The sequence below is a fragment of the Magallana gigas genome, chromosome 10, assembly GCF_963853765.1.
Source record: "Magallana gigas chromosome 10, xbMagGiga1.1, whole genome shotgun sequence".
Classification (NCBI taxonomy): Eukaryota; Metazoa; Mollusca; class Bivalvia; order Ostreida; family Ostreidae; genus Magallana; species Magallana gigas.
In genome coordinates, this window is record NC_088862.1 from 1,824,459 (window position 1) to 1,896,547 (window position 72,089).

The following is a 72,089-nucleotide window of genomic DNA, read 5'->3' on the forward strand; positions in this document are numbered from 1 at the left end:
CACAACTTACATAAGTCAGATATGTTGTTTGCTGACCTGCCCTCATCTCATTATGAACTAGAAAATTTAGATGAGGATCGTTTCATGTTTTTCCATGCCGTCTTATAGAAAGTTCCAGGTCCATTTCCGCCCCCTGCTCGATCTCATCAGATACAAACTAATACCATTGTTTTGTCAACTGTCGATGTAGTCTTCGTGAATTTCGTGTTTCCTTTTTATAGTTAAAAAATGAAAGAGCATCCCTTGATAGGGATAACCCGACATCTTTCAAGGGTCGGCAGGCATATCTCATATCTTTGTGAGGTTCACATAGACTGCCGTCCCAGTAAGGCATTAGGTACAGTCTAAACTCTTCGTGTGGAATATGTTGGTCTGATGCTGATAGTAGAGACAAGCTGTAATTTTGATCAATTGTTGAATGATGTCATTTTTGAAGTATGCATCTTCCTGTATTAAACTCGGAGTTCTCCTTCTTGCAGGTATTTCTCCTGAAAGTTTCAGTTCTTCAAAAATACAACTCTTTTTTTTATAAGTCGTAGAGACAACGGCCTATTTTCAAAAAAGTTTACATCGGCTATTCAAAATGACATTAAGGGCAAAGATCAAAAAGAATAAAATTCATATTAAATCTTTAGACATAATTTTTATTGATGTAATGCAGAGAAAACATTTTATTGATTATATTTAAGCAGAAAAGGTTTTGCACATAAAACTGATAATGTTGAAAGACGTCTGTTCGAGAACAATAAGCCTACTTGTTTTATTTACATGTTTTATTGAGTACAAAATTGGCAAACTACATTAAATTTCCCAATAACACCAATTTTAATATTGTTCTAAAAGCTGATCTGATTATACATGTATGTGATAAGTTGACAGTTTGTGTTGATTTTTATCAATAACATACAAAGAACAGAGCATATTATGCATTAAATTGATTATATTTTCCTTTACTTTATTTTCACTATGAATCTACACACAATATATTTATATGATATGTGAACTGGACAAGGAGAACGAATATATTCATGATACACAAAGCCTTCATTTAATTTTTACCACAGAGCAGGACTGTCCAATTCTCCTCATCTTACATTCGATTATTGATTTAATCAAAGTATAAACAGCATGCTCATGTAGAATGCATTGTCTACATAGCATTGATGAGAGAACAAATACAATTTCTGGAGCTTTTTTGGAGAACACATGAGTCAATGACCTATATATCTAAATGTTTAACGTAGTACAACTACTATACGATAACAATCACTATACATGAACCACGAAAATTTGTGTTTTAAAATTCTCTTTCTCGGCAGTTATCTGTGTTTCCATCCAAACAAACTTATATATGCGAAGTTTCATTCGCTATTTCATCATGCGACACATCCGCAATGTCGTGCATTGGGTTCTGTACCGTGGTCACACACTCCTTGTATATCGGATTCTCAGACTACAACATAAATATCAGCTGCCAGTATTAACAAGATAGAGCAAAATGTATGTATAACAGAGCACTTCTTTAACAGATAGAGATAAATAGATTGACAAAATATTGATTCGACTTCACCGATTTCTCATTATATAACTTATCTTTACTGCTGTGTACAAAATAGGTTAAGACAATTCTTAACTCAAATTGAGAAAGGCATAATTACGCAGAATTTCAAACACATCACTTTTTTCGAAAGTTAAGTTTCTTTAGATAAGTCTCATTTTTGCAATTTCATTAGGAAAATATCATTATTTCAACTTATGAATAAAATAATGAGGAAGACTTAAAACTTCTTTAACAAATTCCCAAACGTTTATTTTTTTTAAACCGCACGTAGAAAAGTAAGCTGTGTCTTGATGCATGTTAAAATATATATTTAGTTTACATAAATAATCAAACATAAAAAAACAAACAAATTGTGCATTTTAACTTAAAACTTCTTTAACAAATTCCCAAAAGTTTATGATTTTTTTTTAAACCGCACTTAGAAAAGTAAGCTGTGTCTTGATGCATATTAAAATATATATTTAGTTTACCTGTAAATCATTGCAAATAAAAACCAGATTGTGCATTTTATTATTCTAGTTTACCTTTTCCCACACGGGATTTTTAATCTCTGTCTCGAAATGGGAGTACTCCAGTTTATCATACAACATCGTCAGTAGCTTCCAAATCAACAGCAGGATGATTCCCACCAGGAAGAAGGCCCCGGATACACTCAGTCCGACCGTTACCGGGTCCGCTGGTCCAGGCGGGCAACCTAATTAATCGTTTAAAAATATATTGCGTGTGAACATAAAATGAAAGTAAGCGCAGTTATAGTTTACCAAAACTGAGTGGTTAACGCAATTTGCGGGCAACCTAATTAATCGTTTATAAATATATTGCGTGTGAACATAAAATGAAAGTAAGCGCAGTTATAGTTTACCAAAACTGAGTGATTAACGCAATTTGCGGGCAACCTAATTAATCGTTTATAAATATATTGGGTGTGAACATAAAATGAAAGTAAGCGCAATTATAGTTTACCAAAACTGAGTGATTAACGCAATTTGCGGGCAACCTAATTAATCGTTTATAAATATATTGCGTGTGAACATAAAATGAAAGTAAGTGCAATTACAGTTTACCAAAACTGAGTGAATAACGCATCTTGTATGTTCTTATTTGAAATAAAATAAAATGATGTTTTCTATTAAGTATGTTGAGAAGAGATTTACGTGACGTGACATATAAACTTTTTACAATTAAATTATCTTTCTTGATCGTCCTTGATACGTTATTATATTATAGTATTATTCATATCTACATGATCTTTCAAGTAAACAATTTTCTTTCTTTTAAAACCAAAACATTTATAATGAAAATAAAATGCTTACGTTTGACAGAACGGACTTGAACAAACCGACCAGTATCTGTCTCATCTAAAACAAAATAAAAACCGACTAGTATCAATGCCATTTAAAGTATCAAACCGACCAGTATCAATGTCATCTTAAATAACGAACCGACCACTATCAGTGCCAACTAAAAAAACAAACCAACGAGTACCAGTGCCATCTGAGATAACAAACCGAACGGCATATTAAGTGTAATCTAAAATTATATTGCAACAATTTGTAAAATCATATATCTGGCATTATTTAATCGCCTTAACAGCAAAAGACAAAGTTTTTCTTACAAACGTTGTAGTATATGAGGCATCCAAAGTTGTCTTGCAGAATACACGATGTCGTCGTCGTCTCATTACCTGCCAGGAAAAATATTAAATATGCAAATAAAAACAGAAAAGAATTCTGATAATCTCTTTGTTCGTTAGTATGGTTCTAAATGTGGAGAAATACACATTCCCTGCGCCAAATACTTTTGCATCTTAGATTTTGAAGTTGTAATGCAGGAAATTGATATAATTGGTCTAAGGTGAGTTAGTTTGGTATTACCGTACCTGGCTCCAAGAAAATGGCCACTGTCTCCACGTTCCCACACTTGGAGACACACACAGACTGATTGTATGCTCCCTGATTGAAGCCCACACACTCCACGCAGTCATTGTTTGTTGAACACGTCCCTGGGCAACTCTAAAATATAACCTCTGCAAAATCAGTATTTAAAGAAACTTGATGATCAACTTCCCAATAGGTTAACCTTTAAATGTTTAGAGAGTGATAATGCTCTAAGCTATTAGTAAGTGAGATAACAGACAAGCAATTTTAAGTTTTAAAGATTTAAAAAATTAAAAATTTAGATAACTTTTATAAATTTAATGCATAACTATACTTCTAGCTGAGTTAAAATGGTCAAACACATCTAACCATCCCATTATGTTTGGTGTTTTGACATCAATGCCTGCAGTTTACGCTAACGCATCTTATTAATTTGGTTTCATCTGCACTTTGATATTATGTTTTAAGGATCTTCGATGTATGTAGTTGATGATGTTATGAAATACATACCTGACAACGTTCACAAACTTCGCCCCTGAATCCAGCGCTACATTCACACTTCCCACACACACAGTTTCCTTTGTCAGAGCAAAGCGTCTATCAAAGAAATCAATACTGCTTAAATCAAACTGTTGTGTATATGAAATTATATAGTAAGGTACGTATCTGCATATATCAATCAAAGTACTGAAGTACAGACGGAAGTTGATTTTATTGAATATTTTTATGCTAAAATCAACAATATATTATTTTGCTTGGCAAGTAGTTCCTGTGCTGTATATGAATAATATTGCGCAAATTTTTTTAATATTTTGGTGCTTTTTTAAAGAAGAATTCCAAGCTACATGTATAGACGAAACATAACGGAAAACCCAATTAAAAATCAGTCCATCTTGTATCGGCAGCAGACAGAGACATGAACCATGTTGGTAAACCTAACTGTCTGTACTATCAGACTACTTTAGAGTATTTATTATAAATAAGTTTTCATTAAAAACATTACTTCTAAATACTTTACATCGAACTTGTATATTATTTTTAGTTCTTAGTTTTGTCAGCGGTGTTGAGCGAATATGGAATTTTAATTATCATGATTTTGAAATAGATATATATCTACAGATGTACCTAGACCGTTTTCAGGTCAGATCAAATTTTCAGGTCTTTTGTATTTCTGCGCAAAAAATAAAAAAAGATATATAATTTCTTGAATGTAATTTTCTAACACATATCACATGGAGTTATAAGAAAACCCGACACATCTAATATAATTTGACGCAGTACATAGAAAGGTATCATTTATATAAAATTTCAGGTCACCTGAAATTTTCAGGTCAATTTGTTGTCGTTTCATGATATTTTTCTATCACATTTTATATGGAAATATAATAATTACACAAAAAGTCATTTAATTTGACGCAAAACCTAAAAGTATATCATTTATTTAAGTTTCATGTCATTCAGGTCCATAGTATTTCAGGTCTTTAGAATGTCCCAGTCCAAACACTGAGATACTTCCGGTTTGCCAGAATAACTGCATAAGAGAGTTGATTATAATCAACAGTTATTCCCAAAAACCACCAAGACACCTGTAGTTCAGTATGTGTATAAAATAGAATTTTATATCCTATATAGCCCTGGGTATTGATTGCTTATAGGTTTTTTTATTGTAATAAAAAACATAGTAAAGTGTATAGTATTGCGGGGTAGTAGTTTATCATTAGTTCTGTTATATTTTAGTTCACGTACCCCGTTGCTGTCCTTACAGGCCTCTGTAGAGGTCATACAATCACAAGCTTTGCCCGAGTACGCGGGATCGCAGACACACGAGCCACACGAACACCGCCCATTACTGGGCCCTGTACAAGAACGGTAAAGTCAGTGATGCACAGTGTTTATACAAAAATGTATTACAGCTGTATGTTATTTACGTGATAGCGCTGATTTCTGAGCAACCAATAATCTTCAATTTGTGCTGGAGCCATCTTCTTTTATTTTTCAAATTTATTTTCTTTCATATGTACCTAATACTTCAGTTTTAATAAAATGGCAAGGTGTTTAACTCATTTACACTGAATATAAGTTGTTCAAGTTGATGAGAACTGTTCGCTGCTTATTTTTAAAACTTAAAGACAGTGTTGAAAATCAAACATAGTGTGGATCTCATATGCAGCTGTATGACACATAAGACTGACCTCCGCACAGATTCCCGTTAAAAGATGGACAATTAAGGTCGTTACATTCACACTTGTCTCCACTGAATCCCTCAAAACAATCACACTTCCTGCAGGTACAGTTTCCAGCATTGCTGCAGATTCTATAAAAAATGGGTTAAGTCCTTTTTAAATGAAAGAGCAATGCAATAAAACAGCTCTTTTTTTACATATAATAATAGACCAAGTGTTAAAATTAATCAAAAAACACAAATGTCTTTTAACTTTTACATTTTTTCTTAAAGTTACCAGATTTATTTCTTCGTCCTTCAACCTAAATCCGTCCTATTTTCTGACTTACCCCGCCTCTGTCCCGCACGCTTCCGTCTCTGATCCCCTCTCGTCACACTCACAGCTGTCACCTGACCACCCCTCATTACAGTGACACACCCCACACTCGTACGTCCCTCTCTGGTTACATCTTGTACTGTTTGGCTCCTGAATTGAAGGTAAATAAAATGATTTTATTATTAAGAAAGGAGTATTGACAGGATACTACATTGTTAAAAACTTTAATATCCACATAACGCTTATCAATATACTAGTAACATTTAAAATATAATATTCCATTTTCAATTTGGTGCTGAATTCATGCACAAAAAATCTGAAAATATGGTTGCTAAATATTGCCACTTTTAATGAAGTTACAGATTTCAGTTCAGCAGTGTTACTTAAAAGATATTTTGAAGAATTATCTTAAATGCAAAGAAAAAATTAAAGTATAATAAAGGCAAAGAAGTGTAGGAAAAATAAACTAAAAGTAGGTGTGATATGACTGACTTCATCTATTCTATCCTTCAATTTTAACGTCACTTTGCTTGAAAACTAGGATGTAAATGTGATTTAATTTATTTTAATATTACTTCTACTACCCGTCTGAATTGAATGAAAACATTAAATTTTGCTACAATAAACATGATACGAATCATGGTTTCATTGAAGCTTTGAACGGTCCTTAAAAGCATTAAAACTGATTGGCAAATATACAATAATATTACAATAATATTACAATAATTTTACAATGATACTACAATAATTTTACAATCATATTACAACAATTTTACAATAATATTACAATAATTTCACAATATAATTACAATAATTTCACTGAATGATTGAGCAGTTCATCAAGCATATTCTACTAAAAGCGGGGTTTTTTTTTAATTAATGGTGTTTTACAATTTAATCTAGTATACTATTAAAATTATCATCCATCTAGTATTTACAAAATACTATTTAAATAACATTGCAGATTATTTCTGTTTCTATCTTTTTAAAGCTATTGGTGTTTTTTTTCAAACATATTCAATAATGAAAGGGAAATAATCTTTTTTAAAAAAAACAACATTAAAAGGACAATGACAATTCAGAATGTTTGCTAGCATAGAAAACACATTTGTAGAACATTTTGGTGGCATCCAAGTAAAGACCTAATTACTATTTATTACCGCTTCTGGTTCAAGTTGACAGTCACAATCACACACGTGTTCCACTTCTATTTCAACTCGTTCTTCTAGGCCTTCGGGAAAAATAGTGAAATTCACAGTTCTCTGATCGGGGCATGTGGTCATGTTGGAAAACAAAAATAAAGTAAAGTTTGTCTACAAATTAAAAAAAAACATGTCATCATTCCGTTTTAAATCAACTGAATCTTTGTTTTAAAAAATGTTAATGGTTTTAGAAGCTGTTCGACTTGGCTTATTTTGCGGTCATATTTAAACGACATTTTAATGTAGAACTATTTTAAACTGCTGATTGTTATATACCATAGCCAAAATTGAAAGACACCAAACAGAAATGTCCTTTTGTGGGAAACACCATTATCATACTTTAATGTACGCAGTTGAAATGAAGTGGATTTTTTAAAAATATTATACAATGTAGAAATATTAAATAAAGATTATATCAAAATACTTAAACAAAATGCAGCAAATATTGCAGTTTGAGAAGATATACCTCATCTTTAATTGGGGATTATAGATTATTTTATAAAAGCATAAAACATCGTTTCACATAAAATCAAATACTGCTAGTACATGTAATCGTATCTTCTTATTTCTAAGAAGACATCTTCAAAAAAAATCTATAAAATAAAAGACCAATGTAATCCTTGATGTGTATCTTACTTACCCACTTCTCCAATGTCAGACCCGTACAGTTATTTGTCTTGTCAAGGATTCGTCTACAAATGAACATTAATTGAAAACAATCTACTTTTAAAACATATAATTACAGTAACTTATCATTTTTTTAAAGTTATTTTCAATGCACATATGAATACGTGTCTCCATGTATTTTTTAAATGCATATGAAGTTCTTATCGTGTCCTATCTAATATAATATATCAATCAAGCTCAAAGTTTTAGACGATATCAATATGTCAAAATCCAAATTACCCAGTTCTGCAGTTGCTATAAATCCCAACATCTAATTCCTCAGGAACTTTAGTCATCACTAATTTGACAGTTTCACGTAGACGCTTTTAATGATAAAAACAGCTTACATTAATCATCATTATTTTACTCTTAAAGTTCTTTTACAAAGTCAGTTGCTTATCTATTTCATTAATACCAAATGCTAGCGCTTTACATTGTTATATAACTCAAAAAATGATTAATGTATTGAAGAATTTTGATAACCTAATATGTTAAGAAATCTGAAATCAATGTGAATAAACATATATATGGTTTGAAACGCAATTAACATACATGTACCTTGTTTGAAAAATTGAAACACTGTTAAATGTCCCAACATAAACCAGTTTACCAGTATTTGTAATCTATTAGATACTATACTTGAGAGAGTAAGCTCTCTTGGTTAAAGTATATATTATCCTTTTACCATGCCTGTACCAATGGTTTTCCTCTATTGTATTGTAATTTTTATATACTGTACATAAGTATTTTTGATTCACTGTGAATTCAGTTTTGAGAATGAAGTTTATTGTCATTGTTATTGTTTACCCTTCATGTCATTAATTATTGTCAATATTGCAATTATTTTATCAAAAGCAATCCAGAACTAAGAGGAGGCATCAATATTTTTACCCTATAACTGCTGCCAACTATATTTAAAATATTTGAAGCATCTGTAGTCAGTTCGGAGGCATTGTTGAATCCCCCAGGGAGATAGGTAGCGAATTTGTCGTAATAATTATTCCTTATAAACTCATTTTCCGCTCCACCAATCACAAAGATTATATTGATGTTGTTTTCTCGTGCTTTCTGTAATATCTGACCAACAGAAGGATAATCCTAAAACGCAAAAACATACATGATCAGTTTTTATTACAAAAATGAAAAGAGATCGAAAATGAGTAATCATGTTTTTTCAAATGATTTTGAAATAAATATTTATTATGAAAATTTTGAAATCGATTGTTCGTTATATCTGTAATTCGTTACATCCGTATAACGAATTCGTAAAAATAACTTTAGCGAATTCACTATAGACATGTTTTCTTTCACAAAACTACCATTTTTGTTAATTGAGGCTTAGAATGAAAATACATTCTTTTGATACATATAATAATCAAATTTAAATTAAAAAATTCGTGTGAAAATAAATTCATTCAAACTATTATGTTAAATGGTAGTGCAAACTTTTATTTTCGCCCCATTTGCCCTCGTTGTTAACGGGCGAATTAAAGACTGAACGAATTCCGATGTTTTTAATCTATTTTCTTTAAACACAACTGTGTCTGGGCGAATTCAAGACGGGGCGAAACTGTTTGCAATTGTACAAGGGCGAAAATTATACGGGGCGAAAATAACCCGGTATACAGTACCTTAAAGTAGAGTTCTTCATCTACAACAGATTAATATTTTCTAACTAATGGCCGCGACCATCCATCCCTCTAAATGTTTGAGAAAGTCAAATCTAGAGCCATAGCAATTTCTATAATTAACTTGCTTACTTTAAAGTACCAACCTACCAAAAGTACTGTAACCTCAACACAAGTCTCGGAGTCCGTACTATTTATTTTATTGTTTAGATAAACCTCGTCTCTATGATTTCATTGTTGTAGTCTTACTTGTGGATCAGGGCTCATAACTTTATTTAGGATACACGCTAATGAAGATTGTATGTTATCCAACTACACTTTTACACACGATGATCAAAACAAGAAATCACCACATCTTTCATCTAAATAGCTTATACAACTGATACAAGCGAGTTAACTTGTTCTTCTATTTTTGTCAATTGAGAGGGTAGAAAGGCAAACAAAGAGAGTTGGATGTATATTTCAAATTTATGTATTCTCAAACCATTTATGATATACACATAGTTTAATATTTTTGTACCTGAACTTCAGCCATTGTATATTTTCCGTTACTGTCAAGGTGACATAATCCATCGTTTGGTTGCAAGATTCCAGCGACCTTCAGAAACAACCAAATCATATTTAAATATGAGTTTCTCTTTTTTCAACTAAACTACATCAAATGTGTGTTGTAGAACTTTTATGGAACATTCTTTATCTATAATTGCATTGTGAAATACTGTCTGCATCGTTGCAACACAACGGTTCCTTTATTAAGATTTGAAAGGTTTAGAGAAGAATTTGTACAACAGGTGGTTGATAACGTTTGAGTACTGATTTTTTAGAGGAGAATCATGTTCATTGTTTGATGTTTGCTCACCCTTCCGTCCCCAGCGTGATGGAAGTTGATGTCCGTGGCATAAATCACCATACGCCGGGATTTCTTTCTCCATCCAATTCTATCCTACGATAGTGCATAAATTCATACAGATGTATGTAGTTTTTTAACCAATTGAGACATTAGAAATTGATAGATAATCAACATAATAGTTGTAACAATCAAACAATAGATTAATTCCTACTGTCTGATTGGTTTAGATTTAATAAATATATCCTACAACATACATTTATAAAGATTTATGTAGTTCTTTATGACTAATCGAGAAAAAAATCGATAAATAATCAACATTATATCTGTAACAAGCAAATACTAGATTAATTCCAAGCTGTCTGTTTAAAACAGATATAACAATTTATAAAAAAAAAATTAAACTTTTACATATATGAATTTTCAAATGACACAATTTGGTATAATTATAATATCTGTGTTATTCAATAAATTGGACTTTGACTACTAATTAGATATAGGGGACGAGGTTGTCCTCTTAACTTCTCATAACACGTGATTTGGTGTCCCTGTATCAATTTGTGAATGACTCATAGAATATAACAACTGTTTGTATTGGGGTTTTTTTTTATTTCAACAATTCAATGATTTAGCTACCGCCAAAAAGTATAATATATGTATTGTTTTGATTTGTTATTATAACTCCTGTCGTCCAATAACACATTGCGTTTCTCTGAGTTCGGCAATAACATTAACCTGAGGTTGAACAAACTTAGTACAATGAAAGGAAAGCACTTAGTCTGATATATCAAAATGTCATTAATCGTATCAAACAATTATCCAGGCCTCAGTGAATATTGTACTTCTAGCGCAAAAATTATATAATGGAATATATATAAAAACAATCTTTGTATGGAAAAAGGGAAGGCAATATTAATGCTGAGATTCCTTTGGGTGTTTGACCACATCTTTAATTTGATACTTACACCGCACACCATGACCTGCATCAGTCCGTCAAGTAAGCCCTCTACAATATCCTGGTTTCCAGTAGTATTAACACCTCTTACAGCATTCTACAATACCAGAAAGGAATAAAAACAAAGGTAAAGAGCAATATCCACTAGATATCAGCTTAATGTCTGTAACACAATACCTGAGTTGGTCTTCTGCATTTTTGTTTTTGCAATAGGTACTCTTAAATATTTCTTCATCAAAAACATTTGGAAAAAAAGGTTACGATGAAAACATTTATTTAAAGGGGCATGGTCAAGATTTTGGTCAAATTCTATTTTTCTGTTTTCATTATTTACAATGCTTTAGTGATCAAATGAAATTTGAGAGTCAGTCGTAAAGTTATAAGCAAATCAGAGGGCTATCAATTCTTTGTCATGTAAACAAGGCTCGTGCCATGTTTTTGTTTACATAGGTTTAATATAGCAGTAAAAACTCTTTTTAAGGCTTATTTGTCTTATCCATTTTAGCATAAATAAACAGTTTTGAACGTTTAACACGTTCATTTTCGGTCTAAAATTGGAATTTTCAGTTCAATATTCAAATTGTAAACAAAAGCTTTGTTTACAAAGCAAAAAATTGCAAGCTCTGTAACTTGCTTTTAACTCAACTAATGACGCTCAAATTTTGGTTGCCTATTAAAAATGCCTTTCTAAAGTATTGAAAACATTAAAATTGAAAAAATAATTTTGACCAAAATCTTGACCATGCTCTTTTAAGCACATCGACAATACTGTAAATGATTATCCAAGTGTTACGAAACTTTGTGGTTTTAGTTGCGTCTAAGTTAACCTATAAGCCGTTATGTAGTGATTGACTTATGATTGGTTTAACTTAACGTGAAGGCCGCAATTTCGTGAGATGGTTGTGGCCAGTTTAACTTTAACTGTGAATACGTGTATTGCTGTGTGATTTGGTTGTATCTGATCCTGCATAAAGTGAAGACGAGTGTGTCGTTATTTGGCTGCGACTGGTTTAACTTACCGTGAACGCCGTTATGTCGTTGGTCAGTGGCTGTCGATGAATGAAGGAATAAGGGAAGTCACAAGGAATCGAGGTGGTCCCACAGGGAGTAGCCAAGCTAAACGGAAAACACAGACTGGGTATTTATGTTGTAACGTGTTGGGATTTACATGTACATCATACCGTTACTTTTACACTTTCAAATGATAGCAGGCGCTCAGATTTACAAGTTTTACAAATATTTTTTTTTCTTACAATACCGATATACTTTTCACTACGTGTAGTAATACTACTACTAGTGAATGTAATCTTAAAGTAGCCTATCATACAAGCCTCAACAATGTTGTGATAACAATATTATTCAATGCCTAACCAAAAGAATTTTCAATTTTTGATACTATGGTATAGAATTGATCACCATTAGAATTGGTTTGATCAGTGCAAAAAGTACGCACTATTTTGGATCCTGTCGGGTAAATGGTGAGACGACTTTGTCCATGGAAGTTCCGAGTCCAAAAGTAAAGTCCGTCGTTAATGTCGCTATGTCATTTGCTGAGAAAAGATGAATAAGACAGCTTGCAACTCTTTTGTTTTTTATGAACACAGAATACATAACTATTTTACAGCTGAAACCACCCCTTGTGTGATATCATTTCATCATCACATTATGTACGAAGGTCAATTCGTTATTACAATCATGTACATTGATTTTGCCATATTTTCTATTAACCCTATATAATCAAAATTGTGAAGTAAAACCATCAATAAATGTAATTGAAAAAATCTAACCGGACATTATTGAGATGGTGACCATCTCATAAGGACAAAGCTTATATTAAATAACGGAAATAGGATGAAAGCATTTTAGAGGATTTTGCTTTGACATTGCCTTTGTGACTTAGAAATGTCTCAATTTGGCATATATCTTTACGATTTTTCTTAAATCCCTTACCAGTATGCAATTTAGGTTTAATCAGAGCAAAATTAAGTCAATGAGAATAATTTATGCTTTAAAACTAAATTTTGTAGATTCACATTTGGCATTGAAACTTGGTTCAATGCAACACATTTTACCCAAAAGCTTTGTTTATGTGGACGAAGAGCAAGATAGGGCTACGGGGATAGTAAGTATGCTCCGAAAAATAGTGTGGTCTGATATGACCTTGCCCTTTGACCTAAAATTTTTATTTAATGTCACACTGCCTATACTTCGAGTTAAGGCACTATATGGGTGAAGTATGAGCCAAATTGGACTAAGGGGAGATAATAAACGATATACGGACAAGGGTATTTCAGATAATTTTGCTATGTCACAATGACCTTAACCTTAGATCTAGAAACTTGGTTTTAAAAAACTGCGCATCCTTTACCAAATTGCATTCGGGGGTGAAGTATTAGCCAGATTGAACCAACGGGAGAAAAGATACAGGTATACCCCCGACGAGTGATCTACGTACGTACGGACGCCAACAGAACGGGGCCCTAATAAATTAGTATATGGTGTCATAGGGTACGTCAATGTTAAGTATTAACATTGTTCATACTTTAACATTATCGATTTATATCACGAGTCACAAACTTGTCATTAGTGATGAGCAATTCACTTGTTTCTCGTTAAAACACCTAGAAACACAATGTAAAACCAACATACCACCTAGTGGATGACTATGATCTTTACCTAGTGGATGACTATGATCTTTTACCTATGTCATTGGCTAGAAGATTGAGACTCGACGTCAGTTGTCTCATGGTATAAGATGGATCATTCAGGAAATACAGATCTAGCGGGAAATTCTTTGCAATCTTGTAGAACACCATCACATTTCTCAGCTGGCTATCTGATAAGATATTACATCCATAATTCAAACCGGTAAAGCAAGTAATGAGTAGTAACATGGATATAAAGAATTAAACCACAAGTTATTAAACTGCAGCTTTTTTCACAATTTGACACTTTTTTGAAGGAAGTTTATGTTTGAAAGGCATTTTCTCTTTGCAAATATGGCCGACTTACTGGGCGTCAGTCGGATTTTGATTCTCTGCGGTTTGATTTGCACTGGTTCCAACCCTGGTCCTCCGTCAGAAAATTCATCGTTCTTATCAAAATATATGTTGAATATTAGCAAATAAAGAGCGTTTTTTATGAAATTGTTTAAATTGAAAAAAAAGTTTATTATTATCCAAACCTGTTTCAAATACAGTACTGATCAGACCCAACCTAACAGAAAGTAAACCCTAACTTAACCCTGGGTTTACTTTCTGGGTTTACTCTGGGTTTACTAGAGTGGACCCAGAGTAAACCCCAAGTAAACCCAGAGTGGACACAGAGAGTAAACCCCGATCAGAAGTATACCCTGAAAGCAGACGCTACATGTTCATTCGGAATATACAAGGGGCAGGAATCACAGGCAGTAGGATGATTAAATAAAATACAGGTCTGCTTCACACTTCAGTGCGTATAGTTGACTCAAAAAAAAAATTCTCGAGTAAACCCAAAGTAAACCCCCGAGTAAACCCAAAGTAAACCCCGAGTGGACTCTAATTTTCAAAAAGTAAACCCAAAGTAAACCCGGGATTTAGCTGGGGTTTACTCTGGTGTTAGGTTGGGTCTGATCGATACTGTTATCAACCTTCTCTGGCTGTTTTTATGCCTGTACTAAATCTTGTTCTTGTTACAAGCACTGCACGGTCGATAATACGTTATCAATTATTCCCTCAACCCGAACCAAAACTAAAGACCTACTGTACAGATAGCTGGTTTGAATTTCGCAGCAGTTATTTTTACCTGTGCGTGTAAATATACTTCCTGAATCTGTTGTTGTCCCTCTTACCTGCAGTAACTGAACGACATGCTCCTTTCTTTTGATCACAGCGACACATCCATTATCTGTTAACTGATTGATTGGCGCACATCGCGGGAATGAAAACTCCTATATAAATGGTTAAGAAAATTATTATATCAACAGATTCATGAGAAATATATAATTGCTTTCATTTAGTCCATATCATTTGTTTCGATAAAAAGACATACCTCAGATAAATTTGAAAGTTTTAAAAAGATTTGTGTTACAGTTGGTAAGTTGTAAAGAGTTAAACACATAAATAGTGCATTAAACATCTTTTTATATATGCATGCGCGGGTTCAGATTTTTTTGCTGGGGTGTGTGATCCAAAGTATCATTTTGTTTGTCCAAAAAGGGGATTCGAGGCTAAATTTTTTTTATAAATTTTATAAGATTGAACATCCTTTCCGATGAGTCCCCCACCCCTTCCCCAACATCTGCACATAACGTTCATTGTACACAATGACTGTAAAATAACATCATCACAATTGTGTCTCATATAACCGGGGAAATTGGTCACGCGTCTCACATAGCAAAACGGAAAACAATTCAGTTCACACAATCATTTAAGACACATGCACTAACGCCTATTTTCGGTACCTGACTTTATGTAATTAAATACATTTTAAATTTTTCAGAGTGTCTGAACCCACTGACATCTAGATCCGCGCTTGATAGATCCGCGTACGACGATTTTAGTTAACGGTGCAGGCACGTAGTATCGTTTTTGAAAGTGTGGGGGGGGGGGGGCCAGAACCTTCCAAAAAATCTTGACAAGCAAAAAAAAAAAAAAAAAAAGGAAATTTAGAGTTTCCAAAAATCTTCAAAATCCTAATCCGTGGGGGGGGGGGGGGGGGGGGAACCTAAACTCTAAACTATTCTTCCAAAAAAAAATTTCTTCACTACCAAAAATTGTTATCCTCCAAATCCTCTAATTCCTAATCCGTGGGGGGGCCAACTCCGTTATAATTCATTTTTTTATATGTAAATTTCAAAAAATGGTTGCGGCGAGAAAAAGTGGGGGGGGGGGGGCAGGCCCCCCTGCCCCCCCCCCCCCCTGATACTACGTGCCTGCGGTGACAAATGACGAAATGACAACTATGTCCTGGGGTATTAAAATATAAATTTGTATTAAAGAGTTTCCTGCAATAAAAGCGTCGGTTCGCATTCACTTATTGATTATTTTGGGTTTAAATCATCGTAGCGCGCATCTCCTGTCGTCATAATGGTACATTTTTATATAAATCGGGAATGGCGCAAATACAAATGTCAAACTTGCATCCAGCGCAATCAGCAAATTACCAAAAAAAAACCGATAGTTCTAACAAATCACGATTTACAAATGGTGATATAAAATGTCTGAAGACCCAATAACAGAGTTAAGAATTAACATTTCTCCATTTACATTTAATAAATAACACATTTAAAATCACAAACTCATAATTTTATAGATAGATGTTGAACCCTTTGGCTCTCCATAGATTGAGGGGGGATTTAATATTGATGGGTGTAATAAACTGTTCCTGATAAACCTAGTGTAATCTTATGTTTTGAATGACCGATCGGAAGACGGAGGTGATCGCAAAAAAATTTTACTGAAGAGTTTTAAGCGAAATTTTCACCTGATGGGGCAGTTTGAAATAAATCCAAGATTGTGGCGATGTGTACCTTGTGTATTATATTAGGTAAAGGGTACATGTATATATTTATAATGATAAAACATAGGTAAAGACAGGTATCTGTGGTTTAAGATTACCTTCCGAATCATCAACCCTGAGCAACCTAATGAAAGCTAATAAAATGCATGCGCGGATCTATAGAGTGCCCTCCCGGCAAACTCAAATAACCGTCGGACACTCCTGAAAAATTTTTCTGGATCCGTGCATGAACATTGTTAATATGTTCCAATGCCCTATCTCTCCTGAGTCTTGATTACGCGAATTAAGTACATGTATAAGTTTTTCCGAAAAAAATTTCTTATTTCATGTATTTTTTCACCCTTCAAAAAGTTTCAAAAAATTTGACTAATTATGGATTCATCAACAGTTGAAAACAGGTAATAACTAAAATATCGTAGCTAAATACAGGGGATAAAAACCTGCCTTAAATTAAGAGAAAAGCTAGCACATTTCCCACTATGTTCATCTTATCTATCGTTTTCAATTAACACAGACTGTGTCCTTAGATGATATTCTAAAGAGGGGCATCATATTTTATACGGCATAGGTTCTGTGTTATCATGAATACAATTGAAACAGGAATGCAGTAACAATCACAGACCGAGTCCTTGCACCAGCCACACCCATTGGTAATCAGGCAGTCGCCACACCTCGCTCCCGAACAGGCTTGAGAACAGACGTCAGCTAACGAAGAAATCGGTATATATTAGTGGAGTTAAACATCAAATATACATGTATGGTGTATTGTTGTAAAATCAGGCACATCGTATTCCTGACTGGTGATACACTCTCCATAAACTGCAATACGGCAGTCTATTTTTATCAAGTTTTTACATGTATTAAGGATGTTCCGTCTCCATGCATACAATTTTACATCGGTATTCAAAATTAACTTCAATGATCAGCATTAAATCTTTAGAATAAGGATTTTTTCTAGAGGTCAACCAAAATTAGCGTAACGCGTAAGGCTTATGATTGAATATTTACATGTTGTTTTAGAACAAAGTTTCGGCGGAACATTACACGTCACTAATGAATCAACATGCATGAAAGTTAATTTATTTGCACGTTATTGTCAATTAATTTTCTAATTACTTAAAAGTTTGATAAAGTTTTCATATACATCTTTTTTGTGACATGTTAAAATGGACAATATTCTAGAGGAATAAACCGGGGTTACTTATTTAATATGTTGAATACATCATCATCATCATCATCATCATCACTAAATACATACCAACCAAACAGATGATAATCAGTCCAAACAACAACATCTCCCCGTTCAGAGTAAGCCTGTAGAAGCCGTGATTTTACTTACATTATTGACTTTCACTTGAATTTTTCAATGATTAACTTCCTTTCTGTCCGGAAAGATCGCGGTATTGAACGGGAGAAAACATCACTAACAATACCTCACTCTGTCTCTTTATCTTAAACTTGTTAAACGTGTGACTTTTCTCTACACCGTGTTTTTGTTTTTAAGTATACACGGCAATCAGTGACCATTTATTAGCGCTATCAGTTTCCTGTTGGGATGTTTTTTGTTTGCATTAGAGGGCACAAAAATTCGCGGCCTTTTATAATTATCGATAATTAATCACTTCTCTGGACACATAATACGTTATTTCTTTTGTTTAATTGTTAATGTTTGTGGGTGGGTTAGATGGAAGTGTGTGTATGTGGGGGTGGAGGGGTGGGGGGGGGGTGGGAGTTCGGTTCCCTTTAACACATCAACATCTAATAAATCAATATTAAATATTCAAATAAGACTAATACGCATAATTTTTTTTTACCTTTGTACGTTCTTTTACAACAATCGCTACGGCATTAAAAAATATCATTTGTTGAAAATATCCGTGTTTATCAATGCACCCGTTTAAAATATGTAGTTGTTTATACAAAACAGGATTCTTTTTTTCTGATACGAGTCAAATGTTCTTCGTGTAATCTAATTAAGTAGTAAATATATTGTTGCAGTAATGCTTGCGTAATATGCTGTGCTGAAAGTTTTTTTGATTTTTAGAAATTTACATGCTTACATGTACCAAAACCGCTAAACTTATTGAATATTTACCGAGGAAGATGGAGTTTCTATTTTAATTCAATTTCCCTATACCTTGGTGGAATTACTAGTCAATCTACTCGAAGCAATACAAACATGCATGCTGTACTCGTGATATTTTAAAAAGCTGCAGAACTAGTCATGCACAAGTTACATCCGTGTTCTAAAAAGAACGTATAAATACGGAAGAGTATTAGTGCTAAATTTGCATTTCACATTTTTCTGGTTTATTTTGTACACCATCATCTGCATTTGCACTCTAATGTGTAAGATTAACAGTTCGGTCTGTAACGTTTACACTTTAGTCTGTAAATTTTATTCAAACTTTTAAGTGCACAACTAACACTTTAATCTGTAACATTCACACTTTAAAATGTGATTTTGCAGATTAAAGTGTAGATTTTACAGATAAACTTTAACGTCTAAATTTTGCAGATTAAAGTGCAGAAAATATAACACTAATACGCTTCCGTAGTAATATGACACACCAGATATCCGTTTTTTACTTTTTTGGTAATTACTCAATTCATCAAAATTTACAACCGCTGAAATAAAAGCTGACTGCACAAATGTGTAGCTAAGTCTATACAAGTAACTTCCTGACCTATAGGTTCATCAGACTCATGTATCACATCATGTATAACTTTATTGATCAGTCCAGTGATCTCTAGCGCCTAAAGTGGACGACTTCCTTCTCGGTAGATTCGACCAAGTCAATGAAAAAGAATAACTTTGAATGTAGTAGAAAAGTTCTTTTGTTTAGTTCAAATTACAGCGTAAAAAGTCATACTTTTAAATGGTTTTCAAAACATGTAAACAATTTCAATCGTCAGGAAAACGCTAAATTAAAAGCCTCTTCATTCACATAAACAGCTACGAATCTAAAATAAAAATGCCCATGTTTATAACTTGAGATATTTAGGAAGAAAAAATAATAAGCTATCAAATACTTAACACTGATGGAAAATCTGAAGTACTAAGTACAGATAAACAAACATATTACATTATCATATGAAGAATACATATATATTCATTTATCGTTAAACAAAGAGAGATAACTCTGCATTTTTGTTTTATTTGCAAAGCTAATTTGAATGCACAAGACTTTAAACTCAGCACCCGTATGTCAATCGAGTAAGATGAACACCATTTTTGAAAAGAAGTTAATTAAAGGTATTGCGAAATCATGGCCTATCTCCCACCATCTTTCTCCAGAAATATTTTTCTATTAGCTATCTGAAGACTTTATAGACGGATATTTATCTTCCCAAGTCTTCCCCGCTCTGTGAAACAGGGCTGATCAGATATCCTTGACTTTAGAAGATGGCGGATATAAAATACAGTTGTATTCGCCCCTTTCCCAATCCGGTTATTCTTTAAAAATTATTAAACAATATGTAAACAAAATCATTAAATTCTGGGTGGATGAATATTTTTGGTTTTTTTTTAATACTTCTTTCAGTTACAGTTCAAAATACATATTTTCAAACTGAAATATGTATTTAACTATTAAATTTAAACTGAAAAAACATTTTTGTTCCGTGTTCTAAATGCACAAACTACCCTACCTGCGCGTCGTGCATTTAAAAACACCGCTGATGCGCTGCATTATCAATCATGTTTCAATGTTACACATGTTCTATAAAAACCTATTATCATTTTTAAACTTTGGTGGACAGTAAGATCCTTCTTAAAAATCCTAAAACGTGTACATTCACTACAATCTGTGTTAAACGGAAGCTAAATTATTGACAGTTACAATTTTTTAATTTATTTTGATTTATATTCTAGATTTTGGACTCTTTTGCTAACTACTGATAAAAATACTTTTAAAAGTAACCTCATATCATTCCGATTGGAATTGGTCTACATGAAGGTACAATGCTCATAGCATCTGAATAAAAGACAGTGTTCTCCCAATCGCCGGTATTAAGCATAAAAGATCGGGTCCATATATATTTTTTATATGGTCGGATAAGACGCATACATGTACATACAACAATTTTCCCTCTATTAACTTTCAATTACCATTAATTATGGGTTTTTAAAAAACAAATAATTGGCTCACAATCCGATTAAAATCGGATCCTCGACACGTTCCTTGGTGTTTTGTTACTACACAAGGAGCAGATCGAGGATCTGAATTTAATCAGATTGAATGGGCTCAAATGAACCTAGAGCACATTGATAGAAAGACACAGATCCAACAGTATATGCAAAGAACTGGAAAATCGATTTCGGGATTAAGAAATTGACCTCAACAAAAGCCCCATCCCTGCAAAATCCACCTGTTCTTCGGAAACTTTGTAAATATTGGCATCTGTACACCTACCTGTACGAAAGACGAATAAGGCCAATAAAAAATATTTTATCTCCTAAATACGAGAAAAGATATCGTTATAACGAGTTAATATCTCGTTTTTACGAGAAAAAATCTCGAAATTACAAGAAAAGATCTCGTTATTACGAAAAAAGATTTATATAAAAACGTGCGTTTCTGAAAAGACCTCCAATTCGACTGGTTAACCCTATCAGTCTTTTTTTTTTCAAGAAACGTTAATTCAATTTTGTTTAGTTTTTATTAGACGGAGGCTGTTACATCATCCGTATATTGTGATTGTCTTCCCCGTGACGTCAAATAATGAGGATTCCTTAAGCACCATCTAGCGGTGGACGAAATAATGAATAATTATGAGGTTCGATGAGTAAACATGGTGTGCTTCTTTGTCTCTGTCGTATATCGTTCGCATATTATCAATTAATTATCAATCAATTAAACTTCACAAACACAGTGTATCAATCTTTAAATCAAACATCACAAACAGTGTATAATACGTCATTGTTAAGTATGCTTCCTTTCTCTTTATTTGAAATCAAACATCACAAACAGAGTAGAATACATGTACTTCATTGTTATACATACTTTTTTTCTCTTTGCTAGAAATCAAACATCCCAAACAGTGTAGAATACATGTACTTCATTGTTAGACATACTTTTTTTCTCTTTGCTAGAAATCAAACATCCCAAACAGTGTAGAATACATGTACTTCATTGTTAGACATACTTTTTTTTTCTCTTTGCTAGAAATCAAAACATCACAAACAGTGTAGAATACTTCATTGATAGGCATGCTTCCTTTCTCTTTACTTGAAATCAAACATCACAAACAGTGTAGAATACTTTATTGATAGGCATACTTCTGTTCTCCTTACTTGAAATGAAAACTATTAGAACGTCACTTTTTCCCCTATCTTAAAAGGAACACGTGGTGCACCTCGCGCGTTGATTTGATTAACAGGGGTAACACGTGGACTCGGACTGAAATTGCATGCTGGATTGAATCACAATGTACTATATTCTTTTGTCGATACTAATTTTATGAATATATGATATTAGTATATTTCAAATGAATGTACGTAAAATTACGCCTAAAACGCTCTCTCTCTCTCTCTCTCTCTCTCTCTCTCTCTCTCTCTCTCTCTCTCTCTCTCTCTCATAACGATCATAATAAGAGAATATCTAGATCGACGATACTCATTGATCAAGAAATCCCTTCAGCAGCTGTTCAGTGAGATAGAAAAGGAGAGGGGGGGGGGGGTGTTGTACAGTTAGACAAAGTAGTTTGCAATTTAGAGGTTATCTTTTGTCTTGAACAGGTGTGGAAACCTCTAGGATATGGCGTTTTCTACCTTGGGTTTGCAAATCACTATACACAGGAAAAAATATCGACTTAAACTAAATATACACAAGAAAAGAAATGTGTACATAAATAGTTTGCATTGTATTTTTCAAGTTCGAATTGTATGCATTTAATAACATGTACAGTTTCCCATGTTGTTTTGTGATGCAAAATAATTTCCTCCTTCCTTTTTTGTAAAGAACAAACACCTTTAAGTAGTAATATAACAAGCCTTATGAGGTTAAATAAGAGAACAACACTAATTATTTTTATATTATCTACCTAACTCTGATGTCAACCTGACAAATATCCTCGCGGCCTTAAATTGCCATAATACTAAACCGCTTCGCGAATATTCCAACATTATAAGCGGTTTACGCGCTGTTTTTCCTTAAATAAAAAAAATCATGTAAATTTTCATTAGTTTAATATCCTCCGAAAGGATGTCTTGGTCTATCGATCATTACTTTCAGTACTTTGATTTTAATAACAACGGCCATTTTTCATAAGTTTTTTTTTTTACATAAAATGATCGGATTTGGCATTTTATCTTATATGAATAAGTGGAAAGAACTTCATGTAATTCTACTTTTCATCTTAAATATTATAATCCCACTCCGAAGTAAATACCAGGTAGTCCTAGTCGTAAAAACCCAATTCTTTTACAGATGAAATAAATGACTATACAGTTCCAGTCATGGATATACATGATTTAACCGAATTGTGGTTATATGTTCATACACAACCTATATGTATATTGAAAACAATTGATTTTGTATATTAACATTTTGGAGTTTGAAAACAAATTACATCCATCCTTCTTATTAATAAATAGTTCAATATTAGTAATCAATCAAATCGATATCATATCAAATTTTGTATAGGCTTTTAAACGATGACTATGCTTAGTAAGTGTATAATAAAACATTGCAGTAGTTAATACACTTTGCATAAAGAGAATAGAGCAACGAAACGCGCAATTTTAAATTTATCCTTTCTAGTTATTACGAGATCTTTTCACGTAAAACAAGATAATTAGTTCGTAATAACGAGATCTTTTCTCGTAATTACGAGATAATTGGTTCGTAATAACGCGATATTTTCTCGTAATTAAGAGAAAATTAACTCGCTATTATATTTATTTATTTTTTATTTTTTTTTTGGGGGGGGGGGGGTGGGGGGGGGTGGGGGTATTAGAATGGAACTATTAGAGTAAAAGTAAGAGGTAGATTAGAAGTTATGTGAGTTATAGAATATTAGTGAACAAGATGTAACTATTCCAGTAATAACAATTAGAACATTTTGAATCATCGTGGAATACATATTACATTAGAAGTTTAAAATTTATCAATTTAGACTTGATTTTTAATATGGATTCACAAGCTAATATTTATAACAACTTTTAGACTTCTAAAATGTATCTACAGTGAGTGCATTGTTGGATTAGTAGCAAGTTTGTTCATATTTGAATGGTGATTCGAAAGAACAAGTTCAAGGATATACATGTTTTAAACTTGTAAAGTCAAGTCGGTTTGTACATTGTATTGTATACATGTATTATTTATTATACTTGTAAAGTCAAGTCGGTTTGTATGGGGAAACAGCGGCGACTAATGAATGTCTTTTTCCATGAATCTGGGAAACATTTACATATCCACCCTCGCAATTATTATTATGCTGGGATAATAATAACCTACATACTCATCTACACCATATCACAATGTACACATAACAGAAGCATGCATGTCTCTCTGTCTGTGTGTAAATCCTGTCCCTACGTGACGCTGTGTGGATGTTATTACAATGGCTGCTCGTAACGAGAGGCCTCGGACATCCCGAAGGAGATCCGGAAAAAGTAGGGCACGCGGCAACATCGTCAGTGTAAAATTCTTAAACAGTGACTATAGACAACACAAGTGGATGATTATAGTTTTCAAGTCGGGCCTGAGTATTTCAGTAGGAATGTATATCCACGCCGTTGTTTGCATTTCCTAAAGGGAAGAGAGATACTCGGTCAACAGTTGTTGTTTTTATATAAACGTTTTATTCAAACTTGATCAATTCTCTGTGGTCTTGGTAAGTTGAAAACATATTTGTCTAATTATTTGTCAGAAAAAAAAATATTTTTTAACGAGAATTTTGAACCAGTCGTTATTAGTCCCCTGCCGGTTTTCATCGGAGGGGACTAAAGCTTTCCTCTGCGTCCGTCAGTCCGTTTGTCTGTCCGTCCGTCCGTCCGTCTGTCCCACTTCAGTTTTCCACACTTTTTTTCTTTATGCATTTGAGTAATAATATGAAATTTGCTGAATAGCTTCAAAATGTCAATCTACAGATCAAGTTTACATTGCTCTACAATAAGTATGCCTAAGGTACTAATTTTTATGGTTATGATACATACAGCGCAACCCCCTTCCAAGAGAGAGAGAGAGAGAGAGAGAGAGAGAGAGAGAGAGAGAGAGAGAGAGAGAGAGAGAGACCGGTGTGTAATTTTCCACTTTTAAATTTAATGTTCTGACTATATGCAATATCTACATAATTTTTTTAACTGTTTATTTTTTCATTTTATTCCTTTTTATTTAGTTCAAAATGTCCTATTGTTTATTTCCTCCCTACTCATGCATACACAATTAGCTTAAAAATGGATCGATGTGACAGTAAAGTATGGCTCTTGCTAATTTATATACATAAAATCTCTATATTAAAAAAAAAAAAAAAACAAATCATATGTCAATGAGGCACATTGGCGGATCCAGAGGGGGGTTCCGGGGGTTGGAACCCCCCCCCCCCTTTCTCTGGGACATATGAATTTTTTGAAAACGTTTAATGCCTATTTAAAGACAATTTTTCCCATTTATAATAGAAATACTGTAATTATCTCAAATAAATGCTTTTAAAATTGCTTATTTAAATAATTTCGTACTACGTCCCATAATTTTGTTCTTATATTAAAAAAAAACCCTATCGATTTTTTATCGAAATAAAGTACATTGTACTCCCCTTAAGCATCCGGTGTTTACTACACTGAGTAAACATATGGAAAATTAAAGAAAAAATACATAAAATTAAGCAGTATTATAGATTTATAAAAACATTTACAATGTATTTTCTACTCTATTTCTTTTTTTTTTTTAATCGAATATAGTTCGTACAGTTTTGAACTGACGAGCCATCGAGTAAAACGACTTAACGGTTCAAATACGAGTACACGCATTCGTTTTACTTTAAAAAGCCGCTTTCAAATGTATTGTTTAGTTAATTAACCTAAATAATTATAATAGATGAGTTTTACTTCGTTTCATACGAAAAATACAAAGAAAACTACATGATTCGCTTATGCGGGTTATGCTATTTTTCTGGAATGCTAGCTACCTTCATACCCACTTTTAAACACAAAATAAAGCCTTTTTTGTTTTGTTTCCAAGAATCGGAAATTCTGTTACAAACATACCTTGTAAATGGTTTATATGTAAACCATTATGAAAATGCACAACTTTTCAATTTTTTTTTTAAAAATGCTCGCGTCTGTACCAGTCCGGATGATGAAGCGCACCCATTACAGAGGTCACATCAAGTTCCCTGGGACGACAATTGCTTTTACCATTGTATTACACACGTACCATCTTTTCAGATAAATTATCCCCATTCTTTTGTCATATCATGTCATTTAGACCTTTATTTAAGAAGGCAATTAATAGAAATCAAAATCGATAAATAGTTCAGAATTTAAAAACATCAAAGACATAAAAAAATTTACCAAAATATCCATTTATTAATAGTTTGTCATAATTAGTCTGAGTTGTGTTTTGTTTCTTAGTGTTTCTTTTCTATCAAGCATAGAGGCACTGAATTTATCATTGCTGGAAACTTGGGTTTCTTAAGGCTAGATATAATGCAAATCTTCCTTACCTAAACCAAAAAGGCAAAACACTCAATAATGCAGTGCACTCTAATGTTGATATAGATGTGAAATAGATAGTGATGAGATAAATGACTGCCGTCACGAGAAAAGGGCCCTTGAGGTCAAAACTTCACAAACTTACTTTTTTATCAATTCCGATGAGACAACTCTTTCTGAATACAAATATACAAAGATATCCAAGATCTTGTGTGTTTTAAGCATTTTATGACTATTTTAGTAAGACTTGTTAACACGACTTTGACGTAGGTGGTCGAAAACGTCACGACGTCACGAACGTCAAATTTTGTTTTGCAATTATTTTTTTATTTTATTCTTCCTTCCACATCGTTTTTAATTGTTTGAAGTAGAAAAAAATTATAATTTTATACAATTTCTACATTTCTTACAATTTTAACAAAAGAGAGCAAAACATTTTTAATATCCAGATATAGTTAAAGCTATGCAACTAATCCAGATACACTTCCGATAAATCCAAATGCAACCACCACCACCCCCCCCCCCCCCAAACCCCCGAAAATAAGATATATAGACAGATGAAGGATATTTAAAGAAAACAAATATCAACTTCTCCCAAACCTTTGAATGCATCAAAGTAATTTAAGCTGCAGAGAGACAAATTAGATAACATATAACAAAGATAAAGATTGTTAAATTCGATGCCTAGGTTTCCTCAATTTTGTGTCATACACGAGTTTCTTTTTAAAAAGAGAAACATTTATTCTTTTTGATCAACCTTTTGCACGGAATTTTTATCGCATTTTACTGATATTACTTTTTAAGTATCTTTACAGTTCTACGCAAGTTTAAAATCAATAGCTGTTTTTGACACTCGGAAGTTATATGGTGTTGAATTATTTTCCCGATTTCTCTTCTCTTTCATACGTTATCAATACTTATTTCTTATGAAATTACCGGTGAAAAAAATCGGCTTTGACTATCTCACTGAAGTTCCCACAACAAAAATTTGGAAATACGATTTTAACAAAAATGGCATCTTATATTTCTAGATTTAAAGTTACATCCACTTAGTATGATTCCCTCTATTTCTAACGAAAATTGTAATTCACAGCTGTAAAAAACTGAAAAAACTGAAATCTCCTCGGTCCAGTTCTAACCATTCAGTTTATCGATAGGTCGAAATCACATTGACTGCAGTATCATCGAAATTTGTTTAAAAAAGGAAAGACGAGAAACCATCATCTATGAAGGTGAATTGTACGTCCATGCATGTTATCAATTGTAAGTGTCGCACATCTAGTGTTTTAATTATATTTATAGATAAACGTGAATTCTTTATTTATAAAACGGCAATTTTATCGACTTGATATCAAAAGTATGGTATAGTATAATGACCGCATTTACATGTACAAACCTGTTTAGTATAAGGAATTTTGAATCATGTACGTTACTGATTTAAGATGAATATTAATAATCATATAAAAATGCTAGAAATCCATGAAAATGTGGTGAGTTTTTTTGGCATGTTATAATTGATTTTTTATAATTTTACGGAAAATAGCTCAAAAAGTACACACATGACGTGAATTTGGGTTGTTAAGTTGCACAAGAATATGTTGCGTTCAAATAATACACAAGTTTTTCATTCGTACAGACAGATATAATTTTATGTTGTTTTATTAAAGGCACTTTACATAAAAATGTATAATAATTGAGACATAGCCCTTCTCTCGTGTTCCTTCTGACTTTTTAAGAAGTGATGTAGATTCGTCTCCCGTGAGCTGAACTATATTAAAATCAAAGTACCAAGAAATAACGGGAGTTGATTTTATCGATGGTTTTTTTTTATATTTTAAAATCAATGATATGTTATTTTGCATGACAAGTACAGGTAGTTTCTAATCTGTATTTGAATTACGCACATTTTTATAATATGAATTTTCGGACTTTCTCGACACAAGAATTTTGATAAAACCCCATATGAATCATGTAAAGTAATATTTAAAGATAAAATAAATTCAATTAAACTATGTATCAGTGATATAAATATTTCTGGAAAATTTATAGATCCAATCGTTCAACCAAACGCTCGGCTGTCGCCGTTAATCTCCGACAAGTAAGAGAGACTCTCTTGTTTCACTGTACATGTAATTACTGCGCAGATAACTGTTGATTTGAAAAATACTGCTCTGCATTGACTCGGCATGTCTCGGCCTTCAATCCCTCTTATCAACAACGAGTATGCAATGTAGTTTTTGTTTTCACTTTAAAAAATCATACATGTATTGCTAATGCAAACTAAAGTTCTACAATTTTACTCAGAATACTTTATAAATCATCATCGTAAATCAACGATTAGTCGCATTCAATCATACGCAATAAGTCAGCGTATGCTAGACGGGCCTTTGGTTTCCAACGATGATTTATTTAAAAAAAGTGATGTCCCAATATTAGAGGATATATATTTTCATCACACACTAAAATGGAAAATGTGGTGTTTAAGTTTTATAGCTGATGCAAAAGCAGCATTTTTATGATATTACAGCTAGCATCAACGTGTGTGCAATACCACGCGTTCGAAGTGTTTAGATATTGACGTTACATATGTATATTTCATTTATTTAATGTTTATTTTTTAAATCAACATGTAATATTTGATTGAAAAAATATTAATCGCCGTACTAAAACAAGACCAGACTCTAGTTATTCAAAAAGCACAACACAGACGCAGACAAAAATAGAAAGAGCGAATAGAAAAACTGCGTTTACAATGCCGCTACTTTGACGTCGTTTTCTGAGCATTGTGACGTCAAAAGATAAGGGCCCTTTTCTCATGACGGCAGTCAAATGTTTATTAAATACAGTTGTATACGCACGGAAAACGTTCAAAAAGTCCTTGTTTATAGACAAATGATGAATTTTGCACATATTGATTTTCATCAAATTGAACCCCCCCCCCCTTTTCCAAATTGCTTGATCCGCCTCTGAGGCAGGTATCGCAGTCTATACTGAAATAGCTAGTACACGCATTACAGGATAATTGATCCACCTCTAAATTTATCGCGGGAAATATAGCGCGAGTGCACTGTGACGTCATCCATGACTTTGTTCGTCTTTGTTTACGTTTCTCGACTCAATACGGAGGTATGGAAGCATGCAACAAATCTTTTGAGTCTCGCCAAAGCATATGCGGTACTCAAAACGTGTCTTCAAACTTTAAGTCACTGTAAATTACGAGTTAAAAGTCAGCCACTTTTGGCATAGCACCACGGGTGAAAACATTAGAGAACATTATGGGACGTAGACAAAAAATTTTGTTTGATGAACTGTAGGTTTAGCTCGTTCTTTTTCCCGCGCACACTGGTTCTTAGAGCTCGCTTCGCTCGCCGGCGCTGCGCGCCGGCGAGCTGCGCTCGCTATAAACATATATTTGGATGTGCTATGTTATTAAATATTATACATAGGCTATAAAACGTTAAATGATCTATTTTTTGCATCGCCTTATCTTTAACGACTACACCCAAAAAGCATAGACATAAACCTCTTACTACTGTGTGTCTATTGTTCATGCATGCACGTGTATCCATATAAATACGTTTATTGTTCTTTACTTAGCGTCTGTCCCAGGATCTTGTGTCCGTCACTTGTTGTGCAATATTTTGATTATCTGGAATAAAACGTCCAGAAATAATGTTCTGTTACAATGTTCTATTTGTCGCGTCAGACTCCAGGACACGGTTGAATAATTAAGGAGGCTGGGTGGCCAACAAATTAACCATCAGATCTACCTAAAATTTAACATATGATTTGTTTAGCAATAAATTAATGTTAAGGAAAGAAAAACTTTATGTAATTTATCTTTTAAATTTTGGTATTTTGCTATATTTCTGTATATTTCTTCGTCAGGAGATTTATACAGTTTAGCAATGGTTACGATCATCGCACACTCTTAAACAAAGTATATGGAAATTTTGGACTGCTGTCGACTTGAAAATAACGGTATGCTATTTCAAAATTTATGTTCTGAAAACTTTCTAATTGACAAAGAATCACAAAATTGTGAAATTTAAATCAATATAACATTTTTGCAACTTTCTGATATTTAAAAGGACATGTCATTTACAAAATTATTTAGAATTTTTACTAAAAAAAATTTAATATTCTTTGCTCATAAGAATGTTTTTAAGTATTTAACAAGAAAATAAACAAAAGATGACGGAAATAGAAGCTTTGGACAGCTGTTGAGTGTTAACTTATCTAAGTGGTGTGGCGTTTTACCGGTAGTTTAACAGTCATTGGCATAAGTGTAAATTGTAATGGGGTGAATTTGTGTGACATTCCAGAAGTGTATTTAGCAGCTTATAAATATGCTTCAGATGTGATTAACAAACAAACACCTATCGCAGTGTCCATGCCTATTTGACATTCTAGTAGAGTTCAGAAAACCATCTTATAAATTACCGGACAAAGTGCCATTCAAAACAAACATGTTTATACCAACTAAAGAAATAGTAAAATGGGAATCTTTATGAGGCAATAACGTATAAAGTCTTGACTGTTTTGTAGGAGCAATGGATCCGTCAAACAACACCTCGCTTCAATCTCTACATCTAGAGGAGTTGGAGTATTCAGAGTTTATAGCAGAATACTTGCCTATCTTCATCTACCTGCTTATTCTTGGAGTGGTCGGAACCTTTGGGAACCTCCATGTTCTTGTTGTGTATTATCAGCGCTACAACCCGTCAAACCATCGCATCTTCATCTTATGGCTGGCGGCCGTTGATTTCTTTTCATGCACGGTCAGCATTCCGTTTGAGATGTACGACATAAGATATAGGTATACATTTACCGCCTCTTGGACGTGCAAAGTATTTAGATTTCTTAATCACGCAGCCAGCGTTTCCTCTGGGTTTCTGCTGGGACTAATAGCCTTGGAGAGGTTCCGAAAGGCTTGTCAGCCGACAAGTAGTCAAATGACGGTCAAACAAGCGAGGATTTCATGTATCGTTACGTTGCTCATCAGTTCAATTCTGGCGGTGCCGGCCATTGTGATTTACGGCGCCAATGTGTCAGAGACATTTCATCCGGGTATTGTGGGATCAGACTGCACGAGTCTGACTAAATACAAATCTTACTTCAAAATATACAGCGGCGCTTTACTGCTGTTCTCTACCTGTGTGTTTGTCATGTGTATTATTGTATACATTTTTGTTGGAAAGGTTTTATACAGACAGATGCAGTTTCGGAAAAAGGCTCAGCTTCGCAGGAATAAACTCAACGCTTTGTCATCAATATCTCTCAATGCTCATTGTTCAACGGCCAAACTGACCAACGGATCCGTGGCCTCTCTCGATAAGATTGAAATTGAAGAGGATCCGTCAAGTATCAACAATGACCATTTAAGGGTGAATAAAAACAACTCTGGAAATAATTCTGGATCACAAGTTCAAAAGAGAAAAACCAAAATCAGCCGTTCGAGAAGAATCACGCTGATGTTTCTAGTCGCCACGAGCGTGTCTTACCTCGGGTATTTACCCAACACCGTGTTCTCTGTCATTAAGGCGCTTGACACTGAGATGTTTAATGCTATAGCTCTGGAACTTGGGGCCTCTGTTTATATCTTTCTGCGTTTGTACTTTATAAGTAATGTGACAAATCCAATTGTTTATAGTTTCATGGACGAACGATTCAGAGAAGAATGTTGGATGTACTATAGAAGATTTCACAGGAAACTTTTTAAATGTTGTCGTGGTACAGAAACTGTGGATGTTACAAGATAATAGATAACGTCCTAACTTAACCATAAAGACACAAATTGAAACATACTAATGTACACTACATTACAATATACTTTACAAACCGTTAAGGAAGCAGCGGTCATGACCACTTTAAGTTGGAATGTATCAAGATTTTGTCAAAAATTGTTCCCTCTTTGATGATTACATGTATATGTATTTCTAGTGGGTTGAGCTCTTCACTGCAAAGTTTAAAAGGCAATGTATGGTGATTAAATCTGAAATAAATGGATATGTCTACTTTCATTTTGTGTCTTTTTCCGTCTCATTCGATGGTTTCACAACCATTTTAGCAATGTTACATCAAAAATGAGGTTCAAAAGACGTGTTTATATTTTTTGACCACTGAATGACTAACTCAGTTTTCCGGAAGGGAAAGACTTACATTGCCAGTGTGATGATATCGCTTATGGGAGATTTCGGAAGATAATTCTTTTTAAATTAGTTCAGATTTGCAATCACAATGGGCACACGTTTTACCTACTCCGACTTTTAGACTCTAAAATTAGTCAACGGATACACATTGTTATAGTCGTGATCTTTATTGTAAATTAATTCTCGACTGTCAACGTATCAAAGCTTATTCAAGTTATCAATGAACATTTATAATCTAAATAGGCGTATACTAGTAGGTATTGTGTATCAGTAAATTATACCGTTCACTTCAAAACAAAAACAACAAAAAGCACATGGGCTACACAGCTCACCTGAGCACCGATATCAAACAGAAATATCACACACAACTCTATTTATAGTCTGTTAAAGTGAAGTGTGTGAATAGTCAACCATCAGATCTATTGTCTGTCCCAAAATATTTTTGACGCATATTTTTTAAACAATTCTATATTTATTAATACCTCTTGTTTCAGACAATGTTCATTCTATAGAATGAAAAAATCCCAAGATTTCCCATTTAAAACGCCCCCTCTAGCTTTTAATGCTTCAATACACGGCTAAAAATAAAAGGCCTACGGGGATTTACCATAGCTTAAGAGATAAAGATACCCGGATGATAACGTTGAAAAATTGTGCGATGTAATCAGAGTGACTTCCGAATGGAGAAAATATGTAAACATTCCCCAATATTAATTTCCGTAGGAAATCTGTTTTCGTTCCTGTGAATTTTTAAGAGGGAAAAATAATAAGGTTAGCATGAATTTATCTTTAAAATTTTCCCTTCCTTCGAATTCAATCGTACTTCTTTCACAGGTATAATTGTGTATTTTCATTAAAAATTGTCCAAATATGCAGAATGCAGAATCTTGTGACTGACCATAGTTTAAAGATTACGTTATGATTTATTTAGCTAATATTTTTTACGGTGCTACCGTTCTGGCGAGCGCAGCAAGAATTACACATACCTTGCATCTTTGTCAACCTAATGTTATTTAGGTATCAACGAACGTCAAAGAATTTTTGAGAGAGTATTGCTCTGCAAAAAGTATGCCAAAGGTACTAATTATAATGGTTATGATACATACAGCGCAATCCCCTACCCCTACCCCTCGAGAGAGAGAGAGAGAGAGAGAGAGAGAGAGAGAGAGAGAGAGAGAGCCCGGTCCCTGTTTGTAGGTGTGTAATTTCCCACTTTTAAATTTAATGGTTTGACTTTATGCAGTATCTACATGATTTTTTTAACTGTTTATTTTTTCTCTTTATTCCTTTTTATTAAGTTCAAAATGTACTATTGTTTATGATTTCTTCCCGAATCATATACTCATATACCTACCTGCCTACTGTACATGCATGCACAATTAACTTAAAATGGATCGATATGACAGTAAAGTATGGCTCTTGTTAGTATATATTTATATAACCTCTATATTAAAAAAAAGTAAAAACAAATCATATGTCAATGAGGCAGGTATCGCAGTCTATACTGAAATAGCCAGTACACGCATTACAGATGTTTGATCCACCTCTAAATTTATCGCGGGAAATATAACGTGAGAGCACTGTGAAGTCATCCATGACTCTGTTTGTCTTTGTTTACGTATCTCGACTCAATACGAAGGTATGGAAGCACGTAACAAATCTCTAAAGTCTTGCCAAAGCATACGCGGTACTCTAAACGTGTCTTCATACCTTAAGACACCGTAAATTACGAGTTGAAAGTCGGCCATTTTTGGCATAGCACCACGGATGAAAACATTAGAGAGTATTATGGGACGTAGACAAAAAATTTTGTTTGATGAACTATAGGTTTAGCTCGTTCTTTTTCCAGCGCACACTGGTTCTTAGAGCTCGCTTCGCTCGCCGGCGCTGCGCGCTGGCAAGCTGCGCTCGCTATAGACTATTATTTAGTTAAAAAAAGATCTACATATTTTGCTTTTTAAATTTGGTATTATCCTATATCTTAAATAAAACTCTTCTTCTTAAGGAAAACAATACAGTCTAAAAATGGCTAAAATCACCTCTAAATAACGCAACTATAGTATAGAAGATGGCGACCGACACAGACGACTTCATCATCCACTTCTCATCAAGAAAATGAACAATGATATGTCTATTGGGTTATCATTTTGTTTGTTGACCCAATTTCACAATGAAGGAATTTAATTGGCCACTAACAAACACTCACGTGCCAAAAGTATGTTATTTTTTTCCAAGGTGGTCGCCGATAAAATATTAATCAATGTTTATCATCAATAAAATTTTATTTAACAATTACGATCTTCGTTATTTTTATCACCAACGAGCCGCCTTAGGCTATATTTATCCTTTGTAAACCGGAAGTAGTCCTAACTTCTGCCACTTTTACGTCGTCAATGTAAACAACAAGGATGGGTAGAACGGACAGAGAACTAACTCTCGGTGAGAAAAAGGGCATTAAGTCGCTTATTGAAAGTTGATGAAAGTCAGTAAAAGTAGCAGAAATTCTTCAACCATCACGCAGGTAGGTGAAGGCAACTCAGATTTTAATGACCGTCAAAAATATGATCAATTAATTTAAAAACTGCTTATTTTTATGAAAACAGTGCTGAATATTGATACCAAGTGAATGTGCTATTCTACTTCATAATCGACTCGATTTTTGAAACTGCCGTGCCATGGTATAACGGGACAGTTAAAAATAAATCATTTTTTTACCTTAACAAATAAATCAAAAAGTGTAACACTACCCCGAAGTTCATTTGTATGTTTGCTACAATCATTCGATCGGCAATTAGTTCATGTTTATTAGTATTACTGCTAGAATCCTATTGTTAATCGCATAAAATAAATATTGTCAATATTCATCGGAAACCCTCTCAACTTCTTTAGTTTCATTGAAACAATTACGTATTTTTCATTTAAAACAACGAAGCACAGGATTCTAGCAGCACTTTGTCAAGTAGCTTAGGTCATATACCGTTGATATTTACCAACGTCATCTTTCATAATATCCGGGGTAGTGTTACACTTTAGCCTTGTTTTGTAAACACTGACAGAGGAAAGGCTGGTCAAGCCATATAATTGTCAATCTGCTTACCTTATAACACTCGCTGATAAAACAAAATATCCATGCCTGTATTATCCTGATTATATCCTAACTGACACTCATCTAAATCTAAGGTATCTGTATTAAATAAATAAATAAGTCTTATTTTGGCATTGTTTACACTGCATTTTGATGATTTGTTTCCCAACATGATCTTCTCTATCAATCATGCTTGTGACGTCATCAATGATAATTATACGTAATACAGAAAAATCGAAGATATATTCAGTAAGAAGAGTTTCTATTGATATTTTATGCCTGTAGTTTTAATCATTTAAACCAGGGATAAAGTTAAAATCGACATGTTTCTGAGTAGAATATGACATCATGCTGCTTATTGTGACATCATATCGATCAGAGGAATTTTTACTCAGTCGCTGAGCGTTGCCTTATCATACCCGCGCAGTAGATTTTTAAAGCTATTTCGTAAGCAAGGCAACGTCGAAAATAAGCATCGAAGTGGGCGACTCTGCTCCACGACAGTTCGCAACCAAACAGTACTATCAAAGATTGTAAAAATAGACAGGAGGAAAACTTAACATACTTTTGCTGGGGATTTAAATAGATCAGTGCCTAAACATGTTTCATGTAGAACTATCTAGCGAGAATTACATCGTCAAAAATATCAGAGGAGGACCGTAGCAAAAAAATGGTGGTGAGGGAAGTTAACAGAAAAAAAAGATTTCCATATTGCAGGGTAAAATTAAACTGGAAAGTTAAGCAACTCTGGCAAAATGTGATTTGACATACTTTTGGTACGCGAGTGTTCACTTTGCAAAATTGTATAACAGTCAGCAATCATTCAATGAAATAATATTTCATGGTGTATAAGTGTTGTTACACATTTCAAAATGATTTCAGAACATCAGATTTAAAATGAATACTAGATTTATTTACTCCGGAGACTTGTCGTTGATAATTATATCTAATGTAAACAGTCGTTCACAAAAGTTTCAAGTATACCGAACTTTCATGTACCAGCACATTAAATCTTATTTTATATATTCTTTGCAGTACTTTCTAACCAAAAGGTAATAGTTATAACATAAAACATGAACACAAACGATTTAAGAACAATTCTATGAGCAAAAGGAGATAATTCTTCGGTATATTCCCCTCAAATTACACAAACAGAATTCTGAAGTACAAACACAAAAAGCTTGTGGTACGCGTATAACGGTGTCCTATCCTTTTATAATTTCCCACGTATAAGTCCAGAGCTACCCAGTCCTCTTAAATATGTTCAGAAGTAGCCCCAATCAGCTTGTCGTACATATGTTCTACTTTGAACTCCGAATCACACATTGGGTTGTGCACGGTTTGTACACAATCATTGTAAATTGGGTTCTCAGACTGCAAAAGAAAATAAATACTTTGTGTATTTTATTAAATGTTTGAATAGAAACAATTCAAATTACACCCCCCCCCCCAATAAAAATAAACAACAAAAAACCAACAACAAAAAACATAATTAACACACAAACATTAACGAAATATATAAAAAAACAAGACAACAAAAATTCAGTGTCGTTACTGTTAGATTTTTTTTATCAATCTGGAAAAGACAGATTTTTCTATCAATCTGAAATACACAATCTTAGTTTTGAAGACTTGTCTAATCCCGAATATGTTCTCAAATTATGACCATATATTTTATACCAAGGGATATATATATATATATATATATATATATATATTAGAAAGATGTTTTTTATCTTGTGTACTTACTTTTTCCCAAGCTGGGTTTTTTATTTCAGACTCAAACCTTGAATATTCCAAGTTGTCGTATACCATTGTCAGTATTTTCCAAAGCACTAGCAGCAAGATTCCTACGATAAATATTGCACCGGAAATACCAAGACCTATTGTAAGTGGATCTGGAGGACCGGGGGGACACCCTAAAGGAGAAATTGTAAAAGTGTTGTCTCAAGCACAAAGTATAGCAATTTTTAAAATCATAATCATTGGTTTATTTTTGGATTTTGTTTGTTTGTTTGGGTTTTTTTTTTTTTTTTATTTATTTTTTTTATTTAAAAAAAAAACACAACAAGCTGTGATAAGGTAAGATTACCATTCTTAAACTAAGGAAATGTTAAACAGAGGATAGGTGATGAAAAAAAATAACTACATGTAGTCAAAAGCATGAAACTTTATTTGGAAAAGTAACCAACAATGCCATACGAAGATAAATAGAACACTAAACACACTTATTATCTAAACTCACGTTTCCTCTCTTTGACCACTACCTCTAAGCCGTTCTCACGGTCATCTGTATAGATCATATAAATGTATTTAAGTATTGTCTTATAATACGTATGACCATCTAATATTAAGATTATAAAAGCTCTTTTAAACAACTCATATGTCATTGACATTTTTACCATGGACATGTATATATTCTTTTTGACATCAAAAGTCGCTAAATCTTCCACTTTTTGAATCTTAAACAACTTTGTGAATATAAAAAATTACTTGTTTATTTACTATTTTGAGATAATCAAATTAAGTGTTAAAATACTTACACACATTAAAATTTATAATGCATTTCTGTTCGTCCTCTGTGATACACGATTTAAATGTGATGGACGAATTTGCTCCTTGGTTTTCTGGTGCTTGATAAAAAAGGTTAAAAACAATATTTGAATTGATTTTTTTTTTTACAACTTTGAGTTTCCCATAAAAATATATACATGTTGAGTATCCTCAACCACATTAATGCATCGCTTCTCACGTTAAAAAAATCAAGCTGTTGTGCGTGTACTTTTGCATGTACTAACCTGCCACTTTTAATGATTCTGTGGTTCTGACATTGGTACACAGCTGTTTACATACGCTGGAGTTATAGATACCAGTACCAAAGGCGAAACACTCGGCGCAATCTTTGTTGTTGTTACAGAGGCCAGGGCAGCTCTGCAAGAGTTTTGTAACAGAATGTATTGAACTCTATAGTTTTAAAATGTTTCTGAAATTTTTAATTAATGTTTTTTTCTGAAATACTATGTACAAACATTGATCGTTAGATAATTTTTTGGTTTTTCCCATTTATGACAAATTCTACTGTGTGATAAGAACTTATATGAATTGTTAATGAAATGAACACTATGTGTCGTTTTGAAAGACGATTACAATTAAGTTACAAATCCCATCAAGATTGTTAATATAATGGTTACATTTAAAATAGAGTTATAAGTTACATTCGGGAACATAGACTTTCTTTCAACAACTTAAAATGCAAACAACAAAACAGTTTATGCCTATCTCGGATTCTGTTGACTAATCTATCCATGTGTTAACTGCGGCTCGAAACAAATAAAATTAAACTATGTCTGAGGACACACAAAAACTTACAAAACACTTGTCACAAAGTTCTCCCCGGAAACCCGACCTACACTGACAGCGACCACACACACACTCTCCATTACCAGAGCAGATCGTCTACAACAAAAAATGATGTAAACTTTTCAAAACTTCACATTTTTTAAATTATTATTTTTAACTTTACTAACGTTAACTTTCGCATAAATCATGCAGTTACTGTTAAATTAACTATTTTGACGATTTAGTATTCTATTACCCCGTTGCTGTTTTGACAAGGAGCTGTAGACTTCAGACATTCACAGGCCTTTCCCATGTAATTGGCGTTACACACACACTTCCCGCAGTCACACCGACCACGATCTGGTCCTTACAGAATAATAAATGTTGGATGTCAAATATAAAAGATCAATTTAACCGTTTATTATAAGCATTTTTTTTTAATATTGTACTATACTAAGTCCCAAGATATCCTTGATTCACATTCTGCTTAATTTCTCGATATTACTACCTCAGGGTTCAAATGAATTTCGTTAAAACAAAAATGAAAATTTTCCAAGATTTCTCAGTTAAAACGCTCCCTTTAGGGTATCAGGTTTCAATACACGGCTGAAAAAAAAATGTGATGTCTACGGGAGTTTGTAATGCAGCAAGCCCGGATGATAACGTTGAGAAATTGCGCGAGGTATTTCGAGTGACCTCCGAATGGAGAAAGATGTAAACATTACCTATTATAAATCTCCGTAATAAAACTGTTTTTGTTCACGTGAATTTTTCGTGTAAAATTTTTCCCTTTTATCGATTTCAATTGCACTTCTTTCACAGTTATGTTAATCTTCATTGAAAATCACCTATACGTACTGCATAAGTATCTTAGGACAGACTATAACAACACTAAAAATCAGAAACTACCCTACCTCCACAAAGCAGCTGGTCGTAGCTCCTACAATTTTTATCATTACATTCACACTTGTCCCCACTGTATCCTTCAAAACATTCACACTTTCTGCAGGTGCAGTTTCCAGCGTTGTTACAAATGCTGTTTAGAAATAAAATATCTAACTTCAAAACAAAAAACAAACAACAAAATGCACAGATGTCAAATGCGTGTCTTTTGTCACAGCTCTTATATATGAAGCAAATAAGCTGTTTGTGTGTTACTTATTTGCAAATATATACATACGTATTCGTTTCAAGCGTTTTAAAATGGTCTTATACACTGATGTTATATGTTCCGATGCAGATATAATTTTATACGTATAAATTACAAACGATTTCCAATGATATCGATTTCCCATTAAACAACTAACCCTTTTGATGTTCCACAAGTTTCCTCGATTGTTCCTCTATTATCACATTCACAAACGTCACCAACCCATCCAGGATTACAGTTACATATCCCACACTCGTACGTCCCGTTATAACTACATTTATCGCTGTTTGGTTCCTACAAATAAAATGTTGAGGAAATGCTTTGCTCCATATTTAATTTAATGAGTAGCAATGTCATTCTCTATCAATTTCTATTTGCATCTGTTGTCAAATATTTAAAAAAAACTCACCTGTCTGCTAAATTAGCAAAATAAAAATTAATTGAATCTTTGCTTAAATAAATGACGAAAAGCTTTACCAAGAAAATAAATAAATTGCTTTTATTTATTAGGAGCATCGATAAGGATGAAATTATGGGAAAGACACACATATTTAAACTTGTATTAAAATAAGCAAATAAAAAAAAAAAAATTTATTAACCAGGGAAAAATCAGATAACAACAAGGTACAGAAGTAAAATAATATATACCATTTACACACTTAATCAAATTAATATGAAATTATATTTTACAGACTGATCAATTTTCTCGATTTTAAAGGGTTAATCAAGCAAATGTATTTTGTGAAATTTTATTTTTAAACATAGAAATACTCGTCCTCTCTCTGTCTCTCTCTCTCTCTCTCTCTCTCTCTCTCTCTCTCTAACATGTTTGATGGTAGTTGATAACTGTCAAAATATCACATATTTCTCATTGGTGCAAGATAATAAAAATTCTTGCTGCGCTTGCCACAACGGTAGCACGGTAAAAATATTATCCATATTTGAAAATTCAAAAGTTAACATAACAACAAACAACATTATACGATAAAAAAAAGTTCGTTCTCAATCAGTCTTGCAATTAATGCCGTCTTTTATGATGAAAACGGCTATGACCAACGTTTGTGACAGTGCATTGTATAAGTGGCAGCTTGCAATAACTATTTAAGACTATTTAAACAATGTGCATCTTTGTAAAATTGTAAACAAAAGTTCAGTTTAAATTTTGAAAACAAATTGATTTTCAGATAATTCAAAAGTCAAAGATGTTATTCGTCTCCTTTGATAGATATTTATAAATAAGGAAGTCACTGTGATGATTGGTATATGTTAAACTCTTTACTTCAAACTGAACGTAACTTACAGCCTCTGGTTGGAGCTGACAGTCACAGTCACACACGTGTTCTATGTCCACCTGAACACGTTCCTCCAGGCCTTCGGGGAAAATGGTGAAGGTCACATTTCTTTTCTCCGGACAAGTGGTAAAGTTCGACATAATGACTGGGAAGAACTTAGCCTACAAGGATAAGATCTTTCAATTGCGTTTGAAGTTGTGAGATGACCCCCCCCCCTTCCACTACCACCGCACCCAATCTTCAACTTAAAGATTATATCGTCGCGGCGAAAAAAGTTTTTTCAATCTTTATAGATTTCATTTGATAAAGCAAGTCTTATGCGCTTACGATACTCATCAAACTACGAAACTCGGTTCATCATTCATAGCTTTATCTATGCGCATGACGGTGTACATTTAATTTGATAACTAATAATTATTAATAGTTACATGTATAATACACAATCTTACCACTTTTTCTGTGGTTAGTCTTGAACATATGTTGGTCTGCTCATTAACTCGACTGTAATAGAAATGGTATATTTGTATACAATAAGAAGGGGATTAGAACCCGTATGATAATCAGTTTTTACTACAAATTATGAAGTCAATCTGTGAATATTATGATATGAACAAATACGGCCGTGTGTGATCAGATCTATCATTGAAAAATCCTTTCGGGCTTTAATGAATATGATCATGTCGTCCATATTTGATCACCTCACAATACTTAAGGAATGAGTCTTTTCTGGTTTTCGATTTGTCAAATGTAAATTTGATTAATTGTCCATTAAATCAAGATGAAAGGAAAATAATATAGTATATTTTTTTCTCTTTTTACTATCAAACAATTTGGCATAAAAATAATAATCAATATTTAGAATCTAACAAGAACTATATTTTGGCATATTGGCGTAGGAAAAAAAATCACATATTTCGCAATTCAGAATTGATATAGATTAATGAGCCCGTTTTAGTATTTTTGAAACAATAACAATAATGTTGGATTTTTTAACTAATGTGGACTAATGATATGATACTTGAGTTTCATAATTTGTTTTTAGAATACGATTTGCCTATCAAATTACCTTTTTATAAGCTTTTTAAAGCGCGCATTCTATACATTGAAATCACTAAAATCAATTTTTTTTCTCTTATTAGGTGGTCAATATATAAGATTTTTTGTCAATTTATATCTTTTAATGAAGTCTTTAAATTCTTAAAAATCAGAATAATTTTATGATTGAAAGCTTTAAAAAATGATAAAAAAATATCTTTAAAATTAAAGAAAATTAGAGGAAATGCGGGCTAAGCCATGTCAATTTTAGTTTCAATATTTATTCCAATTTAGTAGTATAAGCTGATAGACCTTCTGATATTCTATGATTTCATTGAAGAATAAAATCTTATATATATTAAACGGATGTCTACATAGCAGCAAAGAACTACATTAATTTTTATCATCCGTTAAGATAAGGAAAAAGGTAGTGAACTTGACCTGACCTTTTCGTAAAAACAAGGATGATAAAATTTGATTAAACTGATAGAATCATTTGGTTATATGATCTGTTTTATTATGTCAAAATTTCATGAATTTCTTTTTATAAGAAGTTTGTTTGATAACGAAAAGACTCCTTCCTTAAAGAATGATTCTTCATTGAAAAGATGCTTGAGTTTATGATAATTGGTATCTATTATATAGTTTTTTTAGACCACAATTGTGCTCCTCTATTTTTATCTTCATATGAAACAAATTTTATTCAAAAGCTTGTGCAATAAAGAATAAACAACTTGCGGTAGCCTTCAACTTGATATTTAAATATATAGCCGATGTTTTATCAATTAACAGCGGTAGCTTTCATTCTCACGTTAACTCGATATATCACAGGGAGCTTAAAAATGATACCAGAGATTCTCCTACATCTGTAAGATAATCACTTTTAGTGTATAAATGTGTCACTTGATAGTCCTCGTGAAAACAAAACACCTATTAGGTTTGTTACTTCGCCTCGCCATCGATGAGATTGATCAACCCAATATATTTCTATAGTCAGCCAGTAACAAACCTAACAAGTAATACTATTGTGTCCTTTTCAATCGGAATCATTATGCTAAGTTTAGAACACCGCAACATCTATTCATAAAATGTGAAAATCGTGTAAAAATTAGATGTTTGGTTAAGCGGCGGTTACTTTGTCTCTTTAAGGTAACTCCGTACCTATAAAATCATGGGTTCAAAGTTAAAAACTTAACTTTTTTTTACCTTATTGAACTTGATTTTCATCAAAAAATAAATAAAATATATATGTATCCAAACTATTTAAGATGTAAGGTGATAAAAACCAAAGGCTGAAATTATCATCTGAAAATCACACTTTTTTTGTTTAAAAATTAAATATAAGTGGATGGACACTTGTTTGCCTATTCAAATTTTATTGCTTACTATGCCAGAAAACTAAAATTAATTTAAACAAAAGAAAAAACCGTTTACATTAGAAAAATTATAGCATTTAGATATATCACTTAGAGAAAAGTAGAAAAGAGTTATTTCCCTTTGTCATTATTGAATTATGTCGAATATAAGAATGAAAAACGCTTATTAAATATCTCCAAGTAAACAATGATTTGAGTTTTTGATGTACACCTATGATAACACAGAAATTACAAATCTACTTGCAAGAATTTTAATGAATTCATGGTTTATGTAAAATGTATGACGTCACAGGAGGGTGGATTTACTTTAATCGGTTCTACAATAGGTTGTATTTTTCCTCACCCGTCTGTTTTGCATGCTGTGTATAGTTTTATTGTCAAATCCTCGCCGTGTCCGTTCACCACCAACTTTACGGTTTCCCTTAAACGCTGCAACAGAATGCAATTCTTTTGTGTAATTGTTAAATATTGTCTGCCTATAGCATGCGATCACTGAGTGCATTACAACGTGCTCAAAAATAGCAACTTCAGAATGTTTGATATTTAAGATATAATTGAAGTGGTTCTAATTTTACATTACAATGTTAAGCGTTCTAATGATCTTTGAGATTCGCTAAAAACCATTCATAACTATGATCAATACATTTTTTTTCTTTTATTGCGTGGAAGATTTGTTAATATAAAATGAACTCTAGAATAACTAAATTAGTAAATTTATAGAGATGTTCTGGATATTTTTTTTTTGTGATCGGCTTCGGCCGATCACTGTTGTGTCCATATGAGGCATCCGGCAAATGCTTCCACGTGCGCACACATTCCGCTTGCATAAGTAGTCTTATAAAAACTTGAAGTTTGGTTTAGTATTTATATAACATTTTACTCAGTTTTATTTCAATTCATTTACCTTAAGAGATGCAAACATACATAAAATACAGGTCGACCTGTTAATTCAAGAATGCACATTTTGTCTCACGCGTAAGAATTTCGATCGAAAGATTCATTCAGTAAATGCAGTTGACCTCGATGAACTGACCTCAATCATAAGAAGATGCTCCATGAAATGACCTCGATCTATTGATGTTGCATAATAGTAGCTAGGAAGACGGCTTGATTTATAAACAAGGTTGCGTTATAATGCGACCTCAATAGCAAGTTATGATGGCATTCAATGTTTTTCAGTCGCATTAAATTATTTTAATACAACTCATTCTTTGTATACGTGTTAATGCTCTTTGAAGAGCCCTACTCAGTATTCTGAAGAAGAAGAAGATACATTTATATTTAACATTTAATAATTACGTTAAAAATATAAAACTAGACAATGAGTTTACGAACGGCTTTCCCCAAATTTATTTCAAATTTAAATTTGTTGACGGTTTATAATTATGAAATTATGGTGTACAGATTCAAAATATTCTATATTTTGTAAAAAAAAAAAAAAAAACAACAAAAACAGTACTTTTTTAAATTATTTAACATCAAACTGATCATGTTGATTGCTTCTAGCTATCAATATATCATTATTGCCGATCGGTCCTTTAAAAGGAATACTTGTTTTAAATTACCGTTTAATTTATATCGATAAACTGCAAAACACATATATAATATTCACAAATTTTCAAGTTGTTTTATGACAGTTCGTATTAAGTATTTAACGCAACAGGTTTGTGACGACATCACAATGTTAAGTGCAAAGATTTACGCATTGAAGATTATAATTTTTTGTTGTTTCTTATATTAAAAAAATGAAAAAAATCGAAAGTGTTAGAAAAACAACAAGAGGCCCAAGGGCGACATTGTTTACCTGAGCAACAATAGCCATTATAAAATGAGCTTTTGGAGTAATATAGAACATTGAAACTTTGAACTTTCGAGGGTGAGCTAAATATTTTATAAAATAACTCAAAGCTGATATTGGTCTCTGTTTCTGATATATAGTATTACTAAATGGATTATTTATCGATCCATCAAATAAAATATTAGGGAATCGAGGAACCACAACCGTTTGCCATTTGGTGGAGCATTCGCAGCTGTTTTATTAACTAATAAAAACTTATAGACTAAACTAAATATGGAAAGTCAACCAAATCTATCAATCCTTTGCATATTTTTTTTCCATAATCTTTACAATTTTTTATTCCATTGTCTTTCTTAACATGTGTGTTTGTGAATCAAAACGTTGTTTGATATATAGTACTCAAACATAGTTTCGTAAATCCAGGAGATTTTTGTCAGAAATAAGCATGACCGGTGGGAATTCCCTGCTATCTATATGCGGTATACATGATCTTTTGTGCCTTCTCAATCGCATAATATAGAGATTTATCCTTCGAGTACATGAGAAAAAAATCACGAAACAAATGTTATAAATAATTTTGAAAGACTCTAACAAAGAAGTAGATAACTCCTTAACATATATCCTGATTTTACGTGTGCAGGATTTAAAAGCGGGTTATTTAGCGTTTTAAAAGCTTGCAATGTACCGTGTATGCACCGAACTTAAAACTGGAGGATTTTTCTCAGAAAAAAGCATGACAGGTGGGAATTTTTCCTGCTATCTATATATATGCAGTGTACATTTTTTTTTTCATTTTCAGTTGCATAATGTAGAGATATATCTTTCAAGTACATGAGAAATCAAAGTAATGAAGTACTGACGGAAGTTGATTTTATCTATTATTATTTATTATCTTGCATGGCAATTAGGTTCTAGTCTGTATTTAAATTTCGCACTTTTTTACGATGTGGATTTTCAGACTTTTCTGACAAGAATTTCGAGAAACCCCATAAGAATCATGTTGTGTAATATTTAAAGATGGATTTTAAATTATGTATTAGTAATCAAAACAATTCTAAAAATTGTATGGATCCAAGCACTATTGATATCGAACTCTAGTCTCGTTCAACCAGACGTTCGGCTGTCTCTGTTAATCTCCGACAATCAAGAGAGACTCTCTGCTTGTCGGAGATTTACGGAGACCGCCAAGCGTTTGGTTGAACGAGACTATATTAAACTCTGGCGTAAGATTACATGAGACTCAAAAATATTGTTTGTATTATATAAAATGTGACTATTTTCAAAGTGTTTATAGATAAGTTTCCTTGAAAAACAATGCTTTAGCATACATTACATCGACTATTTCTATTATTTTCCAAAACTAAGACTTGTCAGCGGTGGTGATTTGTGCTTAGGTCCAAACACTGTTTCACATTTGGTTTGCCACAGTAACTGCATAGGAGAGTTGATTAAAATCAACTCCCAAAAATCACCAAAAAATGTTATAAATATTTTGGGAGACTGTAACAAAGAATTAGATAACTTCGTTAACATCTATCCTGATTTTACGTGTGTATAATTCATAGCGGGTTATATAGCGTTTTAAAAGCTGGCAAATGTTCCCTAAAAATGATATAAAACGATGCCTTAGACTTGCTTTGCGATTACGACGGTTTGGAAAAATATTTTGTGATCTGTACCATCAATTTTCCTCCTTGTTTGGACAACAAAAGTAAGCATAATGTCTGCGTAGTGTGTTTGTTGAAGTAATGATTTTATTATCATGAGCATAGGTCACTTTGACAGTTTTAATATTACACATTGTTCCTAAAGTATTACAATGTGCAATGGTCAAGTTTAACCGATATGAAATATTAATGATGTTCTAGTTTAAACCATTTAAACTTGTCTGAAGATAAAAAATCAACCATGCATTTTTGACATGTACTTTTTTTTCTTATAAAAACATTGACAGATTCGTATGTGACAAAAACGGAAAAACCCCCAGAAAAGAAGTAAATTCAAATGATGTTCAAAATGTTAAATATAGAGTTGTTATGCACATGTACAAAGATGTTCTACTAAACGCAAATTGCTTTTTATTACTTATATGGTATATAGCGCAATTCATTCGATAATTTTCTTTATACAATCACCGGAAACGACTTCATGGTTAATTTTGTCTGAAAACAATATCTCAGCGAAATAGATTTCAGAATCATTTTTTTTTTTATACATAATTGATTCGATATACTAAAATATTACATTTATTTATATACCTTATAGTTATCGCTGACGATATCCAGGATGTTGCGTGCGTCTACTGAAAGCGCAGATGCTTGGAGAGTATGTCCGGGCATTAAAGTGGCCAAAGTGTCATAATACAGATTCCGAACCGTTAGCGACGAATTTCCACCAATAACAAAAATGATGTTTATGTTGTTCTCCTTGGCTTTTTGGATTATTTGTCCGACAGACGGATAATCCTGATGTAAAATTTGAGATTCAAATTAAAAAACGTTGAATTATCGTTCATGAACTGTTATTATATACAAACAAATATATCAATTTCTACATCTTTTTTTTACTTCATATAACAAATAAAAATCAAAACCTGTAGATTTGCTTTAGTATAAAACCCTTCACTGTCCAAGTGACAATTTCCATCATTAGGCTCAAGTAGTCCCGCAAGCTAGGAAAATATGGTTACATGTATATAAGTGAACTTTGATGTCTAAAATATAGGTACACAAGCTAGGAAAGATGGTTAAATTAGTGGACTGGGATGTCTAAAAATAGGTATTTTTATATTGTAAAAGTAATACGTTTTAAAAAAAACGATCAGATAACGATGATAACAATGTAGTCTTTGAATAACGGAGTGATATCAAAAGTTAAGATAGAGAATAGGAATTGTTCTTTCCTTTAGAGACTATATGACTCACCCAACCGTCTCCTCCGTGATGAAAAGCCATATCAGTGGCATACACTAACATTCGTCTGGATTTCTCTCTCCATCCAATATGCTCCTTTTAAATAGGCATGAAAAAATATGTAAAATGTTTTTTGTTTTGACAAAACGTTGTTCCTTAGCATTATAAGTGTTGGATGTCAGTTTGTCCGTGTGTTTGTTATTTTTTCATGACGTAATACGTTCTTTTATAACAGAAAATATAAACCTTGAAAAAAATGGCAATTAAATTTGATTCCACACTGCTGTTTTAAGTAGCAAATGGGCCTTTAATTTTTGCAGGCCAAATGTTATTGTTAGGAGACGCAAAAAGCATGTTCCGGATACAATTGTAAGTTTCTGTAATTTTGGAGTTTGGTCGCAACTGCATTGACTTAAAGAAACATAATAGATGAAACAGCTTCTAAAAATACGAAACAATAAAAATGATCGTTTTACAAGAACGTTTACTAAAATTAGTCATTAAGGTTTGTCATGTCTAGATATTCTTTTTTATTTTCATAAGTACAAACTTATTAATTTGTGAATACCTACCCCACACACCATTGTTTGTATCAAGCCGTCAAACATTCCGACAGGCTTGTCATAATTAGCTGTCACTTGTACGTCATCAATGGCTTTCTGAAAGGAAAAATCATGATATAAATAAACATATCATTTATTAAAAACAAATACATGACGATAAAAGTGTAACTGGCATGGGTAATAACAATGGGTAAGCTTAACTTTAGCGGGAAAAAATCACAATAAATACAGTACCGTACGAACTCTACATTTAGAAGTAATTTAGCAGTAAAAAAAAAACCGCAATTATCTATTCTTTTTTTTTGCCTTAAAAGACTTAGTACAAAACAAAAGCAGGAACATTCAGCCATTGACATATACGTCTCGGTGCTAATCACAAGCCTCTTTATGCCACTCTTCTTGCTTTCAACATATTGACCATATCATCTTTAACTAATTTTTTGTAAGGGTCCTTAAAAAACTTTATTGTAAAACAAAACCGACAAATGAGTAGGGAGAAGGACAGTTTTAATGAAACATTCTAAAATTAAACTATCGGCATCGTATTATAGGAACTGTACTCTTGTTTCGAGTGTAATTCAATATCAAACTAATACTTTGCTCTGTATCTTTTATAATGAAGAGGTGAGTCAATATCGTTTGTGTATCAACAGCCCCAAAATAAAAAGTGACCCTGAATCGCTAAAGGATGAATAAAAGCCCACGTGTCCCAAATCGCTCTATGTATGTGATATCTGCGTACTTAATGTTAATTCTCTGAAGTAGACTGTACCTCAAATGCTTCAATGTCGTCCGTAAGGTTTAAGCGATGCCTAAATGAATACACTTTTTCACAAACGCTGTCGGTAGTATTGAAACAGGGATCATCTAAGCTGTAGCACAAAATAAACTAGTATTGATTAAGATGGAATAACACACCATGAAAAAAGAATCTCAAACTAACAGAAAATTATTTGATTATAATTTAATTCTGGTTGTAACACGCTTTCTAATTGGTTGAAAAATTCATTTTATATCGTATAAAGAATGTCGACTACGTCATAGTAAGACTAACGTCAAAAACGTATCAATCCGCCTAACGTTAGGTTTAAATTTTGTACACTTTGATGTCATATTATAGATCAAATGACTGTTTTTATCAACATTTGATAGCAAAAAATTAAATTATAAAGAATGAATTCAATATTATTAGTTTTATACTATATAAAATAGTTTGGAACAGTTTACGCTTTTTTATAAACCGCTTTGCAGTTTATAAGGCGTAAACTGCCCCGAACCATTTTATATCGTATAAAACAAATAAATATTGAATTCATTCCTTAAATAAAATCTAATAATGATCAATAAACTGATTTGGAGTAAGATACATGTTTCCGTCGATAAAATGTTTTGAATAAATCTAAATCAGAGGTCATCCGTTTTGTGATGATGTGTAATCCCACTTTAACTTATATTAAATGGAAATTATATGGTGTTTTCCGATGAATTTTGAAACCAGGGCTAATTGTGACCTCTTTTAATCAATACAGTGCCGCATCTTATCCTTTCCTTGTTTAACATCGTTAATGGCAGCACTGCACTGATTTCCTTAAAGCTTTAGAAGGAGAGATTTAATAAATATATATAACAAAGCTCAAATTCAAACATACTGTATATACAATGGTAAATTGTCGAGCACCTAGCCTCAATGAAAGTGAATAACAAAATATGATTTTAAAAATCAATAACTAGTTAGTAATATAGGCTACAAGTCTATCAATATGAATATGATCATAAAAATAATTACACATGTAATTAATTTGTGGATAAATCTAAATATAGAAGCTTTAAGGTTTATATCTAGACAATGTTGTTTCTTTGTGAGTTCAGTTAGGTACTTACAACTCAGCCGAGGTTCGTGAAAATGGGCGAACAGCCTTATCCATCGAGGTTCCTAAACCAAACCGATAATCGTCCGTCAAATTCTTTATTCCACTCTCTGAGAATAAAAGATTGTTAGTCCGTTTTTTCATTGTGTTTACTCATCCTATGCGAGTCGCTGAATTTAAACATTTTATTGACCAATCTTAAAATATCAAGTGTCGACTTTTAAAACAAACTTTTCTATCGTGTCTCTGTGTTTATAGTGACTATAAAAAGATCAGTATTCAGTTGGTATATTAAGTCATTATTTTTTCTATAAAACTCACCTATATCTTTAGCCAGCGATTTCAAAGAGCTCTGCAGATTTTTCATAGTAGGTGATGGATCATTTAAAAAGTACAGATCTAATGGAAAGTCTTTTGCAATTTTATAGGACACCGAAAAATTTGTCTTATAAAGAAATAGATCTGAAAGAAAAAGCAAAAACCTAAAATACAATTGTTCAAAATGTATATATACATGATGGAAGCAATTGCTTTATCTGCGAAAATAGTTTGAGCAGAGAAATAACACATTGATCTGTTTAATTTTAAATCATTTTATTGTTATACGAAATCGTGATGCATTGTCGGATACATGGTAATCAAATTATATTTAAAATCCATTTCATGTACACCCTGTAGCAAATCTGGTCTGCATCTGATATTCATTAATTTTTCGATATGCATGTAAGAAGTACTCAAGAGTTCAAGTGATATCATGTTCAAGACTGAATATCAAGTATCAATTGTTAGATATCTCTTTTGAAAAGTTTATCTTTCTTAGCTGTTTCAAAAACCAGGAGAATAATGCATTTGTTTTCGTAAAAATTACGTTTTCATTTTAAATTTTTGTTAATATATAAAAAGAAATGTTATTTTAAGATAAATAAATCTATAATTTCGATTCATTATTGGTTTTTAATTCTTTTCTGCTCCAAAGTTTGTTCAATTTCTAAACACTGTCAAAAAGTAATATTAATGAGATTTTTTTTGGATTGATACTCTGATTGATATTAACAATTCTCTTGACGATCATATTTTAAAATTATTTAAATGGTAACTGCAGCCAAACCGATTTAAAACCCATGTCAAAGAGTTTATTTACCAGAATTTAATGCATAAAAACTGCATCTAAATCGATGCAAAAATAACGGAGTTACGCCACTTCAAAGTGGCTATTAAGAGAAAACAGAATTGGGCGATAACGAGGCTTCAGCGGAAGTGACGTCACGAGGTCAACAGGAGGGAAATTTCTTTACAAAGCTATACAAATTGAATTCGATTTTTCAGCCAAAATGATTGATATATGTCTGATGTTTTGACGTATCTACTTATCTTAAGTATTGTAGATATAGAATTTTGTATCCGTAATTATTTTATTAGCATACGGGCAGATTTCTTTTTAAAAGAATTTAAAATTTGCTATTCTCGTCGCCTTTTTACCGATGAATACGATATCTCAAAACGCTTGCATGGGCATATTTATGTTCATTATTCATTTTTTGATTACATAATATCCTTTCACACACGAGTGATCCGAGAAAATGACACAGGTAAACAGGTAAACTAACGAAGCCACTGCTCCAGACACGTGACTGTGTCTAGGGTATGTATACACATGGTACACGAGTCTGGTGAACAAAGAGAGGGTGTCACACCTCTAGACTGGTAAATTGATTTGTGTATAATTAGCTACTCAACTGTTAAAAAATAAAATTAAACTATGTAAAATCAAGCATTCGTAACCCTGTATATAGTCCGTCAATCAGTGATTAAAGAATCATGCATGAGACTATCAAAAAGTAAACTAATGTTCGAAATAAATGCTTTCATTGTTCTTATCTAATCACGTAAATAATGACCAAATTTACAATAAGCAATTTAAACCTTTTTTATGTGATCAAGTAATTATTTCGGAAGTAATTACGTTTGACTTAATTTCTCTTATTTAATAAGTGCAACTTTCTTTCGAGCGCTATGGTCAGCAATTTAACGCTAAAACTCCATATAGCTTACAGGGGCATGGTCACGATCGATTTTGGTCGAAAATTATTTTTTCGATTTTAATGTTTACAATGCTTCAGTGAGGCATTTGTAATAGACAATCAAAATTTGAGTGTCATTTGTTGAGTTATAAGCGAGTTACAGAGTTTACAATTGTTCGCTATGTAAACAAAGCTTTTGTTTACATTTTGAATGTTGAAGTCAAAATTCTAGTTAAAGACCTCAACTGAATGTGTTAATCGTTATGAACTGTTTATCTATGCTTAAAATGAATAAGAAGATAGACAAATCAGCTTAAAAAGATTTTTTACTGATATATTGAACCTATGTAAACAAAAACAGGGCACGAATCTTGTTTACAATACGAAGAATTTTGAGCCCTGTATCTTGCTTAAAACTAATTGACTTGCGCCAAATTTCATTTGATCATTAGACCAAAATCGTGACCATGCCCCTTTAAATTGTTATACTGACAACGAATCACTATGAAATCTGAATAAACTTTAACATTTTGACAAAGAATGTAAATAAATGTAAAATGAAATTCCATTATCGTATTTTTAAAAGAGTACGAGACAGAATTAATCATTCAGCCATCTTGGACTTTCGCCTTTCGTTTTAATCCCGTGTTGGTTTGTTAAAGAGTGCATTCTTTTTTTATTGTTATTGGTCCGATATCAATATTATTGAATAATCGGTCGACATCATTTGTAATGTTATGCCTTATACGAGGAATAGACCCCGCGTTACCTTTTACGAAATATGTATTATCAATATTATTAATCAGTTAATAATGTCACGGGAAAATCATTCGAAAGAATGACAATATCAATAAAATATGTTCCTTATAACAATTGTGCTTTGATTATTTGTCATTTTGCTACATATGCTGTGCATTTATACGCAAAATGTGTTAACTTTTGACTAAATTCATGAAGCCAACAATTTTCCGAATTCGGCATTTTTGTTCGACAAAATACGGTTTTAAACTTCAACAACAGTGTATTTAGTCATCCAGGGTTGATAATGAAATAAAACAACAGAAAAAAATGTTTATATATCGATAAAACAATGCAGAAAACGAACAGTTATAGCGGCGTTGACCCCGTGACGTCTCAGTTCATCTCGTGCCAAATCGGCTTGATTCAAAACTCGTTCAGGTGTGAAATCGGGTTTTCCCCAAAATATCTCAAAACCTACTTATGCGATCGCTGTAAAATTTTAAGGATGATGTTTTTACACATAGATCTCCATTATATAAAAAATTGACCGGTACTGCAGGTACCCTTTAAGACAAATACTCACTTGGAACCAACTTGATTGAGACATGCTGTGGTTTAATTTGTACCGAGTCTTGACCTTGTCCGCCATCAGAAAAACCACTGTTCTAAAAAATAATCTTGTGCTAACAAATGCTAAACAATTTGCCAAAATTAACATAAAGCAATTTTTCCAACTTTAAAGAAGATTACTTAAAACCCTTTTAAGAATATATTTTTAAGCGATGTCTTATACAATGTTTTCATTTTAAAGTACATTAATTTGCATTAGCAAAAAAAAAAAATGAATTCCTGATGTTTTATTAAATCGCCCTACTTAAGTCCATCTTGGAACTTCCTTTGTCAGCTAGAATGCACTACCGAAAAAAATATTTATACAATGTGCATATGTATAAATTAAAGTAATAAGATCCAGGCCTTAATTTGAACCTCTAAAATTAAGACATTCAATTCTACAGTTAAGATAGAACAGCCACCGATTCTCATATCTTATTTCTAATGTTGTGCCATGTTTTGCATTTGTTTACTGTTTTTCTTACAGGAAGTGGGGGCTAGTCGTTTAGGTTATGTGTAAGGCCAAATTTATGTACATCAATATTTCTTTCTGACTTTATTCATAAATGTAAATAACAAAAACTTGTCTAAGTTTTGTAGGAGAGTAATTTGGGACTAAGTTTACGTTAACAGTTACCTTGATTATCGTTACGGCATGGTCTTTTCTGTGGACAATGTTTATGCAGCCATCCTCTCTAAGAGTTCCATTTGTCGCACAACGAGTCTTCGTAAAGTTCTGGTAATTATAAATAAATGTAAGTATCATAGTAACTGCGTTGCAAAGCCAGACCTAAGGATTTCATTTTTTTACTCACTCGATCTTTACACCAGCTACATTGTTGTGTAATGAGACATTCCCCGCACCTCTTTCCAAAGCATAGACTGTTTACACAGTAAACTATATATAAAAAAAAATGTCAAGTAAAAGGAAGAAAAGTTTGGTTATTGAAAAACTAATTTCCGGGTTGCTACATAAAGTTATTTCTTAATACTCGCTAACAAAAATATTTTACGTGGGAAAAACCTTTTTGTATTGACATGAATATATATATATATATATATATATATATATATATATATATATATATATATATATATATATATATATATATATATATGGCCAATAGAACAATAATCAGTATTCAACTTTCTTTAGCCTCCGAGTGTTTTAACGTGACATTGATAAGATCTTTAAATATCATTTTAAGACAGCGTTTTGAGGAAATATGAAGAGACACTGTATTAAGGTAATACACAAATGGGGAAAACATGGATAGACGTATAACGAAGTGAAATAACTGTGTTTTAAGTATACGGTAAACAATAAACGAGTGCCAAAACAATTACATCTAACTATAATTGAAGCTGTGCTAGGAATAACAAAATTTGTGAAGAATAGCAAGCACACTTTTAAAAGCACAATTCGAATGATAATGCTATTTAAATACGTGAATCAAACTTTAGATGATTTCCTTATACTTACATCTAATATTCAACTTCAAGAGATAATTTTTTTATGAATACTGATCATGATACCAAATATGATACATTTGATATCTATTAACAACCATCTTGTATTGCATTTTTTACGGAAATTGATTTCAATTTACAGCTGTATAAAAACTGACAGGACTTAAATCTACAAGATCCAGTTCTAACTAGTTTAATATATCAATCGAAACCGTTAGGAACTTAAAAAAATAAATCACGGACTGCACGGAATAAAGATGATGATGACAGGCTCAAATTCCCATACATGAAGACTTGGCTATTTCGTTCTTTAATGTAATCATGCACATTAAAAATTGGGGGTTTAGTTCATTTAACTTACTTCTAAGATCAATTTATTAATTTGTTGATGAAAGGTGTAAAGATAAACATTAAATTCTTTAATTGATAATTCATGCTTGTTTCTGTGATAACGACCATTGTACTGTCGCCTCTTTTACATCCCACATGAATATCCAACGAAAGCAATGCATTGTTTATATTTTTCATTAACTTGATATAGATGAGTCGGTATGGTTACATATCTTGAATAAACGTAGGTAACTCTTCAGATCGTTAAATATATCGTATAGTATGTACATTAAGAAAATAATATGGGTATATTTTGGAGCATATATTTTAAAACTATAGACTTTTCAAAGCACGCTATATCAATTAATATCTACCTATAAATGTTCTTTCTACCCATGTGCGTGATAAGGATGATGATTGAAAGGTCTTCTACAAATCGGAGTGATCCTTTCAAAGGCTAGACCGAAGTTATTTACACTCGAAGTAGGTCTAACAAATGTTTCTGACCAATTTTTTGAACTTATCAAATACAACTTTCAGGATAAAAATCGAACTAAGCAAAACTCATAAAAACAAAATTACGAAGATAATTGCGTCTTTGCTTAAACTCATAACCTCTTTGTTGGAGTTCATCAGAAATTTGTTACTGGTTAAGCTTTTTTTAAAATGCCTCAGATTAATGGATTGTCGTTTAAAACTTTCAAAATGGGATTCCTGGACAAAAATTATGAAATAATTTGTTTGAAATAACTTCAACTACATAACTAAGAAAAAATCTTACTTGAGCAGCATATGAAAATTAGGCGTCCCCATGTCGGTACTTTCATTTTGAATGCCACACGTAAAATAAACTGATAGCACATGAGTGTTTGAATAATCCAATACGGACTTTATTTTGCGTCTTACTTCCGTATCTCACCGTTAAAGTGGCTTATAATCGATGGCTATAAAACTTATATAGTTGTAAAATGTTCGATTTCTAAAACAGAATGAGATAAAGTTCTGTATGCATAATTCGCAATCGGATTATCATGTTTACATACCAGACGCATTACTTCATACGGATAAAATATTGTGACAATTTGAGGACAGATCCAATTACAGTATAAACGGTTTATATGTATTCATTTTTTGGTCCGTAGCCGTTCCTCCCATAAGTAACAAAATAAAGACTTCATTGTACATAACTAATAGAAGCGTGGTTTTTTTCTTATTGCTCTCATTTGCAAACTAAACAATAACAACACCTTTATCTCTGATTTGTAATCTCTTTGAAAGACCTAAACTATTAAAGTCAAGATTTGTGATATATATATGTATCAGGTCTGATGAACTAAACCGTGCCAACTGTTATGGATATTGATGACCGTTTTTCTTAGAGAAGATCCCTTACATGTATCTAACTTGAAATTTCAATGTAAATTTCCTTGTTTTGTAAATGTTTTTGTTTTTCAGCGTTTTTTAAGGTAGAGGAAGTTAATATTAAGGGTTCTTTTAAATCCAACGTCGTTATCATATTGTTTTCCTCCTCCTTCAAAGTACCGAAAACTGTTTTTATTATATTTACCATTCAATTATACTTCATAAGGAACATTTTATGACCTTTAACAAAGTTTGGATACAACAAAATATTTCAAATTTTAAACTATGTAACGAATTTTATCTACATTTATTCTTCCAAGAAATTGAAATGGCTTTTTGATATCAGATTACAATCTAAACATCTCTTCCTGTTTCCTCTTAAAATAGAAGGCACTATAATTAATCTTGAACCCTTGATACCTCTTAAAATAACAGGCACTATAATTTATCTTGAACCCTTGTTACAACATTAACGCACTTTGAAAAAAAAATGTTCAGGGTAAAGTTAAAATAATTGATACTTTTATATACACTAAATGATTGTTTTATCCTTGTTTAGCTTAATGTGATTTATTTAAAAAAAGAACCAATTGCATTCTCAGCTAACTTGATAAACAGTTTCTAGATGAGATTTTTTTTCCTTTTCGTTCATTGGGAGATTTGATTTTTCCAAATATGAAATGAACTTCATCGCTAAGTAACTGCATTTTTTTTTTTAGTATACAGTAAATTTACTTATTATCTGGTATATTGGGCTATGCAAGAACGAATAAGATTTATGTATATTAATACTGGAAATCAATGTATAATATATTTTAACCGGCTTATTGCATGTGTTTTTAAACAAACATGATGTGCAGAAAGGATACGTTAGTTATGTTTATCAAAAACAATATATTTTAGAAGATCAGTGGGAGAAAAAAAACCCGCATCCTAATGCTTTTTTATGTTTATGATGATTTAATATTTGATAATGTAATTCGTTTGTATTGAAGTGATTTATTTGATTATAATATGAAAAGAGGGTTAATGTTGAAACATTAATATATTCTTTAACATATCAGTGGAGATATTATTGTTTTACAAGCTCGTTTTTTTTTCAATATCACTGCCTTTACTTAATTTACAACAGAGCATATCTGTTTTTCCCATCTGAAATGATACTGAAAATCAAATGTTTTGGAAGGAAAAATGAGGGATAGGGAACCTTCTTCCTCTAATCAATTAAATGATATACTGTATTCTGAGTTCATGAACCAAAGATATATAATATATAGATATATAATTGGCCTGTATCTCACCCCCATCCCGTTTTCAAATACGGTAAATTAGATTCACTAGTGTTTACAAATCATCATACTATCAGCAAATTAGAAATTCAATTGGAAAATTTGTGATTTATACATATTTTTTTAAAGTGCTTTAAGAGTCTCGATAATGAAAATGTCGATGTACCTTCTTAACGCACTTCAAATTGTTTTTTCAAAGTGGGTGACTTGGTCCAAGATATAACGCACTTTGAAAAAAAATCAAAGTGCGTTGATTTGGTCCCAAACTTTTTCAAAGTGCGTTGCCACAAACCCTTAATACTGAAACGCTATGCCTTTGTGAATGCCCTGCTTGGTATTGTTCTAGTCTTAAACACATTTCAAAATAACACAGGCAAGCACAAAATAGTTGTCCAAACTGTAAATTACACGGAAAAGATTGTTTTATGACACTGTGTCATGATTAGTCACATAAGTCAAATATGTTTACATTTACCGGCCAGTAATGTTTTATAAGGTATATTTTTTTTATTTTTAACAAGGTTTAGGAAAATCCTTATTGATAATTAATTGTTTTATTTTTTAAGCATGTTACACTATTTATCAACACGTAAACCTGTATCCTTCAAAGAATTTGTGATGGCTTATTGATATCAGATTATAATTTATACATATCTTCCTGTTTTCGCTTAAAATAGCAGGCAATGTCATTATTCTTAAACCCTTGATATTGTTACGCAACGCCTTTGTAAAGTATCCGCATACTTAGAATACCATTGTAATTCGTTCATAAACTTATTACACAATATGCACATACATGCATTTACCTGTGAAATAATTCCGTCTAGAATTTTTTCATGTTCACATAAATCAAAATTAACACATTGTATGAATGAGAAGCATTAATATAATCATTGAATTAATCATCAGAGCTAGCCAATATTGAAGGAGACTTGGCGGTCATTATATTAAACATTAGATTCACTCAACATCATAAACATAATAGTTTTGAACATAAACTATAATTTACTACAAAAAATCCAAATTATAAAGCCTATGAGTTTGAATATTTTCCTATATATCTCAAAACAGAGTTATTCTTTTCACGTAGATTATAGTCCCCAAATGGAGGAACCATCAAGCTCTCTTGATGGAAATTTGTCAAAATGTTCATTGAAAATCATGTTGCAAAAGGAAAAAAAAAATTTATACTTGTGCCAGTTTATTACTATAACGCATTGAATTGTTACGGAAGTTTTTTTTACATCCGTTTATCAGTTCATTTGTTAAAATCTTCGATTGTTTGCAGAGCTACTTCTTCTATTTGTTTATTCGCTTCGGCAAACAGCGATACCCAAAATTGTACGCTTCCGTTCCCTTACTGTGCATTAAAATTGTTTTTTTAACGCATAGAAACAGTGGATCGATAGATAAAGTTCGTTCCGTGATCTCGTCTAAAAGTTGTTGATTTAATCTTTATTAGTTCAGTCTTGTGCATATTTGAAACAAGGCATATTTTGACCAATGCCGCCCCTTGTCTTTGGCACGGTTATCAACTAATTACAAGTTTCTCACTAATTGTAATATTAACACAAAATGTAATAAATATCGGTTGTAATTTTTTAAAATCAATTTATTTAATGTATTTATTACCTCTAAAGATATTAAAGAGCAGTCGCGGGTGATGAATCACAACAGGGATATACTGAGGCTGTGAAAACGTCTTTTCAATTACATAATCATCAATTTATTGTCTTTGGTTCATGAACTCAGAATACATGACGACTTCAAATTCTCTTTCGAAGACATTCCGGTGAAGTTACCGATCAAAAGGCGTTTAATTCAACCAAGTCGTCCCCTTGTTTGGTCCTTGTTGACACCCAAATATTGTTCGTAAAAAAGAGTAAAAATGCACTTAATTACAAAGAGCACAATTCATTTATAGAATACATGCAACATAGGCCTATATACCTACATCTCTCAATCAACAAAAGTAATGTCTGTTTTAACTAAATAGAATCGAGAATATGCTAATCATTTTAATAAATCACATTGAATCAATCTCCATTGCGATCCAAAGGATTGCTCAGAGATCATACCTAAATACCAATTCAATGAACTGTCCTTTAGTACGTTATTAATGCATCCGATTTTATCATTTTTGCAGGTAAACAATCAACTGCTTGATTTACCAAAGTCTATGTTTGGTTCGATACATATAATTCCAAATACAAGAATACTGAATACAAGCAATCGTTCTCAGAGTTAAAAAAGCAAAATAAAACGAAAATTAAACCAAGCTTAAACCACCGTCACGAGTGAAAATGACAAATCGTTGAAGCATTTGACCTCAATTCACTTTATATGAATGGTATGCATCATACTAAGGAATAGAATCAAATCTCGGAGAGTTCATCTCCGAGTTATCAAAGGTTCCATGATCAGAATTGCATGCTCATAGACAAACACAATTGCCTATTCGAATTTACATGTCTTGATTTTTTAACACGATTACCCTCCGGAAGTGAACCCAGGAAGCGAGTATTGAATTACTGTAATCAAGACAGAGTTCACGCCAAATATTTTGTATCTAATAGTCAAGCATATTTAAAAAGGGGTCACATTTAATTGTAATGCAGAACAAAATCAATAAGTTATAACATATGTATGCTAAACTTTACATTAATCTTTCTTCATCGCCAACACACATGAGTTTTCAAACAAAACAAGACATTTCCCTTGTTAAAACAGAAGCAATAATATTACTGACCAACTCTTTTTTTTAAATGGAGAAACACTGTTTTATAATTATTAAAGTAAATAACAACAATTCAAACATGGTGAAATATTCAATACATTATACAAATGTATCTGTATTTATTAAATGCATGTGCACAAAGAACATAAATCCCTTCTTAACCTTAATTCATCAGCTCTTCATCACAATGCTCCTCTCGCATCGGATTTTCTACAGTGGTGACACATCCTTCGTAAATTGGATTCTTCGACTGCAACAAAAAATTGATACTTTAATTTGAATAGGTACATTAGTTCACAGTGAAAGTACACGTATATGAATTATTTGTGTAACCATCTACATTAATTATCGACGGGTGGATAAGCATGATATTTTACAGTGAAATCAATAGAGTTAATTGGTAACTATAGTAAAAACAACCCTACCAAACTCAAAAAATATCTGAGATTTTTTTCATGATCATAATATACTTTTAACTTTTACTAACATTGTATTGATATTTTAAAGCATAATTAACCGAAACAAGAAAGTAATATGATTGATAACTTACTCTCTCCCAAACAGGATTTTGGATTTCAGACTCAAATCTGGAATATTCCATGTTATCGTACAACATAGTCAGCAACTTCCAGATCAATAACAACAACAGTCCTAGGAGAAATATCGCTCCGGAAATACTTAGTCCTATCGTTAACGGATCCGGAGAACCGGCTGGACAGCCTATAAGCATCATTTGATAATTGATTGAATATATAGTGCTTTATGCATGTATTGTTAAAAGAAATGCATTGCTAGATGACTAAGTGAATAAATCTTGACGATTCAACGAACGATTAAACGGATATAAGCTGTCTTTTTCCAATAATGTTTTATAATATTTTTTTATGATTTGAGATTGTATGTTATTTGATTGTTTGGCAAAATATAATTATTTGATTATATTAAGCTAGAAGGTCAAACAGAACTTACGCTTTGTGTCTTTAACTACAACTTCCTGGCTGCTGTCACTATCGTCTGTAAAAGAAATAACAATCCATGAAACTATTGTTACCAGATCTAAATAAGGATACAAACAATTCAACAATTAATGATATTTCAGAACACTATTACTGCCATAATGTTTCTAATGATAATGATATGAAAACTTATACATGTCTCATTTGGTGTAAAATGATGACCTTTTTTATCTACTTAAAATAATATTCAACAAATCTTTTTGAATTGTACATTTAGTTTTATAGACAAACGTTACGTGTAGTTCGTGTGAATTAGTAGACTAAGTTATCTCCTTAATTTTGAACGTGTTCTTGTCGTCTGTTAAAAATTGTTTAGTTGAAACTATCATTACTATTTTTAGCAGCTAGCTTAACAATGTAGCATTTTATAAGAAGGAGTAAACATCATGATTGTAAATTATCATAAACTTGGTAGCTTTTGCATTTATTCCTTATTAATAAATTTAGTCCTCATTAGTTTAGGCTGAAGAAAAGGTTTGTTTTTAAATAACAAAAGATTGATACATGTACTATATGCCATTGTGACTTAGGAAAAAGTATGCTTATGAAAAACAGCTTATTCCTTTTAACAAACCAGTAGCGCGTTAACAAGCAGAATCGAATTTTCCTTATTTGTAAATTATATCCTAATCATTGTGGTAATTATATTGACAACTTTACATTCAAATAATGACAACCAACTGGTGATACACAAGAAAACCAATATGTATAAGCATAAAATTAAATGAAAAGTAATTAAATATACATTTGGTACATTATTAAACTGGGAATCTTGTAGCACAACATGTTTTAATGAATCTTTTTTATTGTTTAACAAATAAGAGAGATTTTCAAAACCAAAACTCCACGTTAATTTGTTTTTACATTGAAAATGTTTAAAGCTTTGTGATACTTACAAACATTGAAAATGTTTAAAGCTTTGTGATACTTACAAACATTGAAAATGTTTAAAGCTTTGTGATACTTACAAACATTGAAAATGTTTAAAGCTTTGTGATACTTACAAACATTGAAATGTTTAAAGCTTTGTGATACTTACAAACATTGAAAATGTTTAAAGCTTTGTGATTCTTACAAACATTGAAAATGTTTAAAGCTTTGTGATACTTACAAACATTGAAAATGTTTAAAGCTTTGTGATACTTACAAACATTGAAATGTTTAAAGCTTTGTGATACTTACAAACATTGAAATGTTTAAAGCTTTGTGATACTTACAAACATTGAAAATGTTTAAAGCTTTGTGATACTTACAAACATTGAAATGTTTAAAGCTTTGTGATACTTACAAACATTGAAACTGATGAAACATTTCTGGTCGTCTTCTATGATGCAGGATTTTATGGTTATATTGGTATGTTGACCAGGAAAAACTTTTGAAAAATAAATGTAAATGAAATTTAAAATTATATTGATTCTGGGATTGAATTGATATGAATGACATTCATGTGTTCTTGATAACTAGTACTGGTGGAGTTTATTTATAGGATTCATTTGCCGAGAAATAACACGGGCATATCAATATTATATAAAATTTATCAAGAAAAGTCTTCACGTATTTACTTGGTTTATAGTTGATTTGCTTTTACTTACTTTCCCGTTCCAATATAGGCGCTGTTCTTACATTGGTACACAGCTGTGTACATTCGGTAGGATTATAGATACCACTTCCAAAGGCCACACACTCGGCACAATCCTTGTTGTTTTGGCAAATACCAGGACAACTCTGGAAAAGTGAAAGTAATAACCGTATAGACTTATAGATACAATTAATGTTTGTTTGATTACAAAATGCACTATTGAACAAATGGTTTTAAATAAAAAATTACTAAGTTTGATTAACTTATGTTTTACAGGTGCATGAAACCTATACTCGTCGAATCTGATAAATCATTGACACTCACAGTGCACTTGTCGCAAACTTCTCCCCGAAAACCAGATCGACACTGGCAGCGACCACATACACAATCTCCATTACCAGAGCACACCGTCTACAACAATAAACGAGGTCAGTCTATGTATACGATGTCATTGATGTCACCGAAGTTCTTATTGGTAATATCAAATCTACCCGAAAAAATGTTAATAACAAACCGTCAAACATCTCAAAAATCCATAAAACGAAAGACAAAGTCAAAGCAGAGCAACACGGACCTCCTCGTAATCGGGAAAAAAACGGAAACGTCCGTAGACAATTAGGTGATTAATTCTGGTCTTACAATTAGTGAGAAAAACGTCGGTCAGCATGCGACCAAGTGGGAGATTGTTTTTGCTGAAAATGTCGTTGTATCTACCATAGAACTTACGAAAAGATGACTTAAAACGAGACTATTTATAGTCCTGTTTTATCATTGTTTGTCAGTAGCTTGCATCGCCATAGAAACTGCTCATATGAAGAGCATGCCCCTGCGTACCAAAGACAAAAATCACGATATATATATATATATATATATATATATATATATATATATATATATATATATATATATATATATATATAATCTGGCGAAGTCCTAACTAACCCCATTGTTTGTTTGACAGGAAGCTGTGGACATCAGACATTCACAGGCCTCTCCCGTGTAGTTGGCGTTACACACACACTTCCCGCAGTCACATCGACCACGATCTGGTCCTGATTGAAAAAAGCCACTGAATTAATATATTGGATAATGTAAAATAATATCCTATTATAATGGACATATATATGAATCGATAGATGATTTTAGCTATTTTTTATAATGATAGACACTTTTCCAATGCAATTCATTTTAGTCCCAACAAGCAATAAAGATATTAGAAAGCATAATGCTTAACAGTGTGCATTTATAATCACTGTTTCAAGATGTTTGAAACGTCCTACCTCCACATAAAAGTTTGTTGTAGTTTCGACAATTCATATCGTTACATTCACATTTGTCCCCACTGTATCCATCAAAACATTCACACTTTCTGCAGGTGCAGTTTCCTGCGTTGTTGCAAATGCTTTGAGAAAGCAAAAATCATTTTATCATCATTTTATTAAATTTTGGAGTGTTTAAAATTTTCAAGCAATATCTAGGATTATTTCATTATATATTTTTCTTTTTAATTTCTGACTTTGTAAAATTGCACAATAAATAAATAATGAAATACACCATTAGGAAGAATAAGTTCAATACATGTATATACCTCCTACATAAATTTCAAAAAAGGAAATTTCGAGAAAAAATTTAACCTTCGATTGGTCAACTTGAAGAGACTGACCTTAATTTTTTTTCATTTGTTTTCTTTTGTTTGTTTTTCTGTATGCAAATGCTATGTTGAAAATTTTTAATATGAGCTTGACCTCCTATACTACTTACGAACCAAATATATATTATAAACATGATCATCATCAATTTTGGTTCAATAATATTTGACTGACCCATTGGGCGTGCCACAGGCCTCCTCGGCTGTGCCCCTGTCGTCACACTCACACTGGTCACCTATCCAACCAGGATTACAGTTACAGATACCGCACTCGTAGGTCCCGTTATAACTACATTTATCGCTGTCTGGTTCCTGTTGAAAAGGAGAAAAAGTAAGAAAGTGAGTTTATCGAGATTGTTCTCAAGCATCCAGTCGTAAAAATATATGGAAAATGCTTCTAGGGCGACAATCATGCTCTGAACGAACTTCACAATAACGCTACTTAACTATTTTATAATTCAGAGCCAGTGGAAGAAAATAAGATAAATAAAGTAGGAGGATTATTAAATAGAATGATAATGACAACTTACATCAATGATGTCAAACTACACGCATTTGTTCTATCTTTATTTAGAAATATAAAGTAGCACACGATATTGCCAACTAACAATAAAATATACCTTTATACAATACAATTAGTTCGGTAACGGGGATAACAGATAGTTCACAACAAAGACAAGTCAAAATCAGTTAACAAACACCAATGATATCAAAATATCAATGTTAAAAGTTTGCAGAGTACTATATATAATTTACCACTTCCGGTTCAAGTTGACAGTCACAATCACACACGTGTTCGATTTCAATTTCAACTAGCTCTTCTAGACCCTCGGGAAAAAGGGTAAAATTGCTGACCCTCTGGTCGGGACATCTTGTTATGTTGGAAATAATATCTAGAGTAAAGTTTGTCTAAAAAAAAAAAAAGTATTTATATGCTTTTATTAATCAACCATAAATGATATGGTTCACTAAATACTCATTCAAAAAGACAAACATTTATTAATTTGGATGATATATTCAGTGTAAAATCTAATTTAACGCATTCAATTTAATATCTTTATATAAGATAAACTATGATATTAACTTAATACTTTAAAAAGGGAAACCATCCAAAGATAGTAATTATTTCATACAAAAGATATACACTTTTATCTAAAATTAAGATAAAACATGAATGGTGACAAAATTTTCGGTTAGCATATACAACATTTTATAAGAAATTGAACTGAATTTCGTACTGTTAAATGGTCTTGAAAAATCTTAATTGTTCATAGATACTTTTATTGAAAATTACACCGTAAGTTTTAAAACGTTAAACTAATATAAGTGTTCTAATGCCATTTTTACCCATTTCTCTAGAGTTAATCCGGTACAAGTCTGCGTCTTCTCCAACTCTTGTCTAATGAAAACAATGTTTGAAACTTATACCACAATTGTAAATAATCACTTATCTTCCTTTGAATATTTCAAATTTAGTTAGACATACATGAATTGTCAACATGAATTCATGAGGAAATGAATTGTATTGAGTTCCTTATTGAGTTAATTTAGAAAGAACATTTACACTAATTATTGTAAATGATGATTTGATGTGAAAGATATTGAGCTGCAGCAAAATTAAATGATTAAACGTTTAAGCTAACATTTTATAATTAAGGTGAAGAATTTAAAACTTGAATGTTTATAAAAATCATATAATTGGTTTGGTATATTATTGAAAAGCAGTGTTGTGATGGGGTGTTTTGATGGCGTTTGTGGTTATGTAAAGTAATATGATGTGTTTGTTTACCCGGTTCTACAGTTTGTGTAGATTTCAACATCCAATTCTCTACTAGGAACTTTACCAATCTTCAAGTTCACTGTTTCTCGTAGACGCTATTAAATGACAAAACGTTTATAAAAAATATGGAATGAATCATTGAATGATGATTACAATTTAATGAAACCATTTAGAGTTAGGTTAAGAAAGTAAATGGAGGTTACTTCTAAATTAGGACTAATAGAATTTCAATCGTATTTGACCAGAAACCCGTTTCGTATAGGAGTTAATTTCCTGGACCATTTTTTTATTCACCCTTTCTGGGGTTTTTTTTTTTAATTTTATAAGGATATTCTTCTTTTAAAAGTTAGTTGTATTAAAAGCATGAACTTTTTGTCATTTTATATTTTTTTTTTGTAAATTTACATTAAAAAATATTTCGGGAAAATCGTTTATGAAAAATTAAATTCATGAAAGAAAGGAATCATTGCTTTATCAAAACCTGACTAATTAGAAAACCGGAAATGATTTACCCTGTAGCTGTTGCCGACTATATCTAGAATATTTGAAGCATCCGTGGTTAACTCTGAGGCATTGTTGAACCCACCAGGCAAGAGGGCGGCCAGTTTATCGTAGTAAAGACTCCTTACCAATTTGTTGTTTGCTCCGCCGATCACAAAGATTACATTGATGTTGTTTTCGCGTGCTTTTTGCAATATCTGACCAACTGATGGGTAGTCCTTCAAATAGAAAAATAAAAGGGAACCTAAATTTTTTAAAGAAAAAGCTGTTAAATTGTATAAATTTGCTCTACACAAACAATGCTTTCTTGTTGAAGACGTTTACTTTTGAGATATTTCACGGAAACGGAAAGCTCAAATAGTATAATTTTCTGTTGTAAACTCCAATTTTTAATCAATTACCAAATGTGATATTCATTATCTACCTTATCCCTATATCAAAGAGTAATATGAAATAGGAGCGGTACTCATATATCACTACCAGTTCTCTGGTTAACATGTTCGTACTCTTCAGTTGTTTGCCCTATACTCTGAACGTTCATTGTGGAAAACTCCAACTTAATTTGAGTAAAGATCAAATATGTTAGGCGGCTTAGCCTCATTATTTTAAAAGATAATGAGCTTTTAGCTATAGTTTATTTTCTATGCTTATGAATACCTTTTCATTAAATGGTCTTATTTTTTTGTCCGGAAATTGCAGTCTTTACACATTTTATACTTGAATTTGCCTAGGATATATGCAGTGTAGTACCCTAAAAAGTAAAGTTCTAGACATTGATTACACTAATACACAATAGAGTTGTGCATGTACCTGAATCTCGGCCATCGTGTATTTTCCTTGGCTGTCCAAGTGACATAATCCGTCATTTGGTTGTAAAATACCAGCAACCTTTAGCAGTGCAAATAAGAATTTTGAGAATAGAATGGAAACAGAAATAGAAAAATAATGTTATTAAAAATTGGATTTTTTTTAAAACCCAAAATCATTCCTTAAAACATTATAACAGCTGTTTTATTTTTTCACTCGTAATCGTTTAATTAGACATAAAATTTGCATATAAATGTTTCTTTTACTTTATCTAAAAACCAATTGTTTTAGTAGTTAAGCTAAATGAATTTTCTAACCCTTCCATCTCCAGCTTGATGGAAGTTGATGTCCGTGGCGTAAATTATCATACGCCGGGCTTTCTTTCTCCATCCTATTCGGTCCTACAATATTACATATATATCAATGTTTTTCAAAGATTTGCGTAATTTAAATAATTGTAAAATTAACACTACAAAACTAATTGAATTTATCTAAATAAAAAGCAGCAGAATTATGGTACGAATAACAAAATTCCGGATAAAGAGTTAATGGACATTGCGGAGGATCAGAGATCGTTGACGATTTATCTACAAAATATTTATTCAATGTAATATTTTGCCCTTTCAATGAAATCATTTATGAAGTACGTCTCTGTGAAGGAGTTTCTTCGTATGTATTGTTCGTTTGTTACTTACACCACACACCATGATTTGCATCAGCCCGTCAAATAAACCCTCTGTGGCGTCTTGGTTCCCCGTGGTGTTTACATTACGAACAGCCCTCTACGTTAAATTCACGAACAAATCAGTCACCAAAGAATTATGTTTTATGGTTGAACACAACGCAAGAATAAATCTTGATAAAACAATAAGATATAATCACCAAATCAATAAGGCACCACGTTAACATTGAATGGTATCATTGTTTTTTTAACAGTAACTTTTCCAACCAAGATGAACGTTTACTCGATTTATGTTTTTTACTTATACATTGTTAAATCATACTACATGATTTCAAATGTTGAATTTTAATTTAATAAGTGTCAAGCTAATTGATATTTTATTTTAAAGTTAGTCAGAGTAGCATTATTCAGTACATTTGAAAGGAAGTAATTATTGATACACATCATTATTTGTAAACTGTTACACTAATAAGCGTAACAATCATTGTTTGTTGTTAATGATTCAGCTATTAAAAACAGGTCGCAAAAAACATAACATTTTCCAGGGAAATAGTAGTTATACATTATATGTAATTATATGTATATATATGTATAGTAATCTTTTATAACTGACTTTTTTTAGACCAAAAGATAAATTTTATAAATGAATATTTGAATATATAAAAACAAAAATTACTACATACTGTAAACGCTGCAATGTTGTTGGTTAGTGATTGCCGATGTATGAAAGAGTAAGGGAGGTCGCAGTAAATAGGGCTATCTCCACATGGAGAGACCAAACTGGAATGTAAAACAATTAATAAAATGTATCCACTTCAATATTCTAAACATTTTTGAAGAATCTGATTTAAAACATTATATCTTTATATTTCGGACAGTTTCAAGTTCTCACTACCAATTTTTATTTCAACATGATAAAAAATGATTTATCTTATGCTTACAAATATTACACTGTTTTCATTTGTTTTTCCTTATCCTTTCAAAAATGTATTTTATTCCAAATATATTATGACTAAGTTACCAAAAAGTGTGCCTCTAAATCTATTTCTTAACTAAGTCCTAATCATTGACTTCATATAAAAGTGAACTTCGATAATCGATGATCAAATTTATGATAGAATGAGAAAAAAAATTAAAAAAAGGTCTATTCTTATTATATTTGTTTATACTATTTTGGATCTTGGCGGGTGAAAGGATTAATGACTTTGTCCATAGCTGTTCCAAGTCCAAATCTGAAGTCTGTCGTTAGTGTGGCAATATCCGATGCTGTTGAAGATAAATTCTTAGGTACAATACATAAATAACTGACAGTAATATATTTTATTAGTGACATATAAATGATAAATCTTTAAAAAGCCACCACAGTATTAACTACATAATACATGTACCAATAATTTATATTTTACTTTTTTATGTAATTACATATAATGACTGCCTTATGATTTATAACATACATTCATATCATCTATAAATTAGAAATAATCTACCTCTGACACTCACTGTACGTTAGAATATGATTTTCAAAAGCACTGAATTAAATATTAAATTTTGCTTATACTTGTATTATTTAAATCAAGTAAAAGTATATATCATTTATTACCCTTATGATAATAATATTGATGGTTACAAATAGATTTTACCTATGTCATCGGCTAGAAGATTGAGACTGGAAGCCAGTTGTCTCATAGTATAAGATGCATCGTTAAGGAAATACAGATCTAGTGGAAAGTTCTTTGCTATCTTGTAGAACACCATCACATTATTCAGTCGTTTGTCTATTTAAAGTATTACTTAAGTGTCACACAATCATATATACAAATGTTAGGTTCAAAAGCACTGTTTGTATTAGACAAGGCTTTCCCTTCATAAGTTTTATTATAATATTATATTTATAACATTTATCATCAGAATATTCTTTTTTACTTACTTGGGATTAATTTTATTTTGATTTTTTGTGGCTTGATCTGTACTGGTTCGAGCCCTGGTCCTCCATCAGAAAAGTCGTCATCCTAATCAACACGAGGTATATAGACAACATTACAAACTAAATAAAATGTTTGTAAATCGAAAGATTATGTAGGTTTAATTTAATTTGTTAAGTTATTTCAATACATTTGTTAGTAGCACTCCTCAATTAATTTCAATTTTAAAGTGATATGGTAGGCAAGGGTGAAAGGCTAGATATGATGTGTATTAGAATATATAATAACCTCTTATATCTTCCTCGTGTCGGTGAGTAACTTACCTGAACTAATTGAACAATGTGGTCCTTCCTTTTCACAATGGCACTACACCCATCAACAGCTAATTGATTTTCTGTTGCGCATCGCCTAGAGGAGTATTTCTGTTTCACGGTTAAAAAGGGAAGTGAATAAGTGTTAAGCTAATTCTTCTCTTATTTACACGAGAAGAAAACGAACTATTTAAATGTGGTTATTGCGCTACTAAAGCACAATAGATAGATTTATAATCAAAGTAATGTGTTGCAGTATTTATGCCATAAGGGTTTAGCCTATGATCCAAGATGTACCAAGAAACAAATCTTAAAACAGA

The 72,089-nt window shown here is 32.1% G+C and overlaps 4 protein-coding genes and 1 long non-coding RNA gene across 7 annotated transcripts in view; 2 read left to right on the forward strand and 3 right to left on the reverse strand.

The window, feature by feature from the left end:
* Nucleotides 1-1,209: 1,209 nt before the first annotated feature.
* Nucleotides 1,210-18,167, reverse strand: LOC105328932 (integrin beta-3). The gene is made up of 23 exons (XM_034453914.2): nucleotides 17,992-18,167; nucleotides 17,356-17,438; nucleotides 15,064-15,162; nucleotides 14,247-14,328; nucleotides 13,936-14,070; nucleotides 12,688-12,784; nucleotides 12,254-12,350; nucleotides 11,245-11,331; nucleotides 10,292-10,375; nucleotides 9,953-10,030; nucleotides 8,696-8,902; nucleotides 8,045-8,127; nucleotides 7,779-7,830; nucleotides 7,097-7,249; nucleotides 5,950-6,086; nucleotides 5,631-5,752; nucleotides 5,185-5,294; nucleotides 3,949-4,035; nucleotides 3,441-3,573; nucleotides 3,177-3,245; nucleotides 2,875-2,919; nucleotides 2,086-2,255; nucleotides 1,210-1,453 (listed from the first exon to the last, which is right to left on the reverse strand). The coding sequence occupies exons 1-23, from the start codon at nucleotides 18,026-18,028 to the stop codon at nucleotides 1,346-1,348; spliced, it is 2,355 nt and encodes a 784-aa protein (XP_034309805.2). The 5' UTR covers nucleotides 18,029-18,167; the 3' UTR covers nucleotides 1,210-1,345.
* Nucleotides 18,168-24,293: 6,126 nt separating this feature from the next.
* Nucleotides 24,294-32,414, forward strand: LOC105322451 (cholecystokinin receptor). 2 transcript variants are annotated; one of them, XM_034453915.2, is made up of 3 exons: nucleotides 24,294-24,572; nucleotides 30,280-30,372; nucleotides 30,940-32,414. In XM_034453915.2, the coding sequence occupies exons 2-3, from the start codon at nucleotides 30,336-30,338 to the stop codon at nucleotides 32,151-32,153; spliced, it is 1,251 nt and encodes a 416-aa protein (XP_034309806.2). In that variant the 5' UTR covers nucleotides 24,294-24,572; nucleotides 30,280-30,335; the 3' UTR covers nucleotides 32,154-32,414. The 2 variants fall into 2 exon arrangements, with proteins under 2 accessions (XP_034309806.2, XP_034309807.2); XM_034453916.2 differs by lacking the exon at nucleotides 30,280-30,372 and having other exon boundaries at nucleotides 24,296-24,572; nucleotides 30,940-32,413.
* A 4,110-nt stretch (nucleotides 32,415-36,524) lies between these two features.
* LOC105334283 (integrin beta-3-like) lies at nucleotides 36,525-57,061 on the reverse strand. 2 transcript variants are annotated; one of them, XM_034454833.2, is made up of 23 exons: nucleotides 56,917-57,061; nucleotides 55,151-55,233; nucleotides 54,973-55,071; nucleotides 54,307-54,388; nucleotides 51,283-51,423; nucleotides 50,975-51,071; nucleotides 49,866-49,965; nucleotides 49,103-49,189; nucleotides 48,543-48,626; nucleotides 48,212-48,289; nucleotides 47,877-48,083; nucleotides 44,164-44,249; nucleotides 41,859-41,910; nucleotides 41,418-41,570; nucleotides 40,275-40,411; nucleotides 39,882-40,003; nucleotides 39,224-39,333; nucleotides 38,998-39,084; nucleotides 38,427-38,559; nucleotides 38,172-38,261; nucleotides 37,874-37,918; nucleotides 37,378-37,547; nucleotides 36,525-37,002 (listed from the first exon to the last, which is right to left on the reverse strand). In XM_034454833.2, the coding sequence occupies exons 1-23, from the start codon at nucleotides 56,996-56,998 to the stop codon at nucleotides 36,883-36,885; spliced, it is 2,445 nt and encodes an 814-aa protein (XP_034310724.2). In that variant the 5' UTR covers nucleotides 56,999-57,061; the 3' UTR covers nucleotides 36,525-36,882. The 2 variants fall into 2 exon arrangements, with proteins under 2 accessions (XP_034310724.2, XP_034310725.2); XM_034454834.2 differs by having other exon boundaries at nucleotides 36,526-37,002; nucleotides 54,307-54,383; nucleotides 56,917-57,060.
* A 4,577-nt stretch (nucleotides 57,062-61,638) lies between these two features.
* The window catches only part of LOC117684089 (integrin beta-3-like), an 11,550-nt gene continuing 1,099 nt past the window's right edge, over nucleotides 61,639-72,089 (reverse strand). Inside the window, exons 3-23 of the mRNA XM_066074030.1 lie at nucleotides 71,782-71,880; nucleotides 71,464-71,545; nucleotides 71,177-71,311; nucleotides 70,706-70,802; nucleotides 70,220-70,316; nucleotides 69,550-69,636; nucleotides 69,172-69,255; nucleotides 68,858-68,935; nucleotides 68,059-68,265; nucleotides 67,556-67,641; nucleotides 67,114-67,165; nucleotides 66,523-66,675; nucleotides 65,942-66,078; nucleotides 65,399-65,520; nucleotides 65,061-65,170; nucleotides 64,443-64,529; nucleotides 64,132-64,264; nucleotides 63,828-63,911; nucleotides 62,493-62,537; nucleotides 62,074-62,243; nucleotides 61,639-61,773 (exon numbers count right to left, since the gene is read on the reverse strand). Of these exons, the coding sequence (XP_065930102.1) occupies nucleotides 61,687-61,773; nucleotides 62,074-62,243; nucleotides 62,493-62,537; nucleotides 63,828-63,911; nucleotides 64,132-64,264; nucleotides 64,443-64,529; nucleotides 65,061-65,170; nucleotides 65,399-65,520; nucleotides 65,942-66,078; nucleotides 66,523-66,675; nucleotides 67,114-67,165; nucleotides 67,556-67,641; nucleotides 68,059-68,265; nucleotides 68,858-68,935; nucleotides 69,172-69,255; nucleotides 69,550-69,636; nucleotides 70,220-70,316; nucleotides 70,706-70,802; nucleotides 71,177-71,311; nucleotides 71,464-71,545; nucleotides 71,782-71,880 (2,232 nt within the window). The 3' untranslated portion in view covers nucleotides 61,639-61,686. The remainder of the gene's footprint in view (nucleotides 61,774-62,073; nucleotides 62,244-62,492; nucleotides 62,538-63,827; nucleotides 63,912-64,131; nucleotides 64,265-64,442; nucleotides 64,530-65,060; nucleotides 65,171-65,398; nucleotides 65,521-65,941; nucleotides 66,079-66,522; nucleotides 66,676-67,113; nucleotides 67,166-67,555; nucleotides 67,642-68,058; nucleotides 68,266-68,857; nucleotides 68,936-69,171; nucleotides 69,256-69,549; nucleotides 69,637-70,219; nucleotides 70,317-70,705; nucleotides 70,803-71,176; nucleotides 71,312-71,463; nucleotides 71,546-71,781; nucleotides 71,881-72,089) is intronic.
* On the forward strand, nucleotides 64,140-65,188 carry LOC136272449 (uncharacterized). The gene is made up of 3 exons (XR_010710459.1): nucleotides 64,140-64,278; nucleotides 64,395-64,546; nucleotides 65,080-65,188. It is a non-coding gene; the product is annotated as an uncharacterized lncRNA (long non-coding RNA).

Coding starts and splice junctions, on each gene's coding strand:
- LOC105328932 (XM_034453914.2), bottom strand. CDS start 18,028: ATGTTGTTGTTTGGACTGATTATCATCTGTTTGGTTG. Junction 8,128..8,695: donor TAGTTGGCAGCAGTTATAGG/GTAAAAATATTG, acceptor TATCATTAAAAG/CGTCTACGTGAAACTGTCAA. Junction 6,087..7,096: donor GTCAACTTGAACCAGAAGCG/GTAATAAATAGT, acceptor CCTTCAATTCAG/GAGCCAAACAGTACAAGATG.
- LOC105322451 (XM_034453915.2), top strand. CDS start 30,336: ATGGAAATTTTGGACTGCTGTCGACTTGAAAATAACG. Junction 30,373..30,939: donor CTGTCGACTTGAAAATAACG/GTATGCTATTTC, acceptor ACTGTTTTGTAG/GAGCAATGGATCCGTCAAAC.
- LOC105334283 (XM_034454833.2), bottom strand. CDS start 56,998: ATGTGCTATCAGTTTATTTTACGTGTGGCATTCAAAATGAAAGTACCG. Junction 48,290..48,542: donor ATCACGGAGGAGACGGTTGG/GTGAGTCATATA, acceptor ATATTTTCCTAG/CTTGCGGGACTACTTGAGCC. Junction 44,250..47,876: donor TCGTCAGCGATAACTATAAG/GTATATAAATAA, acceptor ATTCTGTTGCAG/CGTTTAAGGGAAACCGTAAA.